This window comes from Hippoglossus hippoglossus, chromosome 11 (genome assembly GCF_009819705.1).
Source record: "Hippoglossus hippoglossus isolate fHipHip1 chromosome 11, fHipHip1.pri, whole genome shotgun sequence".
Lineage (NCBI taxonomy): Eukaryota > Metazoa > Chordata > Actinopteri > Pleuronectiformes > Pleuronectidae > Hippoglossus > Hippoglossus hippoglossus.
This window is the reverse complement of record NC_047161.1, coordinates 15,256,225-15,321,389: the sequence shown is the minus strand read 5'-3', so window position 1 is coordinate 15,321,389 and position 65,165 is coordinate 15,256,225. Positions and strand designations below refer to the sequence as shown.

General features: G+C 43.9%; 2 protein-coding genes across 4 annotated transcripts; both read right to left on the bottom strand.

Annotated features, from left to right (window-relative positions):
- Window positions 1-8,734: 8,734 nt before the first annotated feature.
- Window positions 8,735-48,479, bottom strand: trit1 (tRNA isopentenyltransferase 1). 3 transcript variants are annotated; one of them, XM_034600415.1, is made up of 11 exons: window positions 48,276-48,479; window positions 32,928-33,068; window positions 29,830-29,928; window positions 29,406-29,563; window positions 27,773-27,915; window positions 27,524-27,635; window positions 23,408-23,520; window positions 23,188-23,265; window positions 12,364-12,473; window positions 9,735-9,852; window positions 8,735-9,588 (listed from the first exon to the last, which is right to left on the bottom strand). In XM_034600415.1, the coding sequence occupies exons 1-11, from the start codon at window positions 48,432-48,434 to the stop codon at window positions 9,380-9,382; spliced, it is 1,440 nt and encodes a 479-aa protein (XP_034456306.1). In that variant the 5' UTR covers window positions 48,435-48,479; the 3' UTR covers window positions 8,735-9,379. The 3 variants fall into 3 exon arrangements, with proteins under 3 accessions (XP_034456306.1, XP_034456307.1, XP_034456308.1); XM_034600416.1 differs by having other exon boundaries at window positions 29,406-29,560; window positions 48,276-48,467; XM_034600417.1 differs by lacking the exons at window positions 32,928-33,068; window positions 48,276-48,479 and adding an exon at window positions 31,367-31,387 and having other exon boundaries at window positions 29,830-29,955.
- Window positions 48,480-49,602: 1,123 nt separating this feature from the next.
- On the bottom strand, window positions 49,603-55,561 carry myclb (MYCL proto-oncogene, bHLH transcription factor b). Its single transcript, XM_034600343.1, has 3 exons — window positions 55,255-55,561; window positions 53,916-54,641; window positions 49,603-52,361 (listed from the first exon to the last, which is right to left on the bottom strand). Exons 2-3 carry the CDS (start codon window positions 54,574-54,576, stop codon window positions 51,568-51,570), a joined length of 1,455 nt encoding a protein of 484 aa, XP_034456234.1. The 5' UTR covers window positions 54,577-54,641; window positions 55,255-55,561; the 3' UTR covers window positions 49,603-51,567.
- Between the last annotated feature and the right edge of the window lie 9,604 nt (window positions 55,562-65,165).

The following is a 65,165-nucleotide window of genomic DNA, read 5'->3' as shown; positions in this document are numbered from 1 at the left end:
ACAGAGGCAGCCAGATACTGTAGCATCGTATGGAGCAAAATGCAACCACAGTTTATACAGAGAAAAGGAAGATGCCGTACGTACAGTGAGGGCACAGACTCCTGAATCAACAGTGATTTGGATGTAAATAAAAAAAGACTGTACACAAAAATGATATCTCATAACAGAGGAACTTGTGTGTGTGTGTGTGTGTGTGTGTGTGTGTGTGTGTGTGTGTGTGTGTGTGTGTGTGTGTGTGTGTGTGTGTGTGTGTGTGTGTGTGTGTGTGGTAAAGACCAGTATCCACAGGTCTGGCTTTCACTCCGGGGCCCCAACTGTCATGTAATAAATAAGGAACCAACATCTCTCTTGACTTCCGTCATGGCGTTCAAATGCAGAGTGGTGCAACAATGGTCAGTTCTTCACGGATTATCAACTGGAATCGAAAATATGAAATAAGAGAAAATCGAATCCGACATGCGCATGTGACACATCATGACCTCATGGAGTGACAGACACTGAGAGGCACAAAAGCTGATTCTTATTTGTTTAAGAACATTTTGAGAATTTGTTTCCACTTTGTACCAAAAACCTCACGTTCTAAGTGTTTTCTGCAGAATCTTACTTCTTGTCTTGTTCAGCGTTCAGACCACCATGGGACACTAAGACTCCAGACCTGTGGAGTTAGTTGAGGGTTAGCGCCTCATTCTCACCTCCTCCAACAGTCTGGGACAAAATGCATGTCTCAATAAAAAAGTCATTTACAACAATTTATAATAAAGCGGCGATGAAATGTGTGGTGGAACCTCTGAGACTGAGGAGCCAGTGTTTGTATTAAAATGAATTTATCTACTGTATGCAAATGTGAGTAGTGATCATAAAAGGGAGGACAAAAATCTGCAGGGCAAACGAGGTCACGACGAGGGAAACGTTCTTTTCAGTTAGATTATTTCAACAGCTGAAGGCAGCTCCTATCACACAAACGTTCCCCTGAAATGTTTTGCAAATTCCCCTCTTTCACTCCCTCCCCTGGTAGAACCAACGACTCCGCCAAAACGGATCAGCTATTAACCGTTAACACCTTATCAGCCTGACTGTGCGTGTGTGTGCGTGTGTGTGATACACAATCAACCGTGGTTTCCCTCCACTGGCTTCCCCTCCGGCCTCTCACTCATTCACACACACAATAAACAGTCTCGTTTTTCCCTCCTCCGTCTCCCGCTCACACACCTAACTAACGTACACACTCCTCCTCACATACCTCATATCAGCACAGCCATTGTCGTTAGCAGTTGCAATGTAAATCAGCCCGGGTGCCGTTGCTGCTGGTTACAACACCGCTCCACACAATCTGCACTGCAACAAATGTGCTGACCAACTGTGCCGAGCAGCACTTGTGTGTGCATTTGAATAAGTCTGTGTGTGTGTGTGTCTGAGACTGAGTGTGTAACACAAGAATGAAGGATTCTGTGTAAGTTAAATGACCCTACGCTACTTTTTGCCTTGGAAGTTGGATTTAGGTCAAGAGAACGTGTTGCCATTCATTTCAGTTCTGTCTAAGATCACCAGATTGACAATGAACGTCTGCAGACGAGGTGAAAACCAACACTTAAAGTATGGATAACAACTTCATTGTGAGTGTTTCGGCTCGTGGCCTCACATCAGGATGCATGTGTGAGTTTGTGGAGTTAAGGATTCCGTGGCAGTTAAATAACCCTATGCCACTTTGCGCCTTTTTTTGGAAGTTGCTCGTTGACAACATGTTATCATTCATTTCGCACGATAGGAAAAGAACGTCTGCAGAGAGGTGGTCGAAACCAACACGTATATCCCAACTGCTGCAGGCCACATCAACAAGGCTCCAGGACCCCATCATTGCACTGCATAAATGTCCTTCCCATGGCTAATAGTGGTCATACTGTACATAAGTCAATTTGTAGATATCTATCGTTTATATATATATCGTCATTTTTTCTAAAGATTATATTTTTTATGCTGTTCCCTATTTTTGTATTCATGCTTATATGCTTATACACAAACACACAATTCACACACAAATTCCTTGTATGTGTAAACCTTGGCAGAAAACCCTGATTCTAATTTTTAAAGTATGAATACAAACTTTTTTTGTGAGCGTTTCAGGTTGTGGCATCAAATCAGGATCATCTACAGTAAGGATATTATATACACTAGAAGTGCAGGAGAAGTTTTGATCTGTTCAGACCTGCACTTTCTCCATGAACATTAGAAGCAGGTGAAGTTGCGCAAGAATTCGCACCCTGTGTGTACAGCACCCTGTGTGCAGCTCAGCAGAACGCCTGCATCTGAACCATGTCAAAAACATTCCTTGCATCGTGATCGGTGATGAATAATATCGCATCTGGGGGAATCTAGGGACGAATGATACATCAGAGCCTTTACGTGTAAAATGAGAGGAACAACAGGTGGATCTGTGCAGGAGGACATCTATTGACTCATTACCTGCACTGGGGCTTTCTCACCGACTGCACATCCATAAGCATTCAAACTACAAGTACCTGCACAAAAACAGCAGAGTGCAGGACTATGCTTGTTAGAGAATCAATAGAGCACATTACATAACTGTGTCTCAGGCTGGGATCAAATATCACACATGTTGTAAGTCTGCTAACAGTCCGCTGGGTACGGCTGCCTAGCATGTTGTAGCACACGGCTTCTTCATATAACAGAACTCTTTGTTAGAAATGGGGGGGGAAGAGGATGTGTGTGCACGCCAGCTGTTATTGGTCTACATGCTGGGTTGCATAACCGACTTAAAGCATGAGTGAACCATGTGCCGTTAGAGGGGACACACACACACACACACACACACACACACACACACACACACACACACACACACACACACACACACACACACACACACACACACACACACACACACACACACACACACACACACACACACACACAAAGTCACAATTAAGCTGAAGTAGCCACAGTTAAATTTAGAACAAGTGTGGAGAGAGCAGCTACACTTTCACTCACTGTGCAGTATGGGTTTTTTTTTGGAGCACGCAGTTCGGCGCATCTACAGAAACAAATATAATCTGGTATTTTTTGTCAAATCGGTTAAATTTAGGATTACTCATCATTTAGCTTTAGAGCTACTACATTCATGGAAGCGTGGGATGTTTATCATCCCTGAAGAGGTGAGAGGACCAGTGTGGCAGTTTCAGTAAAAGTGGTGTTGTGTTGCTTTTCACTGCTGGAAAAAAACAAAAAAACATTGACAGTGGACAGTGATGAGACTGCTTCAAAACCCAAATAATAATGTCTGGAAAAACAAGTTTAACTAATTTGTAGTGGTAGTTGTCCAAAGGTGAATTCTACTGTCGTTGCACATCGTCAAGTCAGTCAAGACTGATTCAAAAAATATTAAATTATTAAAATGACTGATTATTGCAGCTTTAAGTCGGATTCTGTATATGAATATGTTTTGAATCTGTTTGATACAGGATTGATTAGGAAGGAAGGATGTGGTGGATCTCACTGATTTTGTCTCGCAAGAACTCGCGTTAGCTGCAGCAGTAACTAGGAGGAGGATATCAGGACGTTTATGCTAAAAACATGGTTTTAAATGATGCTGTTTTTGAGTCCAATTTGAATGTCGGGGTTTGCGGACACTTGAATGACACAACAGGAGCAGCATGGAGGCATCTCGTTTTTTTTCCTTTCTGTTGTTTTTTTACGTTTGAAGAATCATTTACTTCAGTTGTATTGGATTTGGCTGCAACGCTGTTGACCCCTGAAAGTCCAAAATTGTTGAGTGGACGTAAACACTTCACCCACTCCTCCACCGGCATAGTGGTGAGTAGATAATGATTAAACCCAAACCTTTAGCCTTCAACTGTCATCATATTCTGTCCTTTTGAGGTGAGAAACCCAGGAGAAACGCACAGTCTGCTGATTTCCACCGCGGCAGCGACAGAGTTAAGCGCTGCAGTAGAGGCGGGTCCCTGCCCTGCCCACTCTCAGCGTGTTTGCATATCGGGCGGGAAGCTGTGGCTCTTTGTTGCTGCTGAACCAAGCAAAACCCCTCCCACAAAACACCGCACTGGCGGGAAAAGGCCGGCAGCAGCGCTCAAGTCACCGACAATGGAGAAACCCAGACAGACACACACACACACACACACCCCCTCTTTGTTTCATATATAGCTCACTGCAGAGAGTATATTGTTCCATGTGCACACGCATGCAGTAAATATTAGAACACACACACACACTGCTTTGTTGTTCCTATATGAGCTGGCACACCCGCTTCCTGCCTGAGAGCAAAGGTGAAAACAAGTGAACACACACAGATAAATGAGGAGAGAGAAATGGACAGGAGGACGAAGGAGGAGATTTAGAATTATATGAAGGCAGCTGAGACACACACACACACACACTAAGACACACACTCAAACCCAAAGTGTGTGAGGAGTGAGACAATGACATTTATGTAGCCCACCAGACACAACACGTCAAGGCTAAGCAGCTTTGTCTAAAATAAGCACATTACTCACAATACGTGATAAGAGAGCGGCGTGTGTGTGTGTGTGTGTCTGCCCAAGTGTTGCCCTGGGAAAGAAGTTCACTGGGTGCTGGAAAAACAGGAAGGCACGTCATGCTCTGGATTGGCGAGGGTAGAAGAAGAAGAAGGAGGTGAAAAAGTACTTTGTGGCCCCAGCATTACATAACCAGACAGGAAATATGCAGCAGAGAGAGAGAGAGAGAGAGAGAGAGAGAGAGAGAGAGAGAGAGAGAGAGAGAGAGAGAGAGAGAGAGAGAGAGAGAGCATAGGAAGCCATGCATACACTGCATCTATGACACTTTCCTTAAAGGCTTTTCACATCTAATCACATCTCGTCTCTCTCCTCGTCCTTCAGTCGCTTTTTCGTTTATGGCAGGCACCGCCGGAGCCAGACGGCGTGACAAAAAGAGAGAGAGGGAGCAGCATGAACTCATTGAACCTGGTTCATCCCTATAGACACACACACACACACACACACACACACACACACACACACACACACACACACACACACACACACACACACACACACACACACACACACACACACACACACATCAATAAATGATGGTCTGCACTTGGCTCCTGATGCATACATCACATCGCATTGAAACGTTACAAAACATCATCTCTGGGCTGGATTAGGCTGAAATACACTCATTCCTCGTTGTGCAGCTCAGGTCGTTTGCATGCGCGTGTATCTATAGAGTCCATAATGCATACGGGTGCAAGCACACAGCTGTTACATTTGTGCTCAGAGAACCACAAACATACAGAAGCGCAAGAGATGATGGAGCGGTTGTGGTACATGTATGTGTGTGTTTCCGATGATGCTAATATGAAATATGCAAAATGTGCACACACACACTTGCACACACAAACAAACAATGCTCTCCTGTGTGATTGAGTCACACCTGACAGTGTTGTGTTTGTGGTTACGCGACACACAATTTCAGAATCGTCTATGTCCTCTTCCTGACTGACGGCTAAACAATGACCCTTACCAGCAGAAGCTCACATGCACGTACGCATCAGTGTTTGAACGGCTCTGAATGAGACACTAATGTCAAAGGGCACAAATAGGAGCACTCCGTTTACTCTATGCTCAAGATAAAGCTCAATCACACTCAGGCACACAACAGCTGGCAGCCGCAACTTTGACCTTTTGCCACATTCCTGACAGCGACAAACAAAAAAAAGTCGGATTCTTAAGTGAGACCTTCACGTTTCACATATTTATACTCGGAGATTATAAACCTGTGTGGCGTCTACGACCTCGCCACTGCCAAATATTTATCCCTCGAGTTTTATCTATTAACTTCCACATGAGCAAAAGAGACGGTTCTCATAAAAGCAGCTTCTTCTCTCGTAGTCAAGTCAACAGCGTCTCCCGAGTACAGATGTCGCCCCGTCTGATTAGCCGCTCGCATGTCTGCGTGTGTGTGAGTAGGTGCGTGTGAGTGTGTTGTTTGTCTCGCCAGGGCCAGATGGCAGAGAATGTTTAGTCAAATGGGATTAGAGATTAGGATTTAGTGGACTTCAAATTACCTAGACGCACAGTCACTGGATGACACACTACTAAAAGCAGAGCTGAGAGGTGGAGGTGCCTCGCAAGTTCAACAACGCAAACTCAGCCTGTTTAGATTCGGTAACACAAAGTGAGACAATGAGTAAACACAAGGGTTTAAAGTTTGATATTTTTGCTTTGCTTTTGTGACAACAACACTAGAACTCACTAATTAACTTGATGTTTGTAATTTGTTTAATTTAATTAGTATTAATTAATTAGCTTTTTTATTGGAGGTTGTGTGTAGGACTGTTGTTTGCCATTTTCCAGGATTACCAACTCTACCTTTAATAGATGTAACAATTAAACTAGAGTCAAATAGATCAAATAATGATCATTTCACTCCATAACTAGTTAATTTGCAGTCAAATCTAGCAGCCACATTACTACTATTATTAACATGTATGATACTTTTTTCTTGTTGAACGACTTAAAAGATTAATCGATTGTCATTAAAATACTAAAAAATGCCATCGGGCAGGCGGTTAAGGACATTAGGATCCTCCAACATCAGACTTTTATCCCAGAGCTGTGACCTTCATCACCCCCCCCCCCCCCCCCCCCAGCCAAACACACTAAGGGCTGTGACTTACATTCACTCACCTCAAGGACTGTGATTACCACAACCCACGCACACACAGAAACTATCTTGTTCTGCACTATTTGTAAATACAGTTTTTGCACTATAAATACTCTACTCTACTCTTACTCCATCTTCTTTATATAGTTATTTGCTGATGCTGTTACTTTTGTTGTTTTCACCCTATATTTCTATACATATATAGATAGATCTTGGAGAGAGAAGCCTCTTACAGTTTCATTGTACCCGAGTATGGTGACAATAAAGGCCTTGAATCTCAACGTGCAGTGAAGCCAGCAGCAGAGGCCAAAGCGCCATGGCAAACAGGCCACATCCAGACAACAAGGATCTATAGGCTGCAGCATGTGTTACATAAGTCAGCCTGCGGTTCCCCCCACTGTGGGCCTCACGTATAGGACAGGGTGTGCTCTGTGAACATATACAGCTACCGAGCCGCTACAGGGCAGGACTGGACTGACAGAAAGAGGGAGAGACAGAAACGGAGCGCTGAGACTGGGTGAATTATTGTGCAGCACACACACACACACACACAAGCAGCAGTCATCAAGTGAAATACGCTAGAAAGGAGTCTACATTTAAGGACTTTCTTACACTTTGTGTGTGTGTGTGTGTTTGTTTGTGTGTTTGTGTTGGTTGACGGCCTCCCATTTCAAAGCTGCTTTGGTGTGTTGATTGTTTGTGGTCAGTCTGCAGCTAATGATTTCACTCAGTGCTTATGTGTGTGTGTGTGTGTGTGTGTGTGTGTGTGTGTGTGTTCGTAGATGATCCAAAGCATCGCAGCGCGTAAATCACTAATTAGCCTTGTGACCGTAGATGCTGCCCTACTTCTCCACTTCTGCGAGTGCGTCTCTGCTCGGTTCAAGGGGCTGAGGCCTTATGTCATTGCATTGCACAAGTATCCTCGAAATGTGGAATGATTCAGCAGTGCCTGGAGGTGCCAGGCAAGACTCGCTGAGGCACCTGAGATAAGAACATACCACGAATACAATGTGAGGAACGGATCAGATGACTTGTGATTTCCCCCCCCCCCCATCCTGAGATCACTCCCATTGTTTCAGCTGTTGTATTTACAGAGACGATAAAGAGGAAGGGCAGAAAATATCACCTGAGGGAAAGAAAACATTGCGGTTAGTAAGTTAAGAAATATTCAAGAGAGGGAAAGAAAAACAAAGAGAGAAAGGGTTATCAGTGTGACTCCTATACTGTATGGTAAGTCCCCAGTAAGCTTGAGGCCTGACCCAGTTTGGAGGGAGTGAATGTGGGACACACACACACACACACACACACACACACACACACACACACACACACACACACACACACACACACACACACACACACACACACACACACACACACACACACACACACACACACACACACACACACACAGCTATTATATGGCTAGAAATACTTTGAGTCATGTGGCTGAGGTCAAACACCGGGACCCTGGGATCTAAACCCGTACTGAAAGATTGCGTCTCAGACTCTGACTGGAAACTAAAGAAAGAGATGATGGAGCGTCGGACAGTTACGCGAATCAACTCTCTCCTGTCTCTTTTGAGAGCAGGAGAGGGCGAGAAGAGAAGGTGTCAAGTAAGGAGAGGGAAACTCAGCTTCTGGAGCGACGCCAGGTATTGTGTAAGCGGTTTTACAGTCGGCTGGCACACCTTGGGTTTGAAAGGGGTACAACACGCTGTTGCATAAACAATGAGCTGGAATCACTGCTGGGGGAAAAACGCGCTTTCTCCTCACAGCCTGAGCCGGCAGGTGTCAGAGGAGGAATGAGCTCAGCTAAACTCCACTGAGAGATAACAACTTAGCACAGGCGTCCAGTCTTTCTCTTCAAACAAAGAGGTAGAAATAAAAAAACAGTTCGATGGCAGTAAAACAAAGTGGCAGCAGGTAAACGGAGCACAATACTCGCGCTGTGTAAACCTGCCAATGAGATGAACGGAAAACGCGAGCCGATGTCACGTGAATAAAACCTCTTACACCCAATTTTATTTTTTCACAAATACGCAATCAATGGTTGAGATCATTCAAGAGCTTTTGATTTATTTATTTTTTTAAATCTGGATGAAGTTTAAAGTGCAGGGTGATTCAGGTTGAACTCGAGGCAAAGAGACAAAGTTCCTGACATGGACGATTCATTCAGTTCCAACCGCGTGAAAGGTCACGCTCTCAGTTTAAGGCACATCCAGCAAAAATAGAAAAATAAACTTTCTTCTAATAATCTAAAGCAAGAAATAAAAACTGTCCTTTTTGTCTGTGCATGTAATTAACATCTAATTTATCCAAAATGTTGACTTGTCCAGACCATCAAAAAAGAACCGCTGTACGGATCCACACTCATGAACGAGTACAAGTGAGAAAAGAAAAGTCTCTTGTTATCCACATTCACTGAGGATCCGTGTTATGAGTTTTCAGGGCTGGAAGAGCTTTTCATCCTTTTGAAATTTAACAGCTTCGACAAATTATGATTCGCAGGAATTAATGGAACTCAGTGGGAAGCGAATCAGTATCCCAAGGAGAGACGATCCCAGAAGAATCCCAGTGAAAGTGAAAAAAAATATTTGTGATTCTATAAAGACTAGCAGGAAAATTCCAGTTGTGAGAGCAGACCATCGGTGGGAGCCTGAATAAACGTGCGTGTGGTCCGGAGTCAGCTCAGTTGCTAAAATTTCACCGGTACTTCCTTGTGTGTCGTCCTGGCGTCTTGGGAGGACTCCTGGAAAGTTTCTGTGCTGCCCGGGGCGACGGCGTCCTCTAGGAGGGTCTCTGCTGCAGACACAGGAGCATCAGCTGAACCCTGAGATCCACAGGCTGGATCCGTCTTCCTCTTCTTCTTCACATGATAGTGATGCTTCTTGGACTTCAGGTGAGCTGCAGGTGAAGAAAATAAAAACAGAGGACACTGGTTAAATGTTGGAAATCTGTGACACCAGGGATTATGTAGAAAAAGTATACAAAACTATCACAAGTCATTTCTTCATGTCTGGTTCGTGTATGATGTGGGTGGACTGCCTCACCTGTCCACTCGAGGTCACCGATAATCACTTTGTCACACAAGTCACACGTGTGGAGGCTCCGTTTGTTTTTCTGCCCCGCCTCCTGCACTCTGATTGGTGGAATTGTCGGCTCCTCACCCTGATTGGTTGAAACACAGTTTTTAGCTTGGTAGAGGGTTCATGAAATGTTCAGTTGTATCAAAATCACTCCGTTCTTCACTCATTCATGAATATTGAGCAAAATTGATTTCGAACGTCACCACGGCAGGTGTGCTGCAGGCGTCCCACACTTTTCCAGGTCAATTTCGGCAAAGATTCAAGGATGCTTTTCGGCTAAGTTTGAGACATGGATCTAATTTTTTCTCTTCATTGAGAACTTGAGCATGAAAGTGGGAGTGGGGGCGGACATGCAGCAAAGGCCCCGAAGCTGTGGCCCCTGCAGGACGGGTCAAGTGTTCATATACGGATCGTGGTTTATTACTGCTAACACTATAAACTTTCATCATGAGAACCCATAAGCTTTATAGACAACATGGTTGTTTTAAAATGCAATTCAAAAACAAATTTCCTGTTTTTTTTATGCCACTTAACCTCTTGGATTAAGAAAATAAATCACTTCTTCTTTGCTGGTCACTAAAACAATACTTGCCAGTGGCAGTCCAGCGCAACAGCTTTTTGGAGCAGAGAAGAAGAAGCGATTTCCAAGTGAAATTAATGTACTTTAAAGATGCAGCAACGGATTGATTCACCTACCCACAGCGATCCGACCCGGAATTTTCTTCAATATCGGAGGCATTTCTGATGCTGGTATCTGTAACTACTCTACTAAGCAGGTTCTCTCAACAGATGCTAGCTTATCTTTTCCTAAGTTGTATTTTCAGTCCTGTGTGAACTGACATTCAAAGAAGTGCTCTGACCAACGATCAGCGACAGGTTGGACTGAAACAACTCCGCAGTTCGTCCCATAATGTATTTTATTACTCGTTTGTGTCAGTTACTCAATTGATACGAGCTGCTCAAATATAATCCCCTGACTGAGGAGACTGTATGAGGACACATTTATTTTTATAAAGACGATAAGTGGGGTAGTTAAACCATGGCTAATTTAATAAGGAGGTGCATTTGCTCTATTTCACTTGCTCCATTGCTCAGGTGCCTCGGGGCGTGAATATGTGAACACCTCAACTCAGCTGTCCTGTGGTACAGTGACAACTAACTGTGTGGTCTCTTTTTCTCCATTACACAGCAGAGCAAAACATTATATTGTACAAGTTGAGCGATGGAGAATTATTCATATGTTGAAGAGCTGAGAGATGTTGGGAGACGCACATGCAGAGAGAGACACAAAACCGCTTTACTATCATTAGAGAACTTCACCCTCTATTTTTGCAGATAATACTGAATATGCCTTAATTTTCTTTCTCAAGTTCCCAAACATTTAATGATTTCAAGAACGTGTAGGAGCCTTAGTAATATCACACCACAGCAAATTAGTAATTAATTATAAAATGTGCTCCTGCCATGGTTGTACTTTTTTTTACACTCATCATATGAAATGTTGGGGGAACAATTTACTGTTGCAAACAGGGAGTGATTTTGGACACAACACTGGTTTTATCAATTGTATGACATGGAGCAGGAGATGAAAAGGAAAGAGACATAAAAGGCGACGTGAAGCAAAATTAGGTTGAGTGGAAAGCAGAAAAAAACTAATATGGGAGACGAATACAATTAAAGTTGTAAACTAGAATTACCAGCCCCCCCTTGATCAGCAAAGGTGCAGCAGACATGCAAGTCACTTTCTGGTGCTGGGTTACGACCAGAAAAGGGTTTTCACTGAACATTATGATGTAACAGTGAAGTTGACCTTTGACCTTTTGGAAATAACACGTCTTCACTAAATCAGTTTATCCCGTTTGACATTTTTATGAAAATCAGTCAAGATTAGCACATTAACTCTTGAGTTATAGCCATAAACATGGTTTTGTGAGGTCAGGGTGACCTTTGACCGCACAAATCTAAATCAGTTCATCCCTGAGTCCAAGTGAACATTTTTTCCAAATTTAAAGAGTTTTCCTCGAGGCGTTCCCGCGACAGCATGTTCATGAGAATGGGAAGGACAGAGAGGGAACACAAAATGAAATTATGCAATTAAAGAAGAAAAAGAAGGGGAAAAAAAAGGGAGTGAAAAAGAAAAACAATGAGGGAGCATGAAGGAAGGAAGAAATTAGAAGTAAACAGGGATAAGAAAAATAAGTAGCCGTGAATAAGCTACACCTGGATAAAAGAAGCAGAGGAATGAAGTAAGGACCATGGGCAAAGCAAAAAGGGAAAGAAATGGACAGATTGGGAAATGAGAGGGAAAAAAACGAGAGTTAATATAAAAAAGTGACCATAGAAAAGAGGAAAAATGGAGAAGAATAAAGGAAAGAATGAAGGAAAGGAGCAAGGAACGTAGCAGGAAACAAAGCAAATAAAGAAGGGGTCTAATTAGGATGTGGGACGAAGGGACAATATGTTGGAGAAAAAAAAGAAAGCAAAATGGAAAGAAGTAATTAAAAAGGGAGGAGCGGTGAAGCAGAGGGAGAAGGAACAAAAGAGAGAGAGAAAGGGAAGAAGAAGCTGCTGATTTAGAACACTGAGGCCCCACCTTACTGAGACTGTCCAGTATCTGCAGTGCAGGGTTCAGCACCGTCTCCTCCCACCTCGACACGTCCGTCACATCCAGGCCATACACTGGTGGCACGTTGTCTCCCGGACCTACACACACACACATCCACACAGACACAGGTCAGACACACACACACACACACACACACAGAGAGAGAGAGAGATAGCACACACAATTTTTACAAGGGCAACACAGGCTGCCAGTAAATATAATGGATATTTTGTTTTAGTGTTTCCACATTCATTTTTATTGGACATGTGGAGAAGCCTCTGACAACACTATCTCACTGCAACTCTTACGTTGTGTTAGTGACTCTATTTCTTTACATTTTATTAAAATGAAGGTTTTCTCATAGAAAACCAATGTACTGACAACATTTGACATCCAAAGAGTCAGATGCACTGCACCATGCAGCATATCAGAGAGGTTGACGCTGATATAAATCTACTGGTTTGCAAATTACGTAGCTGATTTTTTTATATCTAATTAGAAACAAACCAGTGAGCGAGTGTAGCTCAGAAACACTGAGGTCGACTTCAGGATGAATCCAATGCATACTGGGAAATTTACAGTAGCAGTGATGTGATGCCGGAGCTGCACCCTGAAGCTCTGTCAACCTGCTGACTCACACTGGCTCGATAATGTCTCTCTCTCCCTCCCTCCCTCCCTCCTTCCCTCTCTCCCGTCCCTCTCTCCCGTCCCTCCTGTGCACCATCTCTCTCTCTCTCTGTCTCTCTCTCTCTGGCCATCAGTCGCGCTTTGGCTTTCACTCACTCTCCCATTCTCCCTCTCCCCCCCTTCTCCAACTGTTCCACCCCCATGTTTTCTATTTTACATCAGTCAGCAGTCTCCAGGCCTCAGCACTAAACTGCAGGACCCGTCCCTGCCCTGCTGGTCTGTCCTGCTGGTCTGTCTCTCTGTCTGTCTCTCTGTCTGTCTGCATCGAGAGCCCCTGTCCCTGATTGACTGAGGACACACAGATGATGTTTGCAACTTGTAGAGAAGCTGCAGCTGTATGTAAACCAAGTCAGATGTTTGGCATAAATATTTCATGTGTAATGCACCTACAGTTAATTAATTGTTATATCCAGATGAAAATGTGAACAGGAAAAAAGGGCTGGGCAATAAAACAATTTCAATAAATATCGCTATATAATTTTCAGCAATGGCAATATAAACAAATATATAAAGAAATAATGCTGATGCACCGTGAGGAGGTTTAACACATGAATGATCGACCAGATGTTTTGCTGTATATCAAGTGTTTGTTAAATTCTGCTCATAAAGAAGAGTTTAAAGCTGAGGATCAAAAATCTGTCTTTAAACTTATATAAATAATAATGTGACATATACTGTGATAATTATCAATAATGATATGACAAATTGTATCTATATATATTTTTTGAGGCAAAGAGAAAGAAGTAAGGAAAAGGGGAAATAAAGAGGGAAATCACAATAAAAAGGTTTAGCTCTAGTGTGGGCCTCTCATGTATTAGCAAACGCAACATGAACAAATATTTATTCCACTAGATGATGAAAATAAGATGTTTAACCTGTTTTCCAAGTAACGTCTCTTTCTCAGAATAAGAACAAACATTAAATCGGCTGGTTGCCTGGATATGAGCCAGAGTCAAAACTTCAGCAGAGCTGAGTTGTAAGACAAGAGTTATTGCCATATAATTTCCTTCAAAAGCAATCTGTCTACTAATCAGAAATGTCTGTGTGTAATCGGTCATATCTTGAGAACCGTTATCAGCTTCACACTTGGCATGTGTTTTGTTAAAGGCCCAAGAAAGTGTCAAATTTAGTCCGATTTGGAAATGCCAAATAAGTAAACAGGCAAACGGCACTCTGTAGCAGTGGACTGGCTTGGACTCATCAACGTAAGAGATGTGGTCCCTTACGACAATGGGTGCGCTCACTACAAAGACAACAACTGATTCTCCAGTTCAGGGTTCTGCGCACAAGTCGAGCTTCACTGAACTTTGTGCAGCAGCGGCACAGAAGCTCCAGGGTTCTGTGGACTGAGTCCTTTATTTGCTCAAACACTGCAGGTCACTTTTGAGGTTTCAGAAAGAAAGCTGCAACCAGCATCACCACAGGCCAAACAAACAGCCCATTCCAAAACAGCTTACGACAGCCACTGCACTAGTATAACAAACGTTCAATATATAGCAATATAACGTTGCGCATCGCACATATAACACATATGATTTTGAATATAAGAATGTTTATTTTCCACATCCAGTTTGTGAAATGATTGAAATGTCGTGGAGACCGCACAAAAGCAGTTTAAACCACAATCATCTCTTTTGTTTCTTTCTCTCAGGAGCAATAATCTGCCTTTGAACGGATTTACACTGAATAATGACTGAATATTTATCGTGATTATTATTCTCAAAATCATGGTTGATCATCTCGTCAGATACAAAAAAAAAAAAACAGTTACATTGTGCAGTAGAGGGAGTAGTTCTTCATCAAGTTAGAAGAGTTTTTAGTGAATGACGATTCGAGTCATGTGACATCACACGAGGCGATTCACCATATTTCCCACTGCTCCTTCTGCAGCCACAAACCTGCCTGAGGCCTAGAGCCATCTGTAGTGCCGCTCCTTGTGACCTATAAATGTGGATAATCAGCAGAGTTCCCCTACAACATGCTGATCTTAGAAAGGATAAACGATGTTCGCCATGCTGATTCAATGTTTCAGCATGCTGAAGCCAGGGTTGTCCGTCTGACTTTAAAATGGGTCCTAAGGAGGATTGGTGTCATAAGATGTGTATCAAAAGATTTAACTCTAATCTATCTAATTCAAGCTATTTTGACATTTCATAAAAAAAAAATTAAAAAATTAAAGTCGATCTCATGGTGGCGCTAGAGCAAGAGAGAGGATGATCACCGAAACCATTAGGATATATTGATTAGGAGCCATGAATCCACACTGCCGCCCTTGGAGCTGTCATGACTAAAAATTCAAACTGAGACACAAACCTGGCTCCAGCTGCCTTCAGGTGCAGTTTTTTTTTTTTTGCATTTATTATCTGTGTGTTAAGCACATACACTCAGGTAAATGAATCCCATTAACCTGCAGGCACGGTTAGCCAACTCAATTATGACTTAATCCCTTTCCACAGCCAGCCAGAGCTTTGGAGTGGAGGGCAGCAGACAACCTTTAGACTGGAGTCACTCACTCTACTGGGACTCCATCATTACTGAGGAGTACAACGTGCTAACTGTATAACTACACCGCTCACAGTATTGCCTCTATCAGAGGAATGTGTGTGTCTGTGTGCCTGTGTGCCTGTGTGCGCGTGTGTGTGTGTGAGCGAACAATGAGCGTCTTCACACAGACATGCACAAGAGCTGTGAAGTGAAATTCAGTGTGAACCACATTTTTACCCTGGTCTAAATTTGTCTTCCGTCGGTTTTAATTCCCAATGAGCCACATTTTTAACATGTGATGTATTTCATTCATTTCACGCGGAGTCTCGCTGTGCTTAACTGAATAACTGACAAAGGGTGTAAAAGCTAAATAAATACTAGAATGTGACCAGTAGAGCGCATACAGCTATACAGTAGATATCAGCTCCCTAAATGTGCCTGATTATTTAAACATTTTCAAAAATGTGGAAAGCCGCCCTGTCTCGAAATGCTCTGGATCCGCCCTTTTAATCTAATCTGCTCCACCAGTTACTGTGTTCTTACTCAGCCCATACTCCTCATTTCAGCCAAGTTTCAATAAAATCAGTTCTGTAGTATTTTGTGTAATCCAGCAAACACCCACAAACAGCAGAGAAAACACAACCTCCTTTGAAGAGGGGCTAAAGATCCTTGATCACAGTGTCTCAGTTCTCCTGCACCAGCATCTAGTGGCTTCCCAGTGTGTGTGTTGTCTGTGGACACTCCTAATCCCAAACCTCCGTCCTGCACGTGTGTTTACACAATCATACAGTGGGTCGGTTTGTCAGGTTGTGTTTCTTTAAAAACAGCAGTGACTGTTAATGAAAGCCTCAGGTTTCACTAGTGTGGTTACTGTTTATATATGTGTGTGTGTGTGTGTGTGTGTGTGTGTGTGTGTGTGTGTGTGTGTGTGTGTGTGTGTGTGTGTGTGTGTGTGTGTGTAAGAGAGGAAGTCTTTTGTGTTTGTGATCGAATAGTGGGCAGGTGGTGGTGGTGGTGGCGGCGAGCGTCACCTGGCATACCTCAACCAGATGCAGAGCTGGAGCTCATCTGTGCCCTCGTGTCGCCACTATCTCTCTCCTTACTCTCTTCTTTTATCTCACTTAACGCCGCCACCAGCCCTCCCACAATTCCCGTCTGCAATCACCAGCCTCCCACTGGGCAGAGTGGAGTGGCGGTAAATAAAAGGGACCTACTGTATGGTGGGTTGCCAGATGCTATATGGAACCATCCGCCCCCCCCCTCCACCAGTCGTGTTTGGGATCTGGTGAAATTTAACTCTGCTAATCCGCTCTGCAGTGAATGAGGGCTGATAAGAAATGCTGCAGGGACAAAGAGCAGGGTGGTCCGTGCACACACATACACACACACACACACACACACACACACAGCACTGCCTTTGGCCTTGCCAAGAAGAAAAAGCATCTCCTGTCATTGGGCAGCTGCTTGTCTGTGTGTGTGTGTAATGAAACAGTAGTCCACCTGTTGCAACAAATGGACCAGTAGTCACTTGCCGCCTCATGTTGGCTGAGTGAGGATATATAGGCTTGTGTGCGCTCTGCTATAAAAACCCAACAACCAGAGGCTCCCCTCCTTCCAGCTGTGCATCCTACACTGTTGTCTCAACACTGGAGCACGACAGCTGCCTCCGTTCACACAACGGCCTCCTTCCCCTTTCCTGCAGTTCCTCTTCCACTTTTTACTCCCGCACGTCTTTCATTATCTCGTGTTGATGTTTAACATGTCTAGAGCAGGTTAAGTATCATGGAGCAAGCCTATTTTCTGAAAATGTGGCCTAAGATTAGAAAATTAGGCAGAATTTGAAATGTTTTCTTGGTTCCATATGTCCATATCAATTATCTATGAGCTAACTCTTATATAATACAAAGCAAGTTTTGAGTGAATCTGAAATTCAAACGGTCTCCTGCTGTCCAAAGCTCCTACTTCATAGGACTGATTCCATGGTGTTCCACTTCCCGCTGGGGTCTAAGCGCCAATGTCTTCTCCCCTGTTCACTACAAATGTAATTTAATTCTAATCCTTTCAAGTCTAATTCTTCGTATGCCTCCTAAATCACATGCATTTCCTGCTTTCTCTAGGCTCACTAGCTCATTCTCTCTCAATCACCTGTGAGCTGCCAAAGTTTAAGATGTACCGCAATCAATGAAATGTATAAAAACAAAATGAATAACATTTTAAAATCGATTAATACATCTTTGCAATTCATTGCCGCAAAATGGCTTTTCTGTTTTATGAATATATCAAGGTTGTCTTTTGGTCTGGAAAAGACTAAGTGGTGAAATGTTACAATGTTCCCTTGAACTAGGAACATTGCGGCTACTTTTAACCTCAATAGCTCAATTTTTTTAGTCTCTCTTCTAGAGTGGCAGCATGACCCGACTGATTTGTCTATAATCAAGGTAGCTGACGAAGGTATCACATCAAGGTTTATCTGTAAACTCTATCAACCTTCATAATGTTTTACTCTTCTGTTGGAAGATTGTCGCACTTCCATGAGAACTTAGTGCAGATATGTCAGTACCAGCTGATAACTGACAAGGAACTGCAGGACAGAAATTTAACCAAAGCAAACAGCATGAAACCATTACATAGACAACTCTTTGAAAACATTTGCTTATGTTGCATGCTTAGGTAAAAGGTGATTTTGTGTTTGTTAGTGAATGACTTTGTATCCTGTGGTGTTTTGATGAGCTGCTATGGTGATAAGAGAGCAAGGGAGACGAGCAACAAGGGCCCTGTCTGGCGTCGAACCAAGGATGTTGTGGTTACACATCCCTGCAACAACCCGGCTATTTTTATTCTGGATTTATGGGGGTTCCTTCTGGAGGGAAGGACTGTTTTCTCTTTCCTCAACACACCCGACACTCATTGTCAGCTGACAAAACAATTTATGCAATACCGCGGAATTCTCACCTTGTGCAGGCCTCTCATGTCTCTCCCCTCCTACAGGAGGTGACAGCGAGGTCACTGCAGTCACAACAACACTCGCTCCACTATCTCCGCTGGATGAGGTGGTATTAGTCTGTGCATGTGCGTCCAGTGAGAGCTTTGCACGTGCTCGAAGACCAGGTCGGAAACTCGCCCCCCCCCCACCTGTTGGCCCAGCTGGGTTGGTTTACCTGCGCTCTCTATCCACCCAGCGATCCATGCGTCGTTCCTCTTTCCCTCTCCCTCTCCCTCCATCTAGTCTGATGGAGACTCAGGGTATCAGGCTGCCATTGGCCACATGTCTCACACATGAACCCCCCCCTGCTGTCTACCCATTACCCCTTCGCTACGGGAAACAACAACAACCTCTGGCTACAACCTACACACTGAAAATGTAAAGTTTCGATAAAGATGTCGATCGGCGACATACTTGTTTCGTGGAATTGGCCATTCAAAGATAGAGTTGGAAATCCTTGAAAAGCCAGAAAACTTTGAAAAAGTGCAAGCGATACATCCCACCCCCTCCCATCGGCCCACTCGTCAAAGCTTCACCCCCCCCCCCACTCGCGACTCGCTTGCTAGCTTCTGACTATCGTCTCTGCCTCTCCAGCTGACGACGGTCATGTGCAGTGAGAGGGCAGGGTGCGAGAAGGCCGGCGGGTCGGTTAGTGGTACAACTGCGTATCATTTCATTCTGATATTAAATGAAAGGATCGGTCGGGTTTATTACAGTCCTGTGAGGGCCACACACAACAGCTATTTTTCTTGTTCTTTTCAGACAACTTTATTAATTTATGGCTATTGGGACGTGAAGAGGTTTTTTTAAAAAAATAAGTGTTTCAGATACAAATTACCACCCCCTACCGTTATATGACCCTTCATTTTAAATCTTCCACCCTAACAAGTTCCAGCAAACACTATTTTGCATCCTGAGCTAAACGCTTCCTGACACAACTGTGATTGGTTGAAGAAACATAAACAAGCCAGTGCAGTCAGACCATTCTCCGGTGCTGACACAGCACTTTGGCAATGCAAGACTACCCTCCATCCAGCCGTCCTTTACTCACTCACTCCAGGGACTAAACAGACAACTACACCCCGGTTACTTAACACTCACGAGGCCTCAGTCCAACCACATGAGTATCCTGCTTACAGGTAGAGTGTGTGGGCTTGTCTGCCACTCTTTTGGGACTTAATTATTATTATTTTTTTAAATAAATTAAACTCTGCAGTCTCTGGGGTAGTTTGCATAATATCTGGCACTTATTAATATGAATGTAACCTCAAATTAACATTTTCTTTAAGAGTAATTAAATCCACTAATTAAACACACAGACACATCCTATAAGCATACACCCACATACAGATGCACTTAAAGCAAAGACCACTTAAGCTTGATTTAATTTGAGCTGCCTGACCTGGTGTTACAATCCCCAGAGCGGCCAGAGTCGAGACCATCAAGAACCACGTGACCTGCTGGGGAGTATTTAAGACACTGAACTCCCACCTGCTCGCTCACCATCACTGTCTCAAACTGTGGACTGAAAACGGGGTTGAACCATGGCGCATGTGACGTTGTCTCTTTCTGTATATTCACGTATATGTCCTGTCATTTTATCACTTCTCATTGGGTTTTTAATACCATTCGTCTTTCCCTTTGACCCACTAGTCTCTGGACGCTCGGTTTGGTCCCCGCAGCCCTCAGTGACCCTGTTGCCTAAGTTTGGGTGGTCGGGGCAAATTCCCTGCAGCTATGTAATGCTTCAAGAGATTAGCCTGCTCAGCTGAGGCCTGCTGGCATCTGTGTGTGTGAGTGAGTGTGTGTGTGTGGCTCGGATGAAACAAAAAAAAGAGGTCAGCAGTCACAGCAAGAGGGGACGGAGACCAGAGACGATGCTGGGCAGAGAGGTGGGACGAAAGGGGCTAACGGGGTTAAAGAGTGGGAGGGATGTTTCGGAACAAAAGTGAATATGTCGAAGCGCTGGCAATGAAAAAGCACCTGAAAATGGGTGTTTACATATGAGAGCACGATCCTGGTGATGTTTTCGCTGACCTTTTCAAAAGGACATCCCTGCATTTGTCCACCAATGTGATATTCTCGTATTTCAGTCCAACTAGAAGATTGATCATAGGATATTTTGCCCACTATCTGGAGGAGTTGTGGGAAACAGACTGACGTTTAATACAGTATCAATGTACTTTTTTTTATCTATATATCTTAACCCACTAGGAAACATTATGGCATCTCCAGTAAAAGGCCTTCAAACCTATGGATCTACAACTTCAACTGGACATTTTTCTATCTTGTTACTGTTACCTAGAGCAACACATCAATGCATTTAAAAAAAAAAAAAAAATGCAGATCCTTGTTTACTAATGCCAGAATCCGCCTCTAGGACCCAGAAGACTCCTGCAGATTCTGCAAACACAACAGAAATGACAGGGACACTTGAAGAGGAGTTGGAGTGTGTTTTGAGGAGTGTCCTTACAGACTTCAAGAGGTGGGAAGTGTAATGTTGCAGACTGCCGTCAGTTATCTTACGGAGTTGAGGAACACTTAAAAACCTAAAGTAAACATAGAAAGTGGTCTCCTGGAAATCCCTGTAGCTACTGCAGTGAACTGTACAGCAGGAGATACAATAGCTACAGAGAGTTTCAGGGAATGACTTTATGTGTTCACTTGTGGTCTACAGTGTTTGAGATGATTTGTGATAGTTTTTTGAGGGCTGTAGGACTCATGCCCCCCGTCCTGATTGCTGTTCTTGTCACACTCTTTATTTCCCATATAACTACAACTGAGGTGGTGAGCAAAATGTTCTGTTATATAGTGCAGTGATTGTTCTAAACCTGCCTGTATGTAATGGGCTGTTTGTTTGGCCTGTGGTAAAGCTGGTTGCAGCTTTCTTTCTGAAACTGTAAAAGTGATGAACTGCAGCAAGAAAAGAGCGACTGCTGGCCTCAGTCCACAGAACCTGAACCTGCTCCACCGCTGCTGCACAAAGAGCGCTGGTTGCCGGTTTATTAAATTATTTTTGATATCGAACATATCGTGTTTCCAAATCGCACCAATTTTGACACTGCACTTCCTTGGGCCCTTAAAAGGTACACATGCCAAGAGTGAAGCCGATAAGATGAACGGTTCTAAAGAAATGTGTTCAACATAGAGACAGAGGTATCTGGAATTAGTAGATAGTTAAATGGTCAGGAAATAGGGAAAATTATGAAAATAAGAACCTCTTAGACCTTCACAGTTTGGAGATCCTGCACAAAAAGACATTCAAAGTATGTCAGGTGACTTTTGAGAAGTGTCAGCACCAAATGTTGTAACTGTTAACAACCAACAGAGATTTTACAAAAAGTTTGTTTCTGACTTTTAACACCGACACCTGCATAGCCAGACCTATTTTTGGCAGAAACCTCTCCCGCAAATTCTTCTGAACCTAAACTTTCTGAGCTGACATCTGAGCAGAGAATCCATGTGAGTTTACATGGGCTGTTCTAAGGAAACATACACAGCCTGAAACATAGGCACAATAGCTCAGACAACTCCAGACAGATTACTGCATATATTAAAGAGCAGTAACACACACACACACATGTGATGAAGACCATATGGTGCGTGCAGCGGGTAGGCAGGCAGTCAGAAAGAGGGGTATTGAGGTTTAGGGCCTGGCGTGGCCTAAGCCACTTGGGCCTAACAGGATTAGGAGGCTGGGTTACTGCAGGGCATGTTGCTGGTGGGACGAAGAGGCCAGGTTTCTATTTGAGGCCGAGAAACACACAGAGCCTTTATATACATTTTAAAACACGACTGACTTCCGCAGGTTGCGACGAGGGTGGGAAATCCCCTCCTGCCAAACACAGGCTGATCTTGGCTGTGCTGGCTGTATTTATCCATTCTGCTGTGCCAGACACAGAAGCAGGTAACAGTTCATTTCTATGCATTTGGTGGCACAGGGGACTCTGTGCTGGGAAAGAGGGTCAGCTGCAGGTTTGTCAGGGATGGTCTTGAAACGTTATTCTCCAAGTTAAAATGTAACATCAACTCAAGAAGGCTGCATTTAATCTAATCTGATTTTGTGCCTGTAAAAAAAAAATAATCCAATGTCCACAAGTGAAATATGAAATGCTTTCAAATTTCTTACATGGCCAAATTGATTTAAGGTATAAAGAGGCCGTAAATGTTGGGAACATAATACATTTTTAGCAAAGTGAGAAAGACAAAAATTAGCTTTAAACAATAAACAATTTTATTATAGAAAATTTGAAATCTTTTGACTTAAAATCAAGGCAAGAAATGATTGTTTAGAAAGTGACAAGACCCCACTAATGTTCAAATGCACGCACACACACAAACACAAAACACTGTATCCTGGTAGCACAGTCCAGTGTCTCAGAGGTTTATTGGTAAAGCTAATGGAGTGCATGAATCACATCTTGTTAAAGAGAGTGCTGATTGCTAAGGAACTGTAGAAGACACACAAAGACACACACACACAAAGACACACACACACACAAAGACACAAAGACACACACACACACACACACACACACACACACACACACACACACACACACACACACACACACACACACACACACACACACACACACACACACACACACACACACACACACACACACACACACACACACACACAAAAGGTTACTCACGTTTAAGAAAGCGGTTTCGGACCCATTTATTCTGTTTGCGGGCGTAGCGCTTCGTAGCGATCTTCACAGCTTCTACACCTGGACACAGTTTGAAAGAGGATGTTACAGATGAAAAGAAGAAATAATCTTTTAATACATTCTTTTGGTTGGTCAGTCATCCAGTTGACCAACCAGTGAATCTTAATCCATCACTGTGACAATGATCAGGTATTTTTCTGACCTTTGACTCGTAGTGCGTCTTTCTCTTGCTGGGTGCTGCTTTCCGGAGCGGTCAGGTAGGCATGAAACTCCTTAAAACCGATCGACTGGAAAATCCCAAGTTGATAGCTCTGGCTGGAGAGGAGAAAAGGAAAGGAGGGGAGAGGAGAGGAGAGGAGAGAAGGAAACAAAACATTATCCATTGATACAAAAACTTTCCATCTGCAATTTGACATTTCTAGATACCCAGTGGTGACTCATGCCACCTTCTCCTGCTCCTCCTCGTCTCTTGTTCTGTCCCTGAACAAAGAATATCAGGCTGAGCAGATGTGAGGCCCTCGCGGGGACAAAGTGACAGAATGGCATAAAAAAAAACGGAATGGCACTGGCACAGGCACCCACAGGTGAAGGAATTGACAGTTTGGGGCAGAAGCCCGCTTACCTCTGCACATGTACACAGAGCATTTCCATCAATATCAGAACACTGCTTCTATTTGAGACCGAGCTGTTTAGTCATAGCTCATCTATCTGCATATGTGTTGAGTTCAATTACTTGAATATTTTCTGAATCTGCAAGTTTTCTATAGTTTAGAAAAAACAACGCTTTTTTTATTTTCATTGTTGAAAATATTAAAAACGAACAAGGACCAAACACTGTTATAAAAATACTTACTATACTTAGTATGTTGGGCCCAATACTTCTTAACAAAAACAAGAGGAGGAAATAACAAAAATAAATCTGGCTAGACGGGCAGAGACAGAAATTTGAGAATAGCAGCAGAGCACAGGAAATGTAGAGTCAATGGAGGGAGGAAAAGAAAGACAGAAGAGAGGGGAGGGTGGGAGAGATCTGACCTTGATGTCTGGCCACAGCAGCCAGCCGGGGATGGAGACATGAGGGTAAAGGAGAGACGGACAGAGAGAGAGAGCGAGAGATAGAGCGAGAGAGTGGGGGGGGGGGGGGGGGAGTGGGGGGGGGGGGGGGGGTAAAGTGCTTGGGTGATCAGATTGCTGAGAGGGCAATAGTGGCAGAGATGGAGGGGTGGGGGGGGTGGGGGGCAGAAAGAAGGAGGAGGAGGAGGAGCAGGCTGGTTGATGAGGTGGGATGGGGTGATGGGGTGATGAAAGTAAGGAGGGACTAAAGAAGGGAACTGGCAGCTTCCTGGGCAACGTTCCACCAATGCATCAATACACTGCAGCCACACCCCAACACACACACACACACACACACACACACACACACACACACACACACACACACACACACACACACACACACACACACACACACACACACACACACACACACACACACACACACACACACACACACACACACACACACACACACACACAGCAGCATGTTCCATCTGTTGCAGCTATTAGTGAAGCTCATATATGTGTATAAATATTACAGGTCGTAATAGTTCTACTGTAAAATTATGCATATATTTTACACGCCCAGAAAATAGAAAAAATCTTTCCATATAGATAAACCAAAAAAGGAAAATAAAGCAGATTTTGCCTGATTTACCTCGTGTATTGCACCATATGGTGAGTGGGCAGCTCCTGTAGCTAAATCTAGAAATGTCCAGGAGGAGATAATGAGGAAACTGTCGGAGAACGTGCTTGTTGCTAGAAAGTAAAAATAAAGATTGCTGAATCAGTTGGTGTGTGTGTGTCTGTGAGTGGAAATGTCAATCATGACATGTAGTGCTTGAACATGACAGAGCAAAAAGTAAATGCACACAAACCAATGCTCTGTTGGATCAGGTCAAACATCACAATGTCTGCGTTTTTTTCTCCACAAATTATAAAAATGCCGTAGAAGTGAAAGTTGTTCAGACATTGGTTATGGTTTTTACCACGTGTATTTCACAATTCATCTATGGATACAGATCCTCTATTGCTTCCAGTAATGGGCCTCTGTGTCAAAAACGTGAAGTTATTTGTGTCGGACTGACCATGTGTCCATACATGGATCCCCTTTTTCTCAACCAATTGGTGGACCGGAAAAACAGGCAGCATGATGTGTGATCAGAGACTTAGACCAATCGGTTTCAAGTTCTTGGCTTCCAGAAATGTTATACAAGAAATATGTAACAATTTTTACGAGACCCTTGACTGACTTAACTGTGGTGAGATTGTCTCCATATATTGTAAACAATATTTTCTAGCCCAATGCCATTAGAAATTCCAGTAAATTCCAGATATGATGTTTTAATGAGAAAAAATGAAGTCTTACATGAGGCCACTTGAGTTCAACCTGTAGCCTTTGATATGGACCTGATATGATATGACCTCAGTCCTCATTTACTGAGCACCTTTAATCTGATCCGTCATTCATAGCAAGTCACAGCTAACAGCAGAGTTAGGTGTATCAGGTTTCTTGTTTCTCGTTTCTTCTTGGCGGCCATGCTGGAGGCACTGTTGTGGTTTTGGCAGAGGAATGACAATAAATCCAGGTTCAGTCTAGGAAACCTTCCAGACAGGACAGAATTCATTCTATCTATGGCAGCAGCAAGGTCGCACATGCACAACGTCGTTTCAGAGGGACAGCTACAAACTTTAGACCAAAGAGTGAAAGAGAAGTTCTCATGTGAGAGAGAGAGAGAACTGCATTGCATGTCACAATTGCAGGTATGTCCATAACTGCAGCTGAAAATATGAGGCCTGCATAAGCGGTAAAAACTGTATTGACGATAATGTGAGCAAGCTCGCTGTAAATAGTGCTGCACACAGTAAAGCAATGCAGTGACGCTGCAAATCCCACATTTTTTATGAGAAGTGTAAAAAATGTTTTGGTTTATAATTTAACTGTTGCAGGACAAATTAGATCATGGCATGCTGCCAAAGTCTACCCAATAACAAATGGGAAACACTGCTTTGACGTGTTGAGATAGGGCATTAGCCTTGGGCTGAGGTACGCTCTCAGATACATAGTGAACCAGGGACCCAACCAAACAGTCCCATTCATAGAACAGGAAACAGTGGATCTATACAAATAAAAGAGTGGCGTAGCTTCAGGAATCTACTCACCATGTGCTTACTATTAAGGAAATGTCAGACACAAGTTCGTTATTGTCAGTGGGACAAAATGTCAGTCTTGAGTATATAGCCTCAATCAGAGGTGGGATCCTTTTTTTAAAGTTAAGTCTCACTTCTTTCTATTCACGTCCCAAGTCCAGTCTAGAGTCTTAAACTTTGAGTTTTGTGACTCCACACCTCTGGAGTCTTTAGTATCAGTGACACCATTGTACTGTAAGTCATTCGTTTCCCGGGCCACCAGTTCTTCCAGCGTGGGATAAAGGTCCTGAGTCCCAGAGGTAATAATCACCAATCACCAGACTCCCCTGGTAGTGCTAATATCCTGTGGAGGGCCTTATCTCTGCAATTATTAATAATCACCGAACATCCTGAAGAAAAATTGGTCCCATCTGATCTAAACTCGCAACAGTGTGGCCTGAATCTAAATTGGTCTGCAGGCCTTTGGGAAACAAGACCCACAGAACAGAGTGACCTGTCAGACTGGGAAGGAGAAATAAATAACTGGAGAGCTGCTGGGCCAAGTTCACTTTCGCTCCAATAGTCCTGGTTACATGGACGAGAGGAGTCAACTCTGAGTCCAGACTGAGCGTCTGGACCATAGATCAGGATGACAATGTGATCTTGAACTCTGTGCTTGGACATCCAAATCCTCAGACCACCTTGTAATGTTCAACAGCAATTACTGTGCGGGTCAGAGGAAAATGTCATATAACATATAACATAATGACCCATATAACAGATTCCAAGTCCTATTTTGTATTTGCTGAGATGGACTTGGGTTTTTTAAGGAATTCAGCCATCAAAAAATAAACTACAATTACCAGAATCATACGAGGTCACAATGACCTTTGACAACTGAAACTAAATCAGATCTTGGAGTCCAAAGGACAACTGGTCAAAAAGAAATTTCCTTTCCATAATGTTCAAGAGGCCCTTTTGTGAGGCCACGGTGACTTGCCCTTCTAACCACCAAAAATCAAATCTGTCATGGCTATCTTGAGCTATCGCGTAAGAATTGGAGGGAGGATGAACTCCAAAACACATTGCCTCTGATCTGGCTGATTGTGTTCTTTTCTGGTGATTCGCTCACCTGTCATCCTGGACTTTCTGCTGGTTGTAGCGGACGTGGAAGTCCCTGAGCTCGTCTATCAGTCCTGCAGATAACATCTCATCTACACGAGCGTCCAACCGCTTGTCCAGAGCTGAAAGGAGGAACAGAGGGGGAGAAATATACCAGTAAAATAAGACGGACACACTTGAATGGACAGGAGCTCCCATATAAATGTCCACACTTCTGTTGTTTGCATACATAGAAGTGGATACGATCCTTTCTCCTTACCTTCCATGTCAGCATGCAGCCAGAAAATGCAGGGGTCTGGGTACCTCAGTGGCCCCCCCAGCCCATTGCCTCCCTCCTGCCCCCTCTGCTCCTCCAACCAGTGACTATGGGGGAGGCCTGTCTCCTTGTGGATTTGAAGGCTCCTGTAGATAAACACAAGCAAACCATGTCAAGGCTAAATTAAACCCTCAGTTGCTTCCCACTGGAACAGACTAAACAAATTGTTTTCAGATATTTTTTAGACTGATAAAAATTCCCTTTGTTTCCATTATAGATTAGATAACAATCCATTCAATCCAATGTAAATGAAAACCTGCAACTTCCCGCCTGAGGCACAAATTAAGAAACGTCTTTGTAAAGTTTCAGAATAGCACAAATGTCAAGTCAAAAATGTACACCGCACACACCAAGGAAAAAATGGGGCGTATACAAACCCTGATTAACAAAAAACAAGACAGGAAATCACGTTATTTTTCTCACCAGCACACAGTTACGGGTTATCTTCTCAGATGTTGAGATATACATCCAACCCAGATTTTTGAGTCGTGCGTGGTTGCACTCTGAGGGTATAATGAAAAGATGATTCCTGTCCTCGCCTGTCAACTGGAAGAACAGGGTAACCTAACCTGCTCACACTGAAGACCAGAGTGCACGACTGCTACTCATCAAGCTGTGAGCTGTGAGTGGTGAGTGGTGTGTGTGTGTGTGTGTGTGTGTGTGTAAACAGACACTGTCTATCTGCATAGATTGGGTGGAGGCCGTATACTGTGACTGTCAGCCTGAGACGGAACATTAGCCATTCAGGGCCTCGTACAAACACAGGAGAAAACTGAAAACACCGTGGTGCACTCATGTTCACACATAAGAGTTAGAACAAGACACAGCCACAAACACGACACACCATATTATCCCAAAGGTAAAAAGGGCAGTTTGACATATCCACTCATCACCTCCACCGAGGTTATGTTTTTATGTTTCTTTTTGTTGCAGGATTAAGAATAAACTACACGACAGATTTCCATGGAATTTTGTGGAGGGGTGGGAAGTGACTCAAGGAAGAGACCAATAAATTCTGGTGTGGCTCCAGGAATTGTTTCCACTCCCTTTAACATTGCAAGATAGGACGTTTTTAACATTGTTTCTCATAGAATAATTTATGAGTGTCTGCAACTTGGTGCAGATCAAAATAAAAATACAGATCTGGTGATTTTAAATGAGATTTCATAAAAGGATGTTGGGCCTTGGTGGCAGTATACACTATCATTCTAGTTAAAATGCTTTAACGCGGACAAAAATGTTTCTAAATTAGATGCACTTGCTGAACGAAATAATAGCTTAATAACAAATAATTATGTCAGCTGAACAATCAAAATAGTTTCCTCTGAAATACGAGAGCTAATATGGAGGTTTACCTTTTGGGAAATTAGTGGGCCTACATTGGTTTTGGTTATTTGCACTATAGGGCGATGTGGTTTTATTTTTCTCAGCGGCGATAACTATCATTTAGGAGAAGACTGCAGCGAGTTTCTCAATTCAGGGGCCACATCCTTTGGAAGCCACATTTGAAGACCAATTACGTCACAGCGTCGGCCGGTGAACTGAGACACAGCGATAGAAGCAACGAAGATATTACCTGGCAATCTTGCGTTTGTCGTTGGGGTGCAACATGGCAGCCATTTTGGGGTCCACCTCCGCCAGACGTTTGTGTAACTCAGATCCTCCCAGTTTTTCCAGCTCCAACTTCCTGTCTGGGGTTCCATCTCCTCCATCTCCTGACTCTTCGTTCTCCTGCTGTTAGAGCATTTAATTTAAGAATTTAAGAAACAACTGAAGCTGCCTTTAAATATCTTAACATCAAAATCATTAATACGTGAATACATCCTTTTCAAAACGGTGCTTTGGGTTAGAAATAACAAGAATATAAATAGAATCGGTCAGACTTTTACTACAGCCCCCCCCCAAAGCAGTGAAAGCTCCATATATTGTGGTGTAATTCGGTGGCTTAGTGACGCACACAGGACGAGGGATGAAGGGACGTGTGTTTGTGTTGTACTCACCCCTGAATCCAGCAGGACTTTCCACAGCAGAGACTCAATGTAATAATTTGTTCCTCCAACAACGATCGGCAGTGTGCTGCTGACGTGCATCTCATCCATGTTGAGCGTGTTAAGGAAGAAACTCATCTGCATTTTAAGATCACACATTTTCAATTGAAGGCAAAAGAATTAAAACTGTTTTTAAATGACCCGGTTATTCAGTGGCATTCAAGCCCTAATGGCATAAAAACAAAAAGTACAGCTGGTTCTCATTCAGTCACTGTGAGAGGCTGCCAGTCACAAGTCCTCGGGTTATTTGTGTCTACAATACGTTTTCAAGGAAGCTGCTTTAATGGTTTTATTTTTTGTGCAATTCAAGAAAACAGTGAAAATCCAGACGAGCGAGAAAATAGAATTTCCTGCCCCTTTGATGTGAATGTTCCGACTTGAAATGAAGCGTTCAAATAATAGCAAACATTGGAGTGCACAGACAAACTGAACACAACACTTCTGGAAAATGTATTTTAATTACTATGTGTTGGGTTGGCTCTCTAAATGTAAAGTACGAATACTTATATTTTTATCTTGGAAAAACAATGTAGAAAATAGAAAATGTAATATACGCCAAAGATAACACTTAAGATAATACAATCAGCAAAAACCTCAACATGCTGGAGGTGTCCTTTAACGATTCCAACAGCATGTGGAGCAAAGAGTTATAGTCACAGCAGAAAGAAAATAAGTATGGTGTATGTACATGTGTGAATGGTTGTGAATGCGCATTTATATTCATATGGACAATACGTCTCACTCTAAGCCAAAAAGGACCACTCGAAATACATCCAAACCCAAAGCTTTATCTTTAAATGATTTTACTTGTCTTACTTGTTTGTCCATATGTACCACGAATTGATGTCTAAAAGGTACTATAAAAAATCTGAACAGTGCCAGACGAAAACATCACATCTGTGCAAACCAATGAAGAGACTGTAACTATCCTCAAATTAATACATGAAACTAACATTTTTACATTGTTTTTCACCGTCTCAAGTTTGACTGGGGCTCCTGATGAAAGCACACATCAATATGCAATTTCTACAGCCAATAATCTGGGAATGTGCGTTGAAATGTCTGTACCACTAAATTCTCCTAGAGTGTTATTTGAATAAATGTGCCAGGCCAAAGATTTAAAACGCAAAGCAAAGATTAGAGATGAGTATAAACAATGCCTTTAAATGTGTGCAGAAGAAATTTGTTTTTTGTCCATTCCTATTCTATTAATCATCTTGTGGACAACAGGAGGGGCCCTAAATCACTGCTCACTGAATATACCCTGATTTTAGACCATTGGTCAGTGAATCCAAAAATTGTATACACCATAAAATTACCTGATTCACTGAGAGAAATAATTGGAAGATAAAGCAATAATGAAAATAACTGTTAGCTCCACCCAAAGAGTCAATACTGGTCTCGTTACAAACTCAATAACAGCGGCACATTTTGGTCCACCTCTAAATCGGACAAAACAACATCAATAATGAAGTTTTGTTTTCAAAACCTGACTGGTCACACACAGACAGAGCCTACGTGCCACACCATTTTCCTTTGTCTCTCCTTCTCTGTTGCATCTTCACTCTTCTCACACCTCTCCTTCTCTCCCCTCTTCCCTCCCTATAGTCGCCCACCCTCTCTGCTCAGGGATAATTAAATAACCACTCAAACAAGATAAAGGCCCATCATCCGTCGTCACTCACCCCCCCTCGCTCCCTGTCTCTCTAGCACACACACACACACACACAGAGCTCCCCATTTTTGAGTGCAGGCAAAACAAGAGATGGAAAGAGCACAAAGATCGCTGACAAGCAGTGAGCAAAATTGAGCGAAGGGAACAGAAAGAGCGCTAGAAGAATGAAGGCAATAAAAGAGAAAGAGAGGATGAGGAGTTCAGGAGGGAGTTTACATGATTGACATGTTGAGTGACACACACACGCATATCCCTTCTTTTTCCTCCATGCTTTGCAATTCAAAATCCTCCACATCACAGCCATCCCATTAAACTGTGTTCATCTCTTTCCATTTCTCCCTCTTCCCACCAGCAGACTCGCGCTGCACTGAGCCTATTCTTGGAGCTACCGCATCCCCACGCCACACTGGTGTGTGTGTGTGTGTGTGTGTGCATGCCATCCTGATCTATTTATACCGCCTGTAGTTATCGCCTCCCCTCTCCACATCTGTGTGACAGTCGGTGTCTGCATGAGGGTGTGACTGCCATAAGAGTGTGTGTGAGTGTGTGTGTGTGTGTGTGTGTGTGGACACCACAGACAGAGACTCCTATAAATATCGTCTCCAGTGATCTCTCTCTCTCTTCTTATTTTCAGTGCAACATCTGCAGAGAGACATGCTGACAAAACGAGGACATATAGCAGATCTTCTACACACACACACACACACACGCACACACACACACGCACACATGCACACACGCACCTGCATACCAATTAGTAAAGCTAAGTTCACACTGCAAGCCTTAGTGCTCAATTCACAGCTGTTCACATTGTCTTTTTCTAAAACGTGGCCAGTATCAGACTCCAATGTGAACTGGTCATGGCCATGATGTGACCCGCACGGGCAGAAGAACAACAAGACGTCACGCGCAGCACGCCGTGTAAGGAGGTGAACAAGGTGAGGAAGTGATAAACATGGAGGCCACAGATGTGAGCGTATATGGTGTCAGTTTTCTCTTGATATGCTTCCAAACACAGGCCGGTTACGATACGACCCCTCAAGTGTCACCCAAGACAGCAGCGACGGTCAGTGGAGGGACAGTGGGTACTCTTAAGTACTCTTGTCGTCTTTCTGCGCATGTCGGTCACATGAGGGCCATGACCAGTTCACATTGGAATCTGATCCAGGCCACACTTTTTATAAATAAAATCTAGGAAAAAAAATCTGAATTGAGCACGGGTTGCAGTGTAAACATAGAGACAAATCGTTTTTTCCTGCAGTTACCACTTGTCAGTAAGAGGGTGAAGAAGTGTCAGGCGTGATAGTTACGTGTGGAAAGACGTTAATGAGCAAATACTGTTTCTCTGCTCTCACACATTTGCAGGAAAGGATATTAGAGCCAGAGCTTTGTTCCTGAAGTCCACCACCGTGTAGCTGCTAACAAGCGGGTCCACGAAACTGATCATGTGGTGTCGGCACTGGGAGAGCTCCTCAGACGTCACCTTGTTGGTGATGATGTCCAGGCCCTGGTACACCTGAGGGCGACAAAACGGAAAACCAATTAACAAGGAGGCAAATGAGAGCAAATCAGAAAAATAAATGCTTCACAGGCAGGTAGAACAGTGAGATAATAATGGTAAATCACTGCAAGCAAAGCCCCCAAAGCCTCTATAATGATTTGCTCTGAGAGTAAGACAGCACTGGAAATGATTTGTCCGAGAAAACATAAACTCTTCGTCAACGCTGTACAAAATTGTCCATAAAACAAACAGGTCAGGAAATTGAAATCAATCTTAGTGGTAGGGTGTGCACAGGAGTGTGTGTCACTGTCAGAGTCTGGCTTTTATAGAGGGAGGAGGGACGAGCGCTGTCCGTCATCCTCGACAGATAAGATGACTCTGAGCATTCCTGCAAATGATGATACACACCTCCCCTGTTCATTTTACATCACCCAGTGACGGGGCAGGCTAAATGTAGCAGCTGGGTGTCATACAGTCATTTTTTCATTCTCATACACACACAAAAATCTACGGTTAACGTCCTTGGCTGGAAAACCGCTGTCAGGCTTTTATTTTGAAGCGGCTGAAATTAGTAACCAGTTGTTAACACCTTGTTCTTTCAGGGCATTTAAAGGGATAGTTCACAGAAAATGTTTTAATTCCGTTTATTCAGTTGGTGGATCAGTTTTAAATTTAGCAAGGGATGAACTGATAAATCAAAGACCAGGCCAGCGCAACAATATGTTGTTGATAGCAAATTATAAACATCTCCCCTCATTTATCATGTGAATACACCTCTACAGCCCCGTCTCCTGCTGAGCATCTGTGTGTAGTCTATCGTCAACCATTCAAAATATGTGTGTGGGGCTCAGAGAGTGAGTTGCCAGGAAAACTTTATGAAAATCCCTCTGAGTCAGAAATTTCCCATACACTTTTAGAGGACTGAAACGTCTGATTGGATTGAGCCTTGATTTTTTGGTGGGAAAAAATTCTTGGTGAAGCGCTCTATTGTTCAATAATTCAGAGTGGGAATACAGAGCCTTTAATCGTGAGCACTCGACAGTTGGGACTGAAGCACACTCCCCGAATGAACACACAAGTACTATCTTTACAGCGTGAAAGGACGAGTGAATGAAGTCACCCTAGACGTAAATCATGAGCTTACTTTTTCCCCTCAGTGAAAATGCTGAAAATGTTAAGGTAATCAATGCATTGTGCTTTAGAAAGTTTTTGATTCTTTTGCTGGCGTTCAGGTCGGGTTGGTGGTGGTTCAGTCCAGGGAACACTCATGCACAAGACTCTCCGTTTCCCCCCTCGAATGACAGGAAGAGAGACTGACAGTGCTAGTAAAATCTTTATAGATTTTTTTTTTACAGTCCACTGACACCCACTGCCACAGCGCACCACATCCACTGTTTGTGCAGTGTCTATAGAGCGCTCGATTTTTTCCACTGTGCAGTCACAGAGTCTTCCACAAAGACATGGAGAATCCTGAAAGTAGGATAAGCCAGTCTACAGCGTGTGTGGAAAGTTATCAAAGTCAGAATGTGATGGTGTCTGGCACATTATACATTATATTCCATATTATACACTTATCCGAATGACTCCCTATTTTTATTACCAGATTCTAAACAAGTAGTGAATTACTGACAGGAAGATCGAGGCTGCGGTTATGCTTGATGGATTGTTCAATGCGCGCACGAGCTGTGACATCAACACAAAGCCTTTCCCACGATGACAAGGTACAACACTGCCACACAGAAGAAGAAACCCAAACAAATCAGTTTGAGCACTGGCTTGTTTCCTGCAGGAGCAACACTTCCAGCTTGTGCGCGCTTCTTTGTCTTGACAAACCATTCACAGAGGTTTTTCCATAGTTTCTGTCTCGGTAATCTCCCTCCAGGAGCCATCTGAGAATCTGTATGCTCCTTCAATGACATTAATGATGGAGTATAGAGATGGACCATGTTGCGCTAAACACTTTGTGGTGCCAAGTTGAAGAAATTGGGAGGCGTACGACCAGCTGAAACGTGGTGGGGGCACCGGGGCACGGACACAGGGACACCCGACAGCTCTACTGCCCAGCCCAGAGTGCACACAGCCCGGCCACAGCACCACCAAGCCTGGGGCAGACACCCAAGGAGCCACACACAGCTCCACTTTGTCCGCTTACAGAGTTGATTTTGGGTCTTATCATACGTGTTTGGGCCGTAAAAAAAAATATTTTTTACAGTTTTTACCGTCTCTGTCAGTGATTTACTGCTCCTCTCTGTGTCTCTATCATTCGCGCTGCGCAGAGCCGACCGAATCGAGCCAAATCGCCCCGCCATCTCCTCCTACTCTCCATACATTGTCTAACTTTACAAATTCTGTTGTTTTCACCAAGTCTGAGTTTACACGTGTCCGATCACACTGTTTGCGTAAGTGTAATTGTGTCTGGCAGTCTGAGTGTCAGCGAGAGAGAGAGCAGTGAGCAGCGGAGTCTGTGTGTGTTCGCTGTTACCTTTCCCTCAAGTTCTGAGACAATCATACAGAGGCTATGCAATTCTTTTATAGTGATGAATTTGGCCCAAGACAAACGTGATAACTATAAGCGGTTTCCACTGTACTAGAATTTTGTTGGGAGGCGTAATTCGCAATTTTCCTATGCAGCGAGAACCCTGACATTTCTGGCTCGCATCACCATAAGCAAGGACAGGCCGGCGGGCATAAACTATGCTTTAGGATTCTGGTGCATTTTAGTCCAACCTGTAAATAGCTATAAAAATGTTGACTCAACCTTATCCCTGGCTGATCCAAACTTTTACATTAAATAATCAACTTTTTAGTTATTTATTCATTGACAACTTTACTGTACAAACATAAATATTTTAACTGAAGCCTGTCAGTCTGTTGATTTCCACAAGACTCTGGCGTCCTTCTCGTGGCTTTTTTCCTCTCCCTTTTCTTGTAAGAGTAAGTAGGTATGATCTAAAAGTCAACATTAACTGTTTCAGACAAAGCACGGGATCTTTACTGAATGTAAACCTGCACGGATTAACTGTATGATATGGAAAACAATGCATTATCACAGATATGCCTTCAGAAAGTTCCACTATATCGTATTTTATGTTTTAAAACATGATTTGGGGCATCTGACACTAGTTTGCATTAATTTTCAATTGCAAGAAATACAAAAGCATTCTGAGATGCATAGCTATATAGACAGATGCCTGTTACATTGCCTGTTTTTGTGCGTGTTTGCAATTGTGTGCTGCAAAATTTAGAGCTAAAAACCATAAATGAGTTCTATTTTTTCCACTTCTGGTTCCCACTTCCCAAAGTCAATGGGTTTTTTGATGTGTTTTTGGTTAGATGTCGGAAATAAGGTCTGTGGTTGACACAAGTTCAAGAGATTTTCACGGTCTACTCTCTGCAGTAAAAGAAAATAAATCAGTAAATACCCCACTGCAGATTTCTTTAAAGCTTCTAAGTGTCAAAAAAAGATGGTTCCCAACAAGTGGCTAAAAGAGACGACCAAGAATGACGAGAGCATTAAATGTCATAACGCCAAACAAAAACAGATGACCCCGCTAGTTCACCTTTACACCCACATTGTGATTACACTTGCACCAAATGAAATTTACGGGTTGGAAGCTTAGTAGTAGTTACTATGAAATCGTGAGGCAGTGACATAGTTTGTTTATAAGCTAACGTGAGCTTTTCATTTCTGGCGATCGTATTCAGGCTTCAAAAAATCATAGAATCATCAAAGTTGTGTTCACTATAGAAGATTATATTGCTGAAAGAAAGAAACAACTTGTTTTCTGTTTAGGAAGCATTTTGTGGTGCAAGTCGAGACCACATCCTCTAGAACACGCCCCGGCTTTGTTATCAAGCATCTTCCAGCCATCTAAATCTTACACTTCAAGGCGACACTGTTTAACTCTACATACATGCACTGGGTAATTAGTGTAACTGTGCGCAGGTTATTGATCGTATCCTTGGTGACAGTGTGTGTGGGCTGCGTGTACTTGGCCAAATGTTCTTCAGCACCACAGCACCCTGAAAGTGTGGAGCACGGCAGGGTGGAACAACCCAGCCTGGTGAATTATTCACTGCTTCTCTGCACGACACCACTGTCAGCCGAGGGAGGGAGGGATGGAGAGATGGATGGATGGATGGATGGATGGAGAACAACAACGTTGGAGAGGATGAGAGAGAAGACGAAATGAACAGACAGAAGAAAAAGACATAAGAGCACTGTGTACTTTTTTACGGAGAACAGGATGCTCCCTGACAAATTTGCACACATTATCCTCCACAACCCTCCTCTCTGCTCTCCCTCACTCACACTTGCACACACACACACACACACGCTTGCAGATTGTACAGAGAGGATACAGAAATATGGTGAGAGAAAGCCAGATAGAGATGCTCAGAGACAGAGAGTGAAATCTGTGTGTGTGTGTGTGTGTGTGTGTGTGTGTGAGAGAGACGTATTTAAAGAGCGCGAGCCACTTAGTGAGTAAGGGTCATGTGTCTCTCATTCAGAGCCACACACCTCCCGAATTAACACGCTTGCTCCCCACACAGTGGGAGGACAAAGGCTCTCTTCATAACACACACACTCACAACTTTTCAGAAGTTTACAAAACACACTCACCACGTGGCCCATTGAGCAACTGTCTTGGAGCTTTCAGTCCCATCATATGACCTTCATCAAAAGATGGAACTTCCCAGTTTTCATGGAATTGTAGACTGATTCAAGTTCACACTTTTCTGAGCACTTTAAAAGGCTTCGAAAATCTAGATTTAAGGACAACCAGGCAAACTCCATCTACCAAAGAAAGACGTGATGTGATACGACTGAAAGTTACTAAATGGACCCCATGTTGAGATTTTGTCAACTGCTGTGTCCAAGAACGACAAAAGTCCATATAGATTTAGAGCATTTTGGACTAAGCTATATTCTTGTGTCTTTTGTTTTACTGGGTTTTACTATTGCATCTCTTTCACTATGTTTTTAAAAAAAATGTTTTTACTCTTTTTAATTTTCATCCATTTTACCCGGAGGTTGTGGGTGCGAACATCACGGCTGAGTGGGGACTTTCTGTGTGGAGTTTGCATGTTCTCCCCATGCCTGTGTGCCTTTTCTGCCACAGTCCAAAAAGATGCAGATTGGGTTTTGGTTAATTGGAGACTATAAGGCCGCTTGTACACAACAAAGTTTGGACCAAGGTGCATGTCTTTGTCACATTGTTGACATTTAATCCGTTTAGTTTTGGTTTCACAGTGCAAGTTAAGGAGTGGACTGATGAATTTGGTCTTGATGTCATCACCAACGTGGGCTGCATCTACCTATAGCCTACTTGACTGATTTGTAGATAGGCATGTGTCTGACGTTGCCATGTCGTCAGTTGGCCTACACAACTTTTTTGAATAATGTGCGTAGAAAAAAAATGTGTCTTTCCATTTGAATTGACAAAAATGAATGAACCGGTTCCCTTTGTTAATTTCGTTGCCACTGTAATATCCTGATGGTATTACTAAAATGAACACTCCTTGTCGTTCAAACATTATATCTTCTGTGGGGGAGACTACAGGCGATCCTGTGACTTTCTGCTTCTTCTTCTTCTCCAATGCCATCTCAACTTCCTACAACTGGTCCGAAAGTCTGAACTACCCAAAATGAACCGAACCATGGTTCAGCTGGATTCAAACCAGAACCAGCTCTTTTAGGTCAGATGAATTTTTGTCCGAGGCTCTTCTCACGCCTGTTATTTTGGTTCAGACTAAACTGAAAGGTCCAGAGGTCCGAACCAAACACGGTAGGGTTAGGGTTAAGCCCCCTTAATCACCGATAGATGGGAATGGTTATTTTTCTCTGTATGTTGGCCCTACGATATACTAGCAACCTCTCCAGGGTGTACCCCGCCTCCTGCCCAATGTCAGCTAGGAACAGCCCCTGATTCTCCTCAATCTTGGCTCTCTTTTTGCTCAAGCCGTCTCTTCTATCGTTCCTCCGCCTCCTGGCAATCCCTCTCACTCTGCCCATTCTTACCTGCCAGTGAGAACACGCAGCTAATCGTTATGTAACCACTCCCTAATGTACATTTAGGTTCTCCCGTGTGAGAGAGTAACAGAAACATACTGTGAAGATCTTAATTTTGCCTTAACCGGGACAAGGCAAAAGACTACAGGCGTGTAAATCAGAAAAAAATGTAAAAAGCCACTTGAGTGGAAGATGTGAGGAGAAAAACGCTTTGAGGGGAAGCTGCAAATGAGAGGGAAGATGAGAAATAAATTAAGCCTTACAGTGGAGGTGGTGGAAATGAGCTACAAATTGCTTTGATGTTACAGCTCAGAGGAATCAGATAAAAATCAAACACAACTAATCGTGTTTATACGTTTGAAAGAAGATGTCACAATAAAGGAGGAGGAGGGTATCTGAGCGTTTTCTTGAGTAAGATTCTGAAAGATAGGGGAATTTTTTCTATCAGCTGGGATGGAGGGAGGATCTACAGTATAATAAAGGCTTGTTTATGCTCACCGTATATAGAAACAGACAGAGCCTCCTATCCATATTCTTCGTCCTACGACGATGTAATGACAAACCGGGCAGTACCAACATAAATCGTGGGGGGGGGGTCAGTGTAGCCAATAGTTCAAGCGAGAGGACCATAGGAAACGAGGAAGAAATGTCAGCAGTAGCGGAACTTTTTGAGGAGAGACCTTACATTACATGTCGTTTAGCTGACTGGAGACTTTGTGAGTTGGTATGAAACTACAGGCGTCTACTGTTACTTCACCTGAAGGAAAAATGAATTAGTTGTGATTTGAGTTGTTTGGTCGCAGTTAATGCTGGTCAATTTTCATTCTATCTGAAGACCAAACAAGGAAATGCACTGAGCACTTTTCTTCTAATGGACAACGAGCTATGCACAAGATTTGTAGGTGGACAGATATTTTTACAGCCAGCTCTAAACTAGAAAGGGATGAAACCATAAATGTTCCAGTCTTAGGCTGCATCCACACTTCTATGTTTTCTATTGAAAATGCATTGACCGCTACGGATACGCCTGGCGTCCTCACTCCTCTGGAGTTTTACAGATGCTCAAACTGAGAAGATGCTTTCTCCGTTTTAGTTTGAAAACTCTGAGGTTGCATTTAACGTTCTCCAACGGCAGTGGAGTAGTGTTGTGATGTAGTGTTGTGATGTAGTGTTGTGTCACATTTCTACCATTTTTCAGCTCATCACATTCAGCTTATTGCAAACGTCATAATTCGCATTAATACACTTCAATGGAAGCCCAGCAAACGTGGATTCAGCTGCCTACTCATTCCTGTCCCGCTTTCAAATGGATGTGAATGGGTGAGAACTGAGGTGACGGAGTGGCTTGTGTGCAGGAAGAGAGGAATGTCTATGTGTGAGTGTGCGAGTGAGACAATGAGCTCAGTGTTCGAGCTCTACGGAGCCTGCAGCCAGCCGGCCGGCCTGGCCAACCTTACGCCCTGCACGAGACAGCTGTTCCTCTGCCACATAAATAAGGAGGTTTGGGGGGGGGGCAAAAAGAAAGACCGAGGGCAAGAGAGATAGAGGAGTGAGGGAAAAAAGAAAGAGACAGAGAGAACAAACACTCATTGAGACATATAATAAGATTCAGAGAAAGCCTAAAAAGGAGATGAAGCAGACCTTGCAGTGTAGTATTACACTGATGTAGCAGTGATGCTGATCCAGTGGTATCCGCGCCAATAATGTACCTAATTAATTGGCCAAACGAATCTGATCCAAATAGACTTTGGGAGCCAATGAAACGCAAAGCTCTTATCGATACCAGGCCACATCCTGTATGTTCTGGAGGAAAAAGATCCCTGGTATTTGATGAGTTTGAGAATCAGAATCTGAGAAAGGTCTGATTGGCACATTGGCTCAGCGGCTGTGGCTCAAGAGGTAGAGCGGGTCATCCACCAACCACAATGTTGGTGGTTCAGTCCCTGGCTCATCCGATCTGCATTCCGATGTGTCCTTGGTCAAGATACTGAACCCGAAATTGCCCCCGACAGTGTGTGAATGGTGTGTGCATATAGAAGCGCTGTATGAATGTGTGTGCACTGTATAGCACCTTGCTCTAAATTAAATAAATACTGACGATTTACATTAATTAATAGGAGCATTTGTACATCAGAGCTCCCTCAAATTTGCCCTTGACTTGTGACATTTACATGAACAATTAACTGGTGTAAAAAGCCGACATGTTGAGAGCTGTGATCACAGACAATAGCCGGGTCAGTTGTTGTAGGTCAGCCCTGGTGCAGAGAGGAAGACGGAACAATTCTGTCCTTAGTCTGACCCCTGGACACGGCCCGACAGACAAACTGTAAGCTGGCTCTACATTTATATCCTCCTCTTTGAATCCCTTCCGTCCTCCTCTCTGCCTTTATTTTTTTCTCTCCCTCTTTTTTTTCACCCCCTCTATCCTTCCCACTCAAGGCAGAATCCTTCAACAATGTATCCCTCCATCCTCCTCTCTCTTCTCTCTGTGGGGAATGGCCCAGTAATGCCAGACTAATAAATCATTCATGGCATTGCACACCCACCCACCCCCCATCCCTCCTTCCTCTTCCACCATCCTGCCATCCTCCTCTCCCTCGCTGCTTTACTGTAGCGGTGACCGCATCACCACACCCGCAGACTGCACGCAAACACACACACATACATGCAACAAAAATAACAGTTCATCAGCTCTGTTTTTTGGCTTGCTCCTACAAAGGCTTAGATTACTTAAAAAGATGCATCATAAATCGGATGTGGGAGGCGGCGGCATCGCCTCACTTACAATACAAACAGATACGTCAAAGCCCAGACAGGTCATAGCCACACCAGACAGATAGAGAGACAGAGGGAGGTGGGGGGAGAGAGAGAGAGAGAGAGAGAGAGAGAGAGAGAGAGAGAGAGAGAGAGACGAAGAGATATGCACAGAAAGAGAGAGAGGAGGAGGAGGGATGACTGCGAGCATATTAGAGGGATATAACACATAGCTGCACAGTTTTTGAGTGTGGGATGTGTTTAATACGTAGATTGCAGTTGATGCAAGTGTGTGTGTGTGTGTGTCAGTGTGTGTGTGTGTGTGTGTGTGTGTGTGTGTGTGTGTGTGTGTGTGTGTGTGTGTCAGAGTGTGTGTGTGTGTGTGTGTGTGTGTGTGTGTGTGTGTGTGTGTGTGTGGCCAATAATAAGCACAACCTTTAAGCCTCACAGCGGTTAAAGCATGACCATCAAATTTTAAACTTAAAAAATTAGCTCTTTCCTCCTTGATTCTAATTTAATGGCGCTACAAGTACCAGTGTGACACATGAACGCTTCCATACTGTTCGTGCACGTTTCTCACATTCACCAGAAAATGAATAAGCCTTACAAATTCTCCGCCTACATCACAACTTGCAGTGCTCATGCTCACTTTACGACAGCTTCTTCTTTCATACACGCGTGAATCAGAGGTCACCGGCCACCGATACTTCCAATAGTTCCACAAACTAATGCAGCCTAATGGTCTATGCATGTGCATGACTTGTTAAATTGCCCTTTAGGGCCTCTGATGGCCCCTTTAGTAAATTACTCCAAAGACCTGCCAACACACACACAAGCCCACCCCCTTTACACCCTGCACTAAAACTATTTATTTTGTCAAAAGTTTGCACATTACAAATCTGCTCAGACACAAAAACCATAATGGGCACAACCTTTGCTTAAAGAGTGGAAAATGTAGGGAGATTCAAATCTTTAAGTATTAAATAAATAGCTCTGGTGGTTTTGTGTGATTCAGCCAATTAACTCATAATTGAATAGACTTTGCATTACTAATGAAAAGTCTTGTAATGATCCATTTAGATTAACTTCCAAGCTTCAAGGCAGCACTCGTTCTACATACATTTGAATACAGTGAACCTGTGTGTTTGGGCCACTTGAAGGGAAAAAATAAGATATAGCCTCCACAGTTGTATCATTATAAAATGCAGAATTTAACTCAGCAAATCAGCTGTTAGCAAAGACAACGGGGTCAGCATCGCTTGTAATTGATTATTCATGTTACGAATCAGTGAAGGAAACGTTGTTACCGAAAAGACGCAATCAGCAAGTGGTTGTGAGTGTGTACGTTATCGTTTCCAAACTTCCAAACTCTACTTTGTTCATAAAGTGCCCCAGAATCTATATTGAAACAAACACTATTAAGGACTCTTAAAACGGACTTAATCCGCACTGTAAGAAATGTATTGTACTTCACCATAAAGTTGCCTCTGTATATCATCCTCAGCTAAAGCACATAGAATCACCTGTATGACCTCTTCTGATCCTTCCTGTTTGCAAACAAAGCTGCACATAGAGAGATAAAAAAGAAGTGACTGACAAGACGTGTAAAAACATAGACAGTGTGCCAATGTTTTTGAAATGAAGAGTGAGACAGTAGACAGAACATTTCCCTGCAGCGATGTTCAGCCGAACATACACAAGGCAGCGTATATATGAACATTGAAAACGGCTTTGAGCAGACTCATCTAATGTTTCAGGCTGAGCATGAATCACCACTGAAGTGCACTCACTCTATCCTTACTGGCACAGCCGGTGTCAACCGCCTCTCATTACCAATAATGCCTTGCAAAGCGTTGTCGTCGAGCAGCGGCTTAATAAATCACCCTCTCCTGAGGTCACGCTTTAACAAATGATGTCAGCTCATCAAAAGCTCTGATTTAAACAATCATTGCAACAGTTACCTTTGACCTTAATGTGGTACCAAAAAAACAGGTCTCAAGTTGTTACTCTGTAACGTTCTAATATTGAATTTATAAATGATACACACCCTTCTACCACTTGGTTTGAAGCCAGAGAAGTTACATATAGTCACAGATAGCACCTTTCAGAAGCTTGAAAATCTTCTGATAAGAAATGTATATTTCCAAACACCCCATAGTGACACGGTTATCGCTAATAGAATTAAAAACATGTCATTATTAGAGCCCAACTGATATGGATTTATTTGGGGCTGATAATGATACCGATATAAGGGAGGAAAACATTTAAAGTATTAAAATTGGCAATGATTCCTTAAGGCCCACTAGAGGGCAGTGCAGAATCGAAAGGTTTTGATAATGTACCTCTTAAGAAAGAGGCAAAACTGACCGTATGTCCTTGTGCCCAGATGAAGTCACATCATGTCGATGCCTGTATGTTTCTTACCAATTTGCACAATCTCTCCGCCATTGCTGAAATTTCTTCCTTGTGTCCTATGGTCGTCTTGCTTGAACTATTGGCTACACTGCCCCCCATCAATTTTCAAAGGTACTGCTTCATTTTGTCTTTTTCTTCTGTATCCGTAAGCTTTCAGAAGACATGCGAAAATACAGACGAAAAGAACACAGAGTACAAACATAAGCCTATACATCCGTTTCCAAATACATATTTAACGTTGAGCTAGGGCTGAGCAATTAACCGAAAATGTATCGAAACTGACATTTAGAACCTCTCACTGACTTGATTTTGCTCATGTCAGATAATTCGGTTAATACTTTTTCGGGGCATAAAATAATCGTTCATTAATCATAATAGAGGTAAAAGTTTGAAATAATTATGACATTTTATTTGAAGTCATATCGCACAGCCCTTAGGTCTCCGAAGACGAGAATCTAGAATCCATTGTAAATAGATTTTAAAAAACTGTACAAGAAAAAGGACATGAGGAAATGAAATGTAAAAGGGCATCGAGTGCAGTTAAATTTAGTAAAGGATGTGATGTACTGTACTACTAACCCAGTTCTGGATTCTTCTCATTTGGTGCAGAGAAACCCCGGATTCTCTGTGTACGACTTTAAATTAATGATTCATTTTAGACTTTAGACCAAGTGAGATCATTCCACTGTGGGTGACAAATTTTAATCTGACAAAGATGCTCACATTTTCCCATAATTCCATCTTTTCGGGAGTGAAAGACCCGTGACAGTTGAGCTGGAAGCCTCTGAAGGACCCCCTGCTGGTCCTCAGACCCCACTTTGGGAACCACGGGGGTTTACACTACTTTGGTTGAGCCTCATTCAATGACAGTACAGCACAGCACTTGTGTGTGTGCCATAGATAGCATGTTCTTTTAATGAGTGAATAATATCCCCTTGCATGTCCAATGAACTGTGGGCTGGGGGCATGGGCCAGGGGCAGGAGGAGAGAGGGGGATCGATGATAACACAATAGGAGTGTTAGGGAGTGTGGGAACCAATTCTCCGCAGGACAATGGACACTTCCCAGTGGCCACAGCGTGCCCATTCACCATCAGCTGCTGGGCTGGCGTAGCGCAGCGCTGAATATGCACCAGCTCAGCACAATGCTGCTTTCTCCCAAACAAGACCAGACTGTTTCCTATCCCAAAGACAACACAGGCCAGCTCTAGCCTACACACAGCCTCGTTCTCACATAAGCAGTCTCTTTCTCACTCACTCTGTGTCTACACGTCTCTCTCACCGTCACACACACCAACAAGAGGGTAGCAACAGGTCTGCAGAGACAGGCTGGGGCTGCTGTGCTGCAACTAGGCCAATGTTCCTCTCCACCAGAGCTGCTGCTGCTGCTGCTGGTGGTTGAGATATTCTGGGCTGACATGTTATTAGCGTAACCCAGTTTACCCAGTACCAGGTGACTGTTGGAAGAATCGCTCTCCCGCAGGGACACACACACTCTCAAGGACAATCCACATCAAGGGGCAGGAAGGTGGCGCTGAGGCAGGAGAAATAAACCTGATTTGGATCGAATGAAGGGTGCTGAGTGTGTGTTTGTCTATGAGTGTGTGTGAATGTATGTGACATTATGGTGCTCTAAGGTGACCCAGACTCAAACCAGTATCCAACCTTTTCTTTTATGTGTGCGCCCTCTGGTTGCTGCGGTAACAGAGCCTGAGAACCACAAGGGAAAGCATGGCTGAGGGAGAGAAGAGTAGTGACGCAAGCATGACAGTTTTTAAATGTTCCGGTGCGCTCACACGCTCACACACACACGCTCACACACACACGCTCACACACACAAACGCTCTCTCACACACACACACACACACACACACACACACACACACACACACACACACACACACACACACACACACACACACACACACACACACACACACACACACACACACACACACACACACACACACACACACACACACACATCTGAATACAGCAAACTCACAGCACTGGGCTCTAACTGTTTAACATACACATTTAAACTACTTCCTGTTGAACATGATAAAATAAATATTACCAGATTTATTGTGAATGGACTGGCAATCAAAGACAGCAATAAACAAAGTTTCTGTGTTTTGTTTACAATATGTAATCAGTCATGATTTATCTGTAAAAAAGTCATGTTGAGGCCCATTTTATAAAAGTTGTACTTTTTGAGTATTTTTTTTATACATTTCTTAAATAACTATAATGACCATTCAAATCTCCCTGTGCAACATCTGCAGTTCATGCTACACACTTTTATCAAAGTATCACTACACAACTACCACCTGATGCCATTCTGCAGAGTGCTTTTTTTTATCTAATCATTGATGTCATCCATAACCATAAATGTCTGAGTGTTTTCTTATTTTATCACCCATGCTGTTTATTCTATCACAAATGCTTAGTGTTCTGCATATAATGTTACATTTTAATTTCTTTGAGTAGGATCAACTGTTTTCCACAAATTTTTCATCTAAGATTAACACTTAAATGTGGTTTACATATAAGAAAAGTCGCACCTTAAAGGTTCAGTGTGTAAAATGTAGTGACATCTAGTGGTGAAGTTGCATGTTGCAGATGACTACCCTTCACCTCACCCTCCCCTTCCAAATATGAAAGAGAACCTGGGGTAGCCTTCAGTTGTCAAAAAAAACTCAAAAGGTGTTTAGTTTGTCCTGTTCAGACTACTGTAAAAACATGGCGGCCTCCGTAGAGAGGACCCACTCCCGATGTAAATATGAAGTATTTCAATATAAAGAGCCCATTCTAGGGTTAAGAAAACAAAAATTTGTACAAGTTAGATGAAACACACTAGTGAAAACATCACAGGGATTATTTTATATTACATTTCTGCCAATAGATCCCTTTTACCTAATCCTACACACTGAAACTTTAAGCTTAACTAACTATTTTCACTGTGGTGTCTCAGATTTAGGTCACACCTAACTGACATTGCAAAATGATGTTCTTTTAAAGGTTTATAACTCAGTCTCTCTCTATTTATACTATTTGTACTTCAATCATCTCTCTATACATTTATCATAACCATCATCTTCCTTTGATACCTTAAACCACCGTGCAATAACTATCATGTATCATACCACTTAAATACATTGTGCAATATTTATATTATTCACATTATTAATCATACTTATACCTATATACAGATCAGTCCCTGTACTGCCATTGTTGCTTTTGGCACCTTCGCTACCTCGACTTGTGTTAACTTACATTTGATTGAGTACCTCTTTTGCTTCTATTCATATTTCATTTTATAGTTGCTTACTTAAAATGTGTATATTTTCCTTTGCAACTCTTTATAGCAGACACAATTTGATTAGAGGATGACACTTTGAATCTAAACTACTCAAGGGGTGCTTGTTGGCATTACAAATCACAGACTTAAAGCTGAGCCATATCTTATGAGGTGAGAGAATCGGGGCAGCTGGGACATTTACAAAGACACATGCGAGGGACGATCAGTGGAGGACTCATTAATAGATGATCTGTCTTGTTTAATGTGCACAGGCTTCTTTACCTTTAGGTGTGTGTGTGTGTGTGTGTGTGTGTGTGTGTGTGTGTTTTCTGAGATAAGTGTGTGTTCTGTTACTTGGTGTGACTGCACTGCATTTGAGCTGATCTCTGCAGTATGTCTGTTGCGTGTAGTTATTAGATCATTTAGTCATGTGAGCTGCTCAGCTGTCATGTCCCTGCAGCCTCCTGTAGGCAGGTTGGACTCGTGCCCGTGAGATCAACCATGAGATCAATGGTGGTAGGTGCTGGACACGACCGGGTGCAGTCTGCTGTTAACAGTCTCACTCTTCAACGTTCACTCGGTTGTGTTTGTGACGCAGTGGTATTTAGCTTCCTGTAATCTGCGTTACTGCGACTACAAATCGCACGTTTAACTCGCTTTATCTCTCTGTTATCCAGAGCACTGTGGCTGCCATGTCCAGGTCCCCCTGCGCCTTTTCCTCGTGTCCCCGCGGCTCCTACCTGCATGGAGTCGGCGCTGATTATTTCCCCCTGAAGCCGCTTTCCGATCTCGATCGCCAGCTTGGACTTGCCGGTGCCGGTGGCTCCCAGAATCACCACCAACGCCGGGGCCATCGCTCTCCGCACGGCGCCCTGCACGCTGAGAGTGGACGCCGCCATGATGCCTCTGCCTTCTGACGTCGCTGCGCATGCGCAGCCGGAGCAGAATCAAGAGGTGGGCTCTGTTACCAGGCAACAGGCAGCCGTTACTGTGGCAACTTGTGGAGGAGGCAGGGGGGGGGGCGGGTCTTTCGTTTTCAGATGAAATAGATGTCATTATTTTGTACCGTTTTTACCTTTATGGTGCACATAACGCTCTGATTGGCTCCTGCTGCTTCACCTTTAATTTAACTGGATTAAAACCAGTGTAGTTTTTTTTTTAAAGAAAAGAAGAATCAGCCAATAAGACGTCAGAACACTTTACCCTCCCTGTTGCTGCATTTGTGACCACATCAGATGGTTGATAACATTTACAATGTGTGTGAACAGGAAAGACTGCAGAGTGAGTAGTTGGTATCGTTTCTATGGAAACTGTCCGAGCTCTGCAGCTGCCAGCGCAGATGCTTGTTGCCATGGCAAAGATGCCAGGATGTGTTACATTGGAGGCTGCTCAGAACAAATGGCGAAGGGGGGAGATGTACACTCACTCATACAGGTGGTTTTTCATGGGAAGCAAAGAGAACAAAACAACAAGACTGTGACTCTGATCGTGCTGGGATTTGAATGTTCTACATGTATTTGTTGATTAACCCGTGGATGGTTACCACCTCGTTTGATGCAGCGAGATAAGGATTATTATTCTTGTGCACGTGTGTGTGTGTGTGTGTGAAAGGGACAAACAGGGACGACAAAACATGTTAATTTATGATGTCAAACCATGAAATTTATTAATTTTCTGACTTACTCTTCATATATATAGAGGCTTATGAGGTACAGAAAAAAACAAAGTGCTGAGACAAGGCTCCAAAAATCACCATAATTGAAAACCCAAAGTATAGCAAGCAATGTCCACTGCTACCAAACAAATAAGATTAAAAAAAAATACAGGGCAAACCACTGTTGAAGGGTGCACCCTATTGGAGAAAAAAAATCTATAAATCAGGGGCTACTGGTGGTTTGTGCTGAATTAAGTAGCGATTTTTTTGGAGGAAGAGGAAAAAGGGAAATATTAATGATATCCTGAACCAAGTACATGAATCCTCTGATCAAATCTTCTAATTCTCATCTCTAAGGGTGGTTTCTGAGGTTATGTTATATACACACACACATTTCTGGGGGGGGGGGGGGGTTCTCCTCAAGCACATTCTATGGGCCTTTCGCAAGAGCTACAGATGACAGGGTTTCCTGAGTACTGATAAGAGGGGAGTACGATGCTACTCGCTGTGACAGAGTCATTTAGAGTATAGATCCAGGGCTACAGTGTTCCGTCGCATGGCTTATGGGACAATAGGGAGCACCGGGCTTTCAGAAAAGAGCAGAGAAAGCAGTAACATTAAGGTCACTAAAGGCTACACAGAGACAGAAGTTTAATCGGTAGATCCTCTTAAGCAGCCCACTACCTCTCGCCACACCAGATTTAGGAGAGCACTACGGCTCCAGTGAGTCCAGGAGCTTTTAGGTGCTCTCCAATCCAGACGGAGCGTCAGAGAAAGAAGACCTTATTCGCCAATTTTCAGCACATAATCCACCAGTAGAGCCCCTGCCAGCTACATAACAAAAATAATTAGCTCACACTGAAACACACCTCGGTAGGAAAATATAGTATAAAACTTTTTGTCAACTCTCGACTTGTACAAATAAAGAAACCCAGAAAGAAAGAAAAAAGTAATGAAAACAAGTATGCATTTTAAAAACAAAATTGTGTGACAAAGTGGCTAGTGTGATCAATGTTCAGTGAGTGTTTTTATTTTGACTCTTTTTTTTTTTCCTTTCTCAATCATTTTTTTTTAAACAAAAATAGAAGCTTTGAGTTATCTTTGAAAAGCCAGCAAGCCTGGCCCCGGTGTCAGTTACACAAGGCCGAACGAAAACTAGGATGAATAGTAGACAGCTCTGGTTTTGGTTTGGAAGGGACTGTACAGTAAGGGTATAATATACATAACATCCAACAGCTTAGGCTTCTAAAGGCATTACATCAATGCAGAAAACAAAAAAAAAGAAATATACTGTTGGAACTCAGTGGGTTTCCTCTCCAAGCAGAAGTTGGCATCTCTGACGTACAGATTTAATTGAAGATGCTCTCTAAGAGTTTATTTTGGTTAATTAACTGAAGTAGACATTCACCCTTTGGCTGGTCTCCATCACACAACATTAAGAGTGTGAAATCAACATTTTCACACATTTTTTTGCAGATTGTTGTTTGTAAAATATGATGAATCTCAAAACAATGCCTGCATGGCAACAAGTTGTTTTCATTTTCTCCAAATACTGCTCGAGAACAGGCGGTTACTGTGGGCAAAAGTGCTGCTGGCAAAACATTTCTGATGAAACAAGAAAAATCAACAAGTGGAGTCAGTGGAAACCTGCAGGCACAGACGTCAGGACTTAACCTGAGCTATTTCAGGAGGTGCTGAGCACACCGCGTCCATCCAGTTGTAATGTTACTGTTGCATGGCTCAGTACAGTCAAACTACAGCCCCCTACATCTCCATTATCAGCAGGTATAAAGATGAAGTAGCTGCTGAGGCCGGGGGGGGGGGGGGACAGAGGAACGAAGAAGGACAGCAGGGAAGAGATTAGATGCTACAGAGAATGAGGGGGAATTGGTGGTAAATGGAAAATATCATAACAAAGCAGAAGTTTGAAGGAGAAATCAAATCTAGGGGGCTCTTCAGATTGAGAGAAAGAGGAGACGTCAGACCAGACCATGCAGCAGTTAAACAGCACAGATGTAGTAGTTTATCAACTAGAAGCTGTCACAGCAGACCTTTCAGTAGCAAGCAACAGAACATTTTTATTAAGGGGAAACATACCAGTTTGACAAATCTATACTGAAATTATTAATTTGCCCATAAGATTCCTCATTAGTTCAATCCCTAGCTTGCTGTTCAGACCGGCTTGTGGCCTTGTCAATCACTCAGTAGCTAATGTGCAAACCACAAAAATAGAAAACAGAAGAAAAAACATAACAAAAACAAACATCCACCCGCACTATTCCAAAAGTGACAAACTGAAAGTGAACATTAGTGTCTTTTCTCCTTCATGTAGTCCCATTGAGTTCTGTGAGTGTAGGTGTGTGGTGACGGCCTGGCACTCAGGAGCGTTTGAGCTGCGCCAGCCTCTGCAGCAGCTGCAGTTGCCTGGCTTTCAGCTGCTTCCTCTCCTGAGTCTTCTGCCTCTCGCTGGTGTGCAGCTGCTGCAGGTACTCCGTGGCTCGCGTCAAGATCGCCACCTTAGGCGTCTTGGGGCAGTCCGCCAAGCCCGGGATCTCGTCCCGCAGTGACAGGAAACGCGAGCGCAGGTCGTTCCGTCGCTTGCGCTCGAGGAAGTTGTGCGCCTTGCGCTTGTCTGTGTCCTCACAGTCGGAGGACTGGGGGCTGGAGAGGTGGGAGAAGAAGTGGGGCTTCGATGGGGAGCATTGGGGATGGGAGGAGGAAGAGGAGGAGGAGGAGGGAGGGGATGAAGGCGACATGGAGGAGGTAGGAGAGCAGGCGCTGAGGTTTGGCGACTCGGACCTCACCCCTGCCGCGGTTCCATGAGACTTTCTGCCGTCTAAGTTCAGAGGGGTGTGGCCGAGCCGGGGCTGGTGGTAGTGAGAGTTCTGGTGGGGCTGGGTTGCCTGTGTGGAGGCCTCCTGCCGTACCCTCTTGCGAGGAGGTTCAGCTGGCGTGGGGAGAGTGTCCGGGGATGGGGCAGCGTAGTTGTGCTGCTGTTGGTGGATGGAGATGTGGAAACGCTTCATGCCGGGGTCAAGGGGGTCAGCCCGCACCGTTATGGTCACGGGTTTACGGGTATTGACTAGCCGACGTGGTTTTTGCTGCTGCTGCTTGTGCTCCACTGTCACCACGTCAATCTCCTCTTCATCCTCATCCTTGTCGTCTTCATCATCTGAAAGAGCAAAAGAAAACTATTAAGGAAATGTTTTACTTGAGGAAAAGAAAACATGTGGTTTAGACTTTAGGCATTTGAAAAGGGTGTCCTGCCTCTGGACACTCTCCCTGGCCCTCTGACTCCTCAGCACTATTAAATGCTTCTGTAAAAATGAAACGCACACTACCTCATGAAACCTGCATGATCTCACACACACCAAAATACACACTCTCAGTAATGCTGTGAAATCCTCACTGCAGTGGAAAGTCTCTCTATTCATTCATGTGCAGGACGAGAGGCAAGAGACGGAGCGGGTTAAAATGCACTAAGGTGAAAATCAGCAATTCTTCAACTTGTTGAAACAAGCTGACTAATATTCACACATTTAATAAACCATTTGCTGCTGTATTTAGTGGAGGTGGGCGTGTTAAGCGTAAGGAAAGGTCTTATCCACTAGATTCCCGCCAGCTGACTAGACTCTTGGGAGAATTTCAATGTTCTTGTGAAGTCACTTCTAAAAGTAATTGCACCTCTATGGATTCGACGGCTCAGAAAGTGGAATCTCTGCATGAATCGCACAATAAAGAGGGGACGGATAAAAGGGGTGTGGAGGGAGGGGTGCCCGTCTATTATTTTCATCAGCGTTATGACAAAAGATAACATCTCACATTACCACGCATACGGAACAAGTTGCCCGACAGAGGCTCTTTACTGGAGATTAGGCAGAGGTTGATTCCTTATGATTTGCTCATTCTCCTCTTCTTCCAAGCTGACACTATAGGCCCTGTTAAATACTGCCTCACGTCAAAGAATTCTGCAGGCCCAGCCGACCTCCTAAACGGCTAATCCCGCTCTATTCACAGCGCCCGGCTGGCTGGGACCAAATCCACCCACTGACACAATTGGCGCTGCAGCCTGTTGAGTGGAGGAATGCAGCAACAAGTTCCCTTTGTGACATTCCGAGCACCATTATGCATGGTCCAAGCTCAACATCACATGGCAGCCTGCATACCGAACCCAGTCATATGGGTTCACAGAGGGGAAAATGGGGGGGGGGGAAAGTAGGACAGGGGAGAGGGATGCCTTTCTTTTCCACTCCTTGTTACTTAAAAAAAAAAAAGTTCCCAATAATGTGTAACTGTCATTATTGTAATGCTGTCACTTAGGAGGCAGGGAGTGTGGTTCGGATATTGTTATCATAAGTCAAACTGGAGGAACAGGGAGAGGTAGCAGCTGGTCTGCTGGAGCCCTGCCAGGCAGCAGATGTTTCAATGGGCGTGTCACTCTCTGGGCTGGAAGCATGTGTTGAATGCACCAAGGTAACGCAATGCAGTCATGTGCCATGCCAGCCCTCACTGCCAGAGAGAGGCCAACCACAGCAAGATGCTGACTGCAGGAGACAGGAATGTCCCCCCACATACCATGAGAAGCCCAATGCACTAAGAATGCATAATGTAACATAGACACAGGGACACGCAGGAGGATATAAGGAGGGAACGGTCGCTCACTTCATCAAACTAGAAGTCAAAGAAAAGCCGGACACTGAAGCTGGATATTCGATCTGTTACTGACCTGATGAGTCGGTGTGAGACTCGGAACCCGAGGACACTTGTTTCTTGCATCCCCCGGTTAACGGGAAAGTGAGCACCGCAGCGGGATCCACACAGTCCGCCGCCAAGCCGCTGAGGGCTGGCGTGTCGACGGGGCCACACTGCGCCCTCCCCGGGGACGTGACTGCAGACGCGGCTGCGACTTTCGCGGTGGCCGCCACAGCCGCCGCCGTCCCGGGACAGGAGGCGCAGCGCTCCGCCACAACTCTCTCCAGCTGCTGGCCGGCCGAGAAGCCGCTCCACATGCAGTCCTGGATGATGATGGAGCTCAGGTTCCCGAAGGAGTCGTTGGTCGCGGTCAGCTTGAAGGGCAGCTCCTGCTGCTGCTGCTGCTGCTGCTGCTGCTCGTCCTCCTGCCCCAGGAACTGCGAGACCCACTCCAGCTTGTCCCCGAGTGACGGGCACAGCAGCCCGACCCGGCCCGACCCTTCGACCGCCCGCACCGGGGACATGGGCGGGGTCGGCACCAGCTCGAATTTCTTCCATATGTCCTCGCTGGGCGCCGTGGACTTGAAGAAATCCTCTTTCGGGTCGTGGTCGTCGTAGAAATAGTGCTGGTAGTGGTCGAGGTGGTCCATGTCCCAGCTTTCATAACGAGGCGCGGCGGAGCTAATGCCCGGCATGGGGTCTGCAGGCTGGCGGCTGGAGGGGGGCGTGGTGGGGGTGAATCACTCCCTGTTCCCTCGGTCTGCGGAGGATACAGAGCCAACATGAGAGCCGAGCACAACAATCACAGCCCGCACCGGAGCGGCACACACAAACCGCTCTGTGCGTAAATACAGCGCAGTTAAAGTTAAACTACTTTGTGTTGCAGCGGAGAAGTTTCGCAACAGTGTTTCGTTACATAACAATGTTTCAGTAGCCTGCTCCACTGTGACAGAGAGAGGGGGGGGGGGGGGGTGTAAGTGACTGCTCAGCACAAAGCACAGGGTGATTAAATTAGACGGAAATAGATTAATTGGATGGAGAGGTATCCCCCCCCTCCTGTCTTGTCCTGTGCCAATGAACCTGCTCAGTAAGGAAAGAGGAGTATATGTAAAGTAGTTTCTGTGGCTCCTCCTCGGTTCAACTCCGTATCAAGCTCAAAGAAATCAGCTGCGACAGAATAGGAGGAGGAGGAGGAGAGAGGAGAAAAGCGCAGGTCGTTTAATTAACGGAAAGCTGCGCAAAACCAAATAACTCCAAGCGCCAAATCCATCTCGCGAACAGTAAAAACTCTCCTCCTGAGCTTGTGCGGTTACATCCTCGCATGGGGGGAACTTTCTGTGAAATAAGAGAGAATTTAAAAGAAATAGTTTTACCTGGTGCTGAAAGTGAGAAACCTGCCTGCGCCCTCATAGATCCTCAATTTTACGCGTCCACAATTACGCAGCGCGCACAATGATTCCTGAAAAACGCGAGATGTTTTTTTTTCCTCCACCTTCCCCTGCTGTGGTGGAACTGAGGTTAATGATTCCGTTCAGGCGCAGAGGGGCTGCACACACACACACACACACATACACATATACGCGCGCACACACACACAGACAGACACGGCTCCGCCTGTGGTCACTTTTCTTTGCAGACTGCTGCACTATGTGATCCGGGAGAAGGAGAGTTGGCTGCTATGCATAAAGGGCGGGTCGTAGTAGCGGAGCCACGCCTACTGTTTAAAGCCGCAGCTCACAACAAAAAAAAAGAGGGATGAGGGAGACGCAGATGGAGAGTTATGAGAGAGAGGGGGGGGTTATATGACACTGATTTCATAAAATCACACTGTTCTGCTTTTGCAATAATTAAGCCGACATGATAGCAACGCGCGTGTGTGTGTGTAGGTGGAGAGGGGGCTTCAACCACACTTGTGCAATAGTAGGAGCACCTGTGTGTGTAATTATCATGCAGCATGAAGAGGGATGTAAGTAGGAGGGCATCTTCCTCAACAGGGGGAGAGAAGCATTATTGATGTGTGAGTGTGTGTGTGTGGGGGGGGGGTGGTCAGAGAGAGCCTGTTTTCCTCTTCTGGACCTTTCCCAGCGCAAGCACTGACCTTGTCAGGACCATAACACCTCATGGGGACCAAAGCCAAATGAGCCACGATATCATTTCTGAGATCCTGGTTAAGATTAGGTTATGGTTGGGTATGAATTGGTCAGGGTTAAGGTTATGGACATGGTTTGGGTTAGGCTATAAATGGCTCAAGGAAGTGCAGTATGGAATTTGGTGCGATTTGGACACAGGATTTGTTCAATATCAATACAATTTGAATAAACAGGCAAACGGCGCTCTGTCGCAGTGGCGACTGAGATTCATCAATGTCAGTGACGTTGTTGATCACAACAACAGCCTCTTCAACAAAATGGCAACGACAACTAATTATCTTACACGTTCCCATAATGGAGACTTGTCTTCCTTATAGGTACAAAAAGTAAGTCCCCATAATGTAAATAATAACATTTTAATGTGAAGACATGTTTTAAAGTCAGGTTTAGGTTAATGTTAGCTTAAGGTTGAGGTTAAGGTACGGGTTAGGGTTAGGCATGTAGTAACTATTGTTAAGGTTAGAGTCAATGTAATGTCGTATGAAGTCATGGAGACATGACTCTGTGTGTGTGTGTGTGTGTGTGTGTGTGTGTGTGTGTGTGTGTGTGTGTGTGTGTGTGTGTGTGTGTGTGTGTGTGTGTGTACGCCACAGTCACAGTTATTTAATGTGGACATATGGCTGCAGTATCTGGTGTCTTTGATGCATCTCCCTGTAATCGATATCAAGCTTGTGATGTAGAGCCCCCCCCTTGGAGAGTCAGTGTGGAAGCAGCACTCTGTGTCTGCCATGTCGTGTGTGTGTGTTCGTGTGTGTTTCTTTGTGTGTCCTCAACAGCTGCACACACACATGCATACACATTCACATGCACAGACACACACCAACAACTGCTGACACTTGCTTTTTTTTTTCTGCTGCCATATAAAACCATCTCGCATGAAACTGTGCGGCTCAAACTTTGCCACACACTCGCTCATGAGGATGATGATCCCTCCCATAACTGCTCCTCTGAAGTTCCCCCCTGCAGCTCGACGGGGAAGCAGACACCGTGAAATCCTTGTCTGTCCACTTCATCTTCCCATCAACCTCAGACGTTCCCCTCCTCCCAGTCCTCTTACCCTTAAACCCCATCTTCTGTCACTCATCCTCTATTCTTCTCTTCATTTTTTTACTCTCGCCTCCCTTTTCACCCAACACATTCCCCCGCCCCTCCTCCGGCACTTGTATCCCCAGTCACCCCTGATCAAAAAGATCTTGACCCTACATGAAACAGGGAGACTTTAGAGGGTTATATCCTCCTCTTCCCAGGAGAGGAGCCCACAAAGACACAGAACTGACGGAATGGAGAAACAGAAGCTGCAGTTTCCCCCCGTCTGTATCACTCTCTCTCTCTCAGCTCATCCTCTTCCTGATCTCTCTTTCTCTCAGCGCTTTTATCTCATTCCTCTCTCTGTCTCATGCCTTGTTACATTCTTTGAAATGCTTAATCTGCCTCCCTGCTTTGAATTAATTATCAAAAGTGAATGGGTGCAAGGAGCGGCTCCTTAAAATGTACAAAGTCAGATAGAAGATAAAGTAAGTAGATTAAGTGAGTTAAAGGACTCCCCACTATTTGAATAATTTATACCGACAGAAATATGCACTTTCCTATTTAACGCCAACATTTCATTGGCATATCAATGGAAACGTGACTCTGGAAAATATTCCTCTTCAGATGCATGTTTTGTGGTGAGGCGCAGAGGGAAATATCTAATTTGCAGTAATTCCCCTATGGATTAGTGAACCTTGTTTGTGTGAAAATAGGAGGGGGTAACTTGTGATGTGAGCGGAAGCTCTGATCTGTCTCGTTCTATTTCTTCACTCCAAAAACACCCAATACATACATGTGAGAAACAGCCTGATAGGATTAGAGAAACCTTGTCACTCAGGAGATACCGATTAAGTGATACCTGCTCCCAGAATAGGGCGGCTGATAATGTTATAATATATAAAAGCATAGTTGCTGGTGTGCAACAATTAAAGCAATACTGCATCATGTCAGCGTTGCTTAGGGGCAGTTTAGTCAGTGAAACAAGATTGTCACACTAATGTTAAATATTTGCTGTTTTTCTTTCCCAGCAGCCGTTGGTGTAAGATAATGTAATGTGGGTTATTTGAATCATTAGATTAGATTAAATGAATCTGTAATGATCCCCAGCGGCCTTCGTGGCAGCAAAGGGCAGGTTGGAATCAATCATATAGAATAATGCTGATAGTAAAAATGATAATCATTATTGGAAGAAAGTGCAGCAGTTATACAGCAGAAAGAAATGAAGACACGCAGATTTACATGAATAAATCTGTGTGTCCATCCATCCATCCATTCTTTTTACCATTTATCCTTCTAGGGTTGCGGGTGGGGGTGGGGGGGGGGGGGGGGGGGGGGGGGGTAGCTGACAGCCTTTGGACTGTGGGAGGAAACTGGAGAAAAACCAACACAGACCCGGGGAGAACATGAAAATTCCACACAGGAAGTCCCAAGCTTGGATTCAAACCAGAAACCGTATTGCTTTGAGATCAGCGCACCACCATGCCACCTTCAATCTGTGTGTATGTGTCAGATAGATGCAGATGTAGTTGAGCATGAAAATGCGCAACGTTATCTCCCACAGTGTCATTCAGATTAGACTTTGGCAGAAAGTATGCAGAGAAATATAACTCACTAAATATAACCAGTCAAACCTTTACTGACAGGAATAGTAATAATGATGCAACAGGTGTAGAACTATTTCCCAGAGGAAGACAAAGGAAGGAAGGAAAGAAGAACAGGACATGGAGCAGCAGGGAGTGTCCCCCTCCCCACCCCACCCTCCTTTCTCTTCCTGGGTCACCCTTTACATCATTCCTACTCCTGCCCCGCTCCACCCGACTCTGACCTTCCAGACTGATCAATGAACACCTAGTCTGGGACCCACCCACCAACGCGTCGGTGCTGTCTGCTGCAGCCACAGGTTCACTTCAACTTAATCTGGCAGGCTGCGAAGGAAAAGGGACAGCTGCTACCCACTGGATGGCGTCGACCTCCTGCTGACACACACACACACACACACGTTGAGTGAGAGGATTGCCTTTCAGTCCAGATGCTCATTACATCAGGCCACTGCACACAGGAGCTGCACACACACACACATACATACACATTTACACACCTCAATTTTCTTTGTCCAGCTCTCCACCTCACTCCATTATCATTTTTCTTAAATGGTCAGTTCACCCAAAATACAAAAACGACAATGGTCTCACTTCCCTCCGCAGCGGACATAATTTCAGTTTTCTTTGTCCGAGTTCTGAGATATTGTCTCTCATCTCTCAGATTTCCTCCACTCCAGCACACACAGGGGCTCATGTTGTAGTTAGTTCGACTCTCAGCATTAAAAAACAGTATCTTTGTATCTCTGGGTTTTCTCTTTTTTTTTTTCAATATGACATCTGCAAATGTTCACTCCTATTTTCTTTGGGTTGGGATGGAGATCTTAAAACCAGAATGAAAAATTACAAATTTTTTAATCCGGGAATTTAATCTCTGGAGGCTCAGAAGAACTCAGTCTCGACCTCATGTCAATCAGCCTCTTCTTATAATTGCAGGGGTCTGACATGGACACACACATACCTCGGGGGGTAGTCTTATTGTGATGTCAGATCAATCTGATTAAAGCACACCCACACAGCTCTGGTGAAGCTGAGTTAAACTCTCAAGAACCCTGCTTGCTCGCCGTCATTTTTCTTTACTTTCTGGATCAGATTGAAACACTTTCTTGTAAAAAATCTCTCCTCTTGCAGCTTCAGAGCAGAAGTGGGTGGGGGGGGGGGGTGTAAATCTGATCTGTGGCTGGAGATCTCTGGTCCTGAGCCGATCTTATAGGAGAGGCAGGGGTGTGTGTTCACCTACAGATGGGTACCCTGACACAGATGGACCTTTTACACACACACACACACACACACACACACACACACACACACACACACACACACACACACACACACACACACACACACACAGATCAAAAGAGGGAGTGTGGCTTTAGCTCGTCAAGAGTGAAGACTGATGGATGGAGGCATCTGTGTTGTTTGGAGACTAAAGGGGGTTTACAGATAACGAACAGACATCTTCCACATCCAGCACGGGCAAAACAATATCTGTGTGTTATTTAAAGTTTCCTCTACATCTGTAACTTATGCCGGCGAGGCGTCCCTTAGTCCAAAGAATTACAAAAGGCCTACTTTGAAGATGTTCTGAAGCAGCATGGCATCACGGGAGTTGTCGTCTTCACCATCATTGGCGATGAAAATCATGTTCACGGATGATGTCATGTATTCAAGTTTTATTTGTGTTACCGAGCAAACGGCGGAGGCTTTCTGTGATCGGCACCACCAACTTGTCCCACCTTTATTGCCATTGCCAAGCAACAGAGCTGAAGTTGGAAGCGACGAGAAAGTTTGAATGCCCCTTGCCTGATACTTAAGCATCAATAATGGTTTGTTACTGAAGCGCAATGGTTCCTGGGATAAGTTGTGCCGGGATGGTGTCCCTGGGAGAGTTTGTTTCTTGGGGAGGAAAGAATGCATTTGTCGGCCACATTTGACCACTGTGACATAATCGGCCTTCAAATGCAGCCATGGAGGGATTCAGCCCCTGAATTGAGACGTAACTGTTGTTTGACTCAGGAGTTATAGCAGAGAAGGGTAAACTGGAGATGACACAGTTTAAAAGGCGACCAAAATCAAACATCGCGTTACCTTGAATAAAATTGGGGATTTTTCTGGGTTTGAACATTTTGGATAATACAAGTACACAAGTTAACAAAATGAGTCTAGTTATTTTTAGACATCTTAAGGAAGAATCGTTTCATATAATATCATAAAATCAAAAAAAATCAAGGTAGGAAATACACACCATCACACCACATGGACACACACAGTTTTAACTCCCTATGAATCTACGTTGTAAATGTTTGGTCCTGTAACCTTTCTGTCTTCTTAGGTCGGCAAGTGTCACGTTTCCGTAACTGTCGAGTGAGCATAAACAACAGCTGCGTGTAATCAAACGAGATATTGATTTCAATAAGACGGCAGCACAGCTAATGATTAGCAGTTATAGAAAAAAGCAACAAGGCGACAGGAAATCCATTCAGCCTGACGTGGATCAGACGCAAACCCAGCAAGCCTCACGTGTAACGAACACACCATCACCATAATGCACAGACAGGTAAATCAACTTCCTGCATGGCATTGCATCTGCACGAGCACATGGGAGAGTCCATCCCATATTGCACATACACACACACACACACACACACACACACACACACACACACACACACACACACACACACACACACACACACACACACACACACACACACACACAAACAGAGCAGCACAGATTTTCAAGCTGTTGTTACTCAGTTGCTCCTCTTCTCTGTTCAGTGACTTTTACTGCATTCTGGGTAGAAATCAATTCTGGAGGAACTGGCTGTCAGCACAGACTGTACCCTGGAGAGACAGGGGAAGAGGGGGGTTGGTGGTGGGGCAAAAGAGAGAGAATTGGAGTAAGAAAAAGAGAGGGGTATATACAGTATGTGGTGTGTGAGAAAGCGAGGGAACAGCAAGGGTCTGCGGGAGACAGAGAGAAGAAGACGAAGAGGAGGGGGAGCACAAAAGATACGGTGCAAAATAATGAATAAGAGGAGGGGGAGAAGAATGGAGTTACTGCCGGGTAAGAGAGGGAAGGGGGTCTACTACATCAAGAGTGTGAGGGGGACGGAGGGAGGAGAAGAGAGAAAAGAAAGAGTATGCTGGAGATTTGGAGAGGTGAAGAGATAACTGTTCACAGGAACGAACTTGTGATGCAATTACATAACTGATATTTGGCAGGGCCGCGTTATTGAGCATTCTTGAGGCATTCCACACACACACACACACACACACACACACACACACACACACACACACACACACACACACACACACACACACTGACAGATACACAAACACACACAGTCAACACAGAAGTATAGATAATCCTATATATGCACACAAAAAGTAATAAACAACAAATACAAGCAAATGGTGTCTGCTAACATTTCCACCCATGAATCACTGAGATTACATTGCATAACTGCAGTCTGGGAAATTATCGGTGTGTGTGTGTGTGCATGTGTGTGTGTGTGTGTCTCCATGGATCATAAACGACTGAGGTGATTGTCTTGAATGTGTCTGCAGAAAAATGCACTTCAGCTCTAGTGGCATTCATTTTTTGAGCATTGCATTGTAACATTGCCTCCAGCTGGTGATGGTCTAAATCCATTAACAATTAACGAAACACTCAGTCATGTTTTAGTGGTGGAGATGAAGTAGATAATTAGTACAGCACCTTTGACAGAGCAAAGTGTCCACAGAGATGGCAGATGTTATGTCTGTATGACGGCCGTTAGTGTTGGAGCCACAACTTCAAATGCACGATCAGCTTTTGTTGGTTGTGGCTGGTGATATAAATCTAGAAATGAAACCAATTTCAGAACGGTCCACTTGCTAATTGGATCTACTGGCAACATTTTTGTTTTGATAAGAGCAGCTTTAAGTTGGAGGACTTGTGTCATTCCAATGCATACATCAACAAGGTCGGTAAAGTAAGTTAAGGTTTGACCTCCATCACATCCATCGAAAATTCAGATATGAGGATGGTGTCCTTAAAGCATCTCTGTGTTCCTGCACATCTCTCGGTACATTGCATGGATCCGCGGTGTCCTCTCTGCTGCAGGTCAGAACATGCCGTTCAGTAGTGAGACATCTAGTGGTGAGAACTAAAACCTCACCAGACTTGCTTGAGAGCGCCACACATCTCTCTGATCAGTTTACACATTTTACCATCACCATTTAAATCCCCACAGTGGGAAACAGGCACTGATCCACTTTAACTTTATTCTATGTATATTTTTCATTGTTATTTTATTGATATGCTCTGCTACTCGTGGCATCTATTGCCCTTTTGCAACACACACACACACACACACACACACACACACACACACACACACACACACACACACACACACACACACACACACACACACACACACACACACACACACACACACATCTGAATACAGCAAACTCACAGCACTGGGCTCTAACTGTTTAACATACACATTTAAACTACTTCCTGTTGAACATGTAGTATTGCAACTATTGCAGTACAGAAAAATCGGTGTCTCAATCTCATCTCAGTCTTCAAACATAAGACATTTTTCTTTACTTACTGGTTCAGATTGAAACACTTTCTTGTAAAAAATCTCTCCTCTTGCAGCTTCAGAGCAGAAGTGGGTGGGGGGGTGTAAATCTGATCTGTGGCTGGTGATCGCCGGACCTGAGCTGATCTTAAAGCCTGGAGGCAGGAGAGGCAGGGGTGTGTGGTCACCTACAGATGGGTACCCTGACACAGATGGACCTTACACACACACGCTCACACACACACACACTCACACACACACACGCTCACACACACACACACACACACACACACACACACACACACACACACACACACACACACACACACACACACACACGCACACAGATCAAAAGAGGGAGTGTGGCTTTAGCTTGTCAACAGTGAAGACTGATGAATGGAGGCATCTGTGTTGGTTGCAGAGTAGAGGAGGTTTACAGAGGAAGGAAAGACATCTTCCACATCCAGCTCCTGCAAAACAATATCTGTGTGTTCTTTAAAGCTACAAAGGACCTCCTGTGTTTTCTTTATTATGTAACAGTTAGCTATAATGGCTCCTGTAGGTTTGAATGAACTCTAATTACCATAGTGACAGCGTGGAGACATAGTTAATCAGCTAAACTTATCCTGACGCTGCAGATGAGATGATTTATTTCTAAATAGGCACCATAGGTTTCTTTTGCAACAGAGGAGAACAAATGGAGATATAAATGAGGAGGAGGGTAGACCCACTCATCTGATAATTATTTCTGATTAAAATCAATTGACTTTTGCAGAGTTAAGAGGATTTCTACTCTGCAGGTGTGATTTTATGATGATTCAAACCAAAACAAGACTGTCATCCACACAACCGCTCCAGTCATTAGCAGTATGTCATGGTGCATTCTCCATTTTATTCATTTAATAGCTCTGAGATCATATGTTTAGCTTCCAGATACTGGAGACATGTTTTCAGAATGATGAGCATGACGAAGAGGCAACCAACCCACCGTCCCATCTCAGCGGGTCCCTCAAGTGCAGCCAACTGTTCCCAAGGAGTAAAGGATGCAACGAGTGGATCCTTATCGGGCCAACTTGTCCAATAGACGAAGCAAACCAGCTAGCTATGCAAGCGACCAAGTTGCAGTAAGCACAGTTCAAAGTAGCTAATGATGCAATGGTAAGAGCTGGTGACTCAAATAAGAAATCCTCTGCAGACTAGCTCTTCTTCATTTGGTTTAACCTTTGCTTTCCGGAGTCTTACAATAGACACGGCACCTGAACTGGGACACAGCTTATATGACAAATAACGGCCATGTCTCTTTAAACCGGCGGTGCACACAGAATTTATTTTTATGTTTCATCAGACTGGATGTGTATGCAGTTTCGTGAGTTTTCACGCATGTTTAGGACCTCACAAAATGTGGTGGAAGACAAAAATGAAGGGAACAATAGGGAACAATTCGGTGCTCGGGCCCTCATTATGTTGCCGCTATTAAATAACTCTTATGCAAGCAAGACCAAAGTATACATGTGGGTTATTCTTAGGTAAAGTTGACCGCCTCCAGTCAAAAATCCAATCTCTTGTACTGTGGAATGAGAGGAGAATCTAATTTCTTTTTCTGTAATGGGAGGTGATCACAGAGAGTTGTCTCCCAGACTAAATAACGATGGTGTGACTGTGATAATGCTCCAAGAGTCAGTGTGAGAACACGTGCAGAGGGAGGATGAAGTAAAAGTGCATACAAAGGACAGATTGAGCCTAAAATGCAGCTGCATCTTACTTGATGGAAATCCTGAAGTGACAGGGGAAGACCCATAAGAATTGTGGGAGTTCCTTGTCCAGCGTTTGACGCGAGGTGTCTTCCAAATGACACATAGTGCGTGTTCAGAGCCCACACACAATCTGCTGCTGAAGACCATATATTCATTGGGTCCTCACCCTTCAC

Excerpts from the sequence above, each read along its gene's own strand:
- trit1 (XM_034600415.1), bottom strand. The coding sequence starts at position 48,434 with ATGGCGGCGTCCACTCTCAGCGTGCAGGGCGCCGTGCGGAGAGCGATG. Across the intron at positions 29,564-29,829 it reads AAGTCCTGCTGGATTCAGGG|CAGGAGAACGAAGAGTCAGG; the intron begins GTGAGTACAACA and ends ATGCTCTAACAG. Across the intron at positions 9,853-12,363 it reads TACTGGACAGTCTCAGTAAG|GGTGAGGAGCCGACAATTCC; the intron begins GTGGGGCCTCAG and ends TCAACCAATCAG.
- myclb (XM_034600343.1), bottom strand. The coding sequence starts at position 54,576 with ATGCCGGGCATTAGCTCCGCCGCGCCTCGTTATGAAAGCTGGGACATG. Across the intron at positions 52,362-53,915 it reads GTCTCACACCGACTCATCAG|ATGATGAAGACGACAAGGAT; the intron begins GTCAGTAACAGA and ends TTGCTCTTTCAG.